Here is a 60948-nt window from a genome sequence, read left to right on the forward strand (position 1 = left end):
AGCGGCTAGAGCCAGAGGCATAGCTGAAGCGGCGCGCGCCAGAGCGGCATTCTCACAGCGGGAGCTGGAGATGAAGAGGCAAAGGGCTAGACTGGACATGGAGAAGGCTACACTGGAAGCGAACCTGCAGGCCCTTGAGCTTGCAAAGGCAGTGGCTGCTGCCAATGCAGAGGCTGAAGTGTTGGAGGCGGCAGCTGAAATGGAATATGATGACATCCTCGGTCGCAAGAGTGCCATCGCACCACTGGAGGTGCAGCAGCGGACGGAGACCTACGTGGCACAGCATACACAGGCCATCCTCATCCCCAATGCTCCCCCTCCATACGGATCTCCTCCTCTCGGTCTCGGACAGTCACCACCATCGAGGCACACTCCTGTGTTAAACGCCACATCTGTCCACGATGCCCAATCTGTTCATTCAGCCACACAGCACAGTGAGTACTTACCTGAGTCAGAGCACCAGCCCTATTTACCTCGAGGCCCCACCTCATACTCCCACTCTCCATCCAGAGTCTGTCAGCAGCAAGGCTGCTCCCTAGGCAAGCGTGTAGTCTTCCAAGACCATTCACCAGGTAATGACACACTTAGCCCTCCTGTCAATCGGGCCCCTGACATGATGGACTTTGCTAAGTATCTGGCCCGCAGGGAGTTAGTAACTACAGGGCTAAATACATTCGACGATCAGCCTGAAAGTTTTAGAGCATGGCAGTCCTCCTTTTTTAATGCTACTCAGGGCCTAGAGTTAACAGCTAGTGAAGAGCTAGACCTGCTAATTAAATGGCTAGGAAAGGGGTCCTCAGACCATGTTAAAAGAATCAGAGCAGTGTATGTCTCTAATCCCCAAGCTGCACTGCAGTTGTCTTGGACAAGACTTCAAGAGTGCTATGCCACCCCAGAAGTGATAGAGAGTGCACTATTCAAGCGGCTGGACTGTTTCCCTCGCCTCAGTTCAAGAGAAAACTCCAAGCTGAGAGAGCTTAGTGACCTGCTCCTGGAACTGCTCTCAGCCCAAACAGATGGGTACTTACCTGGCCTCAGTTACCTCGACACACCACGAGGAATCAATCCCATCGTCGAAAAGCTGCCACAGAACCTTCAAGATAAATGGCTGTCTACTGGCTCAAGATATAAAGAACATCACAGAGTCTGCTACCCCCCATTCTCCTTCTTCGTTGACTTCGTCTGCTGCGAGGCAAAGGCCAGGAATGACCCCAGCTTTATCCTGACCAACAACAGCTACAGTCATCACCGCAACGAAAGGGCTGCAGGGAGACAGGAGAGTGAGAGGACCGCCATATCTGTCCACAAAACCGACGTGGCCGCCACAGCCAATGCACACCTGACTTATAGAGCAGAGAGAGAAGTAAGGGACCAAACTAAGAACTGTCCACTTCATGACAAGCCGCATCCTCTGGAAAGATGCAGAGGTTTTAGAATGAAGCCGCTCATAGAACGAAAAAGGTTACTTAAAGAATATAAAAGATGTTTTAGGTGCTGCTCTGCTGTTCACATGGCCAAAGAATGTCCAGTGAAACTGAAATGCAACGAGTGTGAAAGTGAGGAACACTGCACAACCATGCATCCAGACACAACCCTGTTACCAGCAGCGTATCCTGTGGCAGAGCCTCACACAGAACAGCAACGCAGCTTTCCTTCAGAGGTGACTTCCAGGTGTACAGAGGTCTGCGGAGATGGTCTCCCGGCTCGGTCCTGTGCAAAGATATGCCTGGTGCAGGTCTTCCCGCGAGGCGAAAGAGAACGTGCTGTGAAGATGTACGCCATCATTGATGACCAGAGCAACCGCTCGCTGGCCAGGTCTGAGTTTTTCCGGCTCTTTGGGATCCACGGTAACCCTGCACCTTACCTGCTGAGGACCTGCGCTGGCACCACTGAAATGGCTGGGAGGAAAGCAGTCGGATTCCAGATAGAAGCAGTCGACAGCCCAGTGTGTCTGGATTTGCCCCCACTCATTGAGTGCAATGAAATCATGAGCAACAGGTCAGAAATCCCCACAGCAGAGGTTGCTCTTTCCCACACTCACCTGAGGCCTGTGGCTCCTCATATCCCAGAGCTTGACCCTGAAGCACAGATTCTCATTTTATTAGGGAGAGACCTTATCCGCGTTCATAAAGTGAGACAACAGATTAATGGCCCTAACAATGCACCTTTTGCCCAGCGCTTGGACTTGGGGTGGGTCATAGTTGGGGAAGTTTGCATTGACAGTGCCCGCAAACCCACTGTTGCTGTCTTCAAGACAAATGTCCTGCAGAACGGACGTCCATCGTACCTGACACCGTGTAAAAATCACATACACGTTAAAGACAAGGCAAGCTACGGCGGGGAGCAAAGACATGACCTCTCCAGTCACTCTCTCGTCAACGTGCGCCCTGAGGACAAGCTTGGACTTGACGTGTTCATAAGAACAGCCAATGACAACAAACACGCTCTGTCTTTTGAAGATGAGACATTCTTGAATGTCATGCAAAAAGAATTCAAAAGAGATGAACAAAACAGCTGGATTGCTCCACTGCCATTCAGGTCACCCAGGCCACGCCTCCCAAACAACCGTGCTCTGGCCCTCTCTCGTCTCCACTCCTTGCGGCGCACACTGAACAAAAAACCTGAAATGAAAGAACAGTTTGTTAGTTTTATGGAAAACCTCTTTGCAAACAAACACGCAGAACAAGCAGCCCCCCTCCATGAGAATGCAGAGTGTTGGTACTTACCCATTTTCGGGGTGTGCCACCCCCAAAAGCCAGGTCAGATTAGAGTTGTGTTTGACTCGAGTGCACAAGAAGACGGCCTCTCTCTCAATAGTGTCCTACTCTCTGGCCCTGATTTAAACAACTCCCTCCTCGGAGTACTGCTCAGATTCAGAAAAGAACTCATTGCACTGACAGCTGACATCCAGCAAATGTTCTATGGCTTCTATGTGAGAGAAGATCACAGAGACTTCTTAAGATTTCTCTGGCACAAGGATAACGACCTGACGAAGGAGGTGGTAGAGTACCGCATGCGAGTCCATGTGTTTGGCAATAGCCCGTCGCCCGCGGTGGCTATATATGGACTTCGAAAAGCGGCCCAGGAGGGCGAACAGAGGTATGGATCTGACTCACGCCACTTCGTGGAGAGACACTTTTATGTGGATGACGGGCTCGTCTCACTGCCATCTGAGTCTGAGGCCATCTACCTACTCAGTCGCACTCAAGCATCGCTGGCAGAGTCAAACCTCAAACTGCATAAGATAGCCTCAAACAGTGTCACAGTAATGCAAGCCTTCCCACCTGAAGACCGGGCCGCAAGCCTGAAAGACTTGGGCCTGGACGATGGAGCTTTGCCAATGCAAAGAAGCCTGGGGTTGTGCTGGGACATTGACTCTGACACCTTTACATTCAAGGTTGCAGTCAGCGGCAAACCATTTACCCGTCGTGGAGTCCTATCCACAGTCAACAGTCTTTTTGACCCGCTGGGTTTCGCCGCACCTGTGACCATCAAGGGTCGTGCACTGCTGCGAGAACTCTCCACAGAGGTCCACGACTGGGACGCTAAACTTCCAGCAGACAAGCTGAACAAGTGGGAAACATGGAGAAAATCACTGCAAGATCTGAGCAGCCTCCATATCCCCCGCTCATACACACAGCAGTCCTTCTCTAACACCATCCACACTGAACTGTGTCTTTTTTCAGATGCTTCTTGCTGGGCCATCGGCGCGGTGGCTTACCTGAGAGTCATCACAAAAGATGGGCAGTGTAGAGTGGGCTTCGTGCTTGGAAAAGCAAAGCTGGCTCCTCAACCCGAACCAACCATCCCTCGCCTTGAGCTGTGTGGTGCTGTGTTGGCAGTAGAAATGGCTGAACTGATCCTGGAGGAGCTCGACCACAAGCCAGATACTGTGAAGTTTTTCTGTGACAGCAAGGTGGTTTTGGGATATATACACAACGAGTCTAAGCGGTTCTTTGTTTATGTGCACAACCGCGTTCACCGCATCCGACAAACCACATCCCCTCAACAGTGGCACTATGTACCTACGGATCAAAATCCAGCTGATCTGGCCACTAGGTCAGTGCCTGCGTCACAACTCACCAACACCACATGGTTTACTGGACCAGAGTTCCTATACAAGCCACACCAGCCTGAAACTCATGGCCCTTTTCAGTTAGTGGATCCTGAAACAGACACAGACTTGAGGCCTCAGCTGACAGTGCTCGCCACTCACCTAAGTGAAGGTAAACTCACCTCTGAGCGGTTCCAGCGCTTCTCCACTTGGGAGTCTTTGATGAGAGCTGTCTCTTTGTTGATCCACCAAGCCACATCATTCAGGTTACACTGTCCAAATGTTTGTAAAAGATGGCACCTGTGTAAAAAAACACGTACTCCAGAGGAGCTAGATGTGGCGAAACGAGTCATACTCATGTCTGTACAGAGGGATGCTTATCCGGAAGAGTATGCAGCACTACAACAAAAAAGAACAATTTCCAAGTCAAGCACAATCCTGAACCTTGATCCTGTCATGTGCGATGGCCTGTTGAGAATTGGCGGCCGTCTGAAACATGCATCTGTTGAGCCTGAGGTGAGAAACCCCATCATTCTCCCAAAATGTCATGTGACCAGGTTAATGGTGAGCCACCACCACACAAAAGTACAGCACCAAGGGCGACACTTCACAGAGGGTGCTGTGAGGGCTGCCGGCCTGTGGGTCGTTGCAGGCAAGACACTGATAGGCTCAGTCATCCACCACTGCGTCACCTGCCGCAAGTTAAGAGGGAAGCTCGAGGTCCAGAAGATGGCTGACCTCCCCCCGGAACGTCTGAGCTCATCTCCGCCATTCACATACGTAGGGCTGGACGTGTTTGGCCCCTGGAACGTGGTCACCCGACGCACCAGAGGCGGTGCAGCTCATAGTAAGCGGTGGGCTATACTTTTCACATGCATGTGCACCAGGGCTGTGCATATAGAGCTCATTGAAAGCATGGACTCACCCAGCTGCATCAATGCCTTGAGAAGGTTTTTTGCCCTGAGAGGACCAGCAAAGCAACTGAGATCAGATCGAGGTACAAACTTCATCGGGGCCAGTGCTGAACTGGGCATGAGACCAGACGACCCAAACCAGGTCAGCACTTTGAAACACCTTCACGAGAACGGCTGTTTGTGGGAGTTTAACCCACCACATGCATCTCACATGGGGGGCGTGTGGGAGCGCATGATCGGCGTAGCCCGCAGGATACTCGACTCCATGTTCCTGCAAAGAAAGCAAAATGACCTGACTCACGAAGTGCTGTGCACCTTAATGGCAGAGGTGTGTGCCATAATGAACGCAAGGCCATTAGTTCCAGTCTCCTCTGACCCCTCGTCACCAGTGCTGCTGACTCCTGCTCTGCTGTTGACTCAAAAGCAAGGGGTGTCTGCTCCAGCCGGCACTTTCACTGAAAAGGACTTGTTCAAGTGTCAGTGGAGACAGGTGCAGGCCCTGGCAAATGAGTTCTGGACGCGATGGAGAAATGAATACCTCCACACTCTTCAGCCAAGGCGCAAATGGCGCACAGCAACCCGAGACCTGCAGCCCGGAGACGTTGTGTTGCTGAAAGAGAGTCAGTCCCCTCGCAATGAGTGGCCAATGGGTCTGGTCACTGCCGCCTTTCCAAGCAGTGACGGAAAGGTCAGAAAGGTTGAAATAAAGACTGCATCACAAGACAAAGTAAAGACATTCTTCAGGCCCGTTACTGAGGTCGTCCTGCTTCTGCCTAAGGAAGGTCAAAGGTCAAGCGAGGACAGTTAAATCTTTAGTGGCATTAAATGCCAGACGGGGAGTGTTCTGCCCATGATATGGTTTATGTAACGGACTTTTATTTTGACGCCCACTGAGATCGGGAAGCTGGGGATCCAAACAAAAAACATCGTTCTCATGACAACTAAAAACTGCAACTGTCAAATGTCAAACGTCAAACGTCTTAAATTGAATCTTCACATTACGAATCCTTTAGAAGGCAATGTTTGTAAGTCTTACACATTCTAATATGTTTATTTTTCTTAATTACTTAGTTGTTATATCTGTGATGTGTTTTAGGTATGTTTTAGATTATTATACTCGCTATAAATTAGATTATTATTGTCGCTGCAACTTCGCTATGGTTAGCATGTTAGCGAATTATTGTCAGTTCTGTTCTTGTATAGTAACGTTTTTGTAATTGAGCACTTTTTCTTCTTTTTTGTGTTTGTTTTTCTAGTTTCACTCTGTTTAATGTAGTCACCAGAATAAAGGAGCAAAAACGGCTCATCTTCCTGGCTCTTAAAAAGGAGTTTGGCTGTCTGGTAATCTTTGTTAGCGCTCAGGGAGCAAATCACAATAGAGAGACCAGAACAATGCGTATAATTGACGCAACCGTTGACCGCCTCAAATTGGGCTGTACTCTTTCACCAGCCTCTCTTAGTGAAAGACCGTGGTTTATCACATGGCACGAATTCCATCACTCACTACTGCCCTTGTAGCCCTTAGAATGCCACCACCACGCATTCTTATACCTCTACCTTGCCCTCTCCTTAGGCCTGCTCTTCTCCCTGGACCTGCTCCTCTCACAACTCCTGCTCCTCTCACTACTCCTGCTCCTCTCACTACTCCTGCTCCTCTCACTTCTCCTGCACCTCTCACTACTCCTGCTCCTCTCACTTCTCCTGCTCCTCTCACTACTCCTGCTCCTCTCACTACTACACCTCTCACTGCTCCTCTCACTGGGCCTGCTCTTCTCCCTGGGCCCCTTGCTCTAACTCTTCCTCGTCCAGACATCTTTTTCGGTTTCTGTTTCCAAAAACATCCTTCCTCAAAGTCCTCCTTTTACTGTATACCTAAGTAATGCCATTGATTCTAAGCCAGACTGGAATCAGCTGTGGTTGACCCAATATACCCAACATACATCAGCTGTGTGTCAATTACAGTTTTTTACAATTGCTAAAACACTAAAACCCATTGGCTGAACAAAGTTCTCAGTTGCCTGAACTCATGAAGCTAATTGTGCAGTCTGTTGTCAATACCTTAAACTATTTCTCATGGTAAAACACAATTTGCAGGTCTCACTTAGACTTTTCAGCAAAACTCTAAACACATTCTCAGTCTTAAAACACATTCTGCACTCTAATTCACATGTCATCCATACTGGTAAACACAAGTGGCAACAATCAAATACAAATAGAGAACAAATGTCATTGATTGAACACAACCACTCAAAATGTATTTAACTTGTATCAAATGATGTGACACAACCAATATGAGCCAGTTTAGGGAGCAAACAGGTTGTTGAAGGTGGGAAGGAGAAAGTCTGAGAATGAATAGAAGAAACAATGTGAGGGGAGGAGGACAAGTAAACACCAGGTTGACTCCTTTGATTTGTGTCCCTTTTACTGTGGTAGTGTATATTGTAGTAGGCCTACAGTGCATTGTAGGCTGTATAAGGACAAAACGAAAACAAGTTGTATGGCCCTGAACATTGTGCTTTCTATTTGGTACAGTAACAGTACTGATTGCTCAATAGACTTTGACTGGTTGTAGGTTCATATCAACGAAGAACAAGAGTGGGCTGTGAGCTGTGAGATGCAGGGTACAGTACTATAGGGGTACAAGAAGGAGAAAGAACCAACACAAATAGGAGCAAAGCAAAGTAGTTATTTTTGATACATTTGTATAGCTACTATGAGAGAGAACATGTTTTCATTCATCAAAAGTCAATGATAGATAAATATGAAATGTACTTCTCCCTGAGAACTATACTATACCTGTACTTCTCCCTGAGAACTATATGTTTTGAACAGTGTGTTTTCTATTTTGTGGTGTATTGTTTACTGACTGATTGAAAGTGTATATCATTTTGAACACTTTGTTTATGATTTGACAGCAGTGTTTGATTTTGAGCACAGGTAAAACTGTTTTGAGGCAAAAGTTTCATTTTGCAAGAGGATTCAGAGGTTTTGTAAATAGTGCTTGAAGATGAGGTTTTGTGTTTAGAGTTTAGAGAACATGAGTGACTGTTTCAAGAATGTGTTTTAGCAATTGTAAAAAACTGTAATGGCTCTGTTTATTTGACAGGCTCATAGGTGTGGTCATTTGACAGTCAATGTTTTGGAATTGCAAGGAAGTGACCTCTTGATATACTTCTGTGTCTAAAGCATTCAAGTGTGTTCAGTGTTTTGCAAATCACTTGTGTGTATTGTTTCGCAAAAAGTGAGATGTTGACATGTGCTTATAGTGGTGCAATTCTGAGACGTTGATTTGCTCCTTGAGTTAAGGTGTTGATAATTGTGTAATACGTTTGATTTTAGCGTTTATCCAATCTTAAAAAACGGTAAACAATCGAGAAAAACTGTAAGCAATTGCATTACTCATAGGGGTGGTTATTTGTCAGTCACTGCTTTGGAATTGCAAGGAAGTGACATCTTGATATATATCTGTGTGCAATAATATAAATGTGTTTGGTGTTTTGCAAATCACTGTGTGTAATGGTTGGCAAACAGTGTGAGGCTGACATTTAGCTTATAGTGGTGCAAATCTGGGCCAGGTTTTGCTCCTTGAGTATACAGTTTGGATAATTGTGTAATGCTTTTGAATTTAGTGTTTATTCAATCATAAAGAAATGTTAGCACTAATGTGTTTTTTCGCACTTGATGGCTGTGTTTTAGCAATTGGCTCATAGGTGTGGTAATTTGACAGTCGGTGCTTTGGAATTGGAAGGAAGTGTCATCTTGATATTCTTCTGTGTCGTAATGAATGCAAGTGTGTTTAGTGTTTTGTAAATCACTGTGTTGTTTCTCAAAAAGTGTGCACTGACGTTGTGCTTATAGTGGTGCATCTCTGGGCCGGGTTTTGCTCCTTGCAAACGACTTGGATAATTGTGTTATACTTTTGATTTGAGTGTTTATTCAATGGTAAAAACTTTAAGAGCCACCCACATCTATTTGAGAATGGGCATTCCCAGGCTCTATTCGGCATGATGCACAAATGTAATGGGTGAAAGTTGGACTTGATGTTTGCAGATAAGATATAAGCATGGAAAATAGGAACTGCCTATGGCTTTCTAAAGGAATATGAAGTTAATGTGAAAGGAGCATTTCAAGTTTCTGTACTGTAACATACAAACTCACATCTATTTAGTGAAAGAGATTCACACATATGTGCGGTAAAGGTGTCCAAGTACATGGATTGGTAACTAGACCATGCATTTGGGACACTCCTGAGGTCGCTGGTTCTAGGTTTTGAATCTGATTCCAGTCTCAAATGCCTGTGTGTGCCCAACACACAGTACTCTGAAAACCACAGTTGCTAACTATGACCCCCTTTTCCCACAATGAAAATGTATAATACATTTGATAATACCAAGTTAACTTAAAGTTTAGTATCATAAGGCATTGACTGCCAGTGAATATAAAGATATTGGCAAATATGTACATTAAAAATGCAAGCAAACACTTCTTGCGTTGTTGTTGGATAAGATTATACATTTTGTACGTCAAGCGTCTATATACTGAACGAATTTCTGAATTAAGGCAAAAACGCTCGTAGAGTAGGAGAAGGGCTTTGTACTTTGAATTTTAGGCGCCACCGGAATCAGGGCGTTGAATACCAATCAGCGGTAGCCAGCAAGTAAACGTCATCAGGGGGCTGGTCGAGGTTGTAACCTATAAATACCCTGCTTGCTTGCGTACTGGCATACTCCTAGCATTGAAGCAGACTTTGCAATGGCAAGAACGAAGCAAACCGCCCGTAAGTCCACCGGAGGAAAGGCTCCGCGAAAGCAGCTCGCCACCAAGGCTGCTCGTAAGAGCGCACCAGCCACCGGCGGAGTGAAGAAGCCCCATCGTTACAGGCCCGGCACAGTGGCTCTGAGAGAGATCCGTCGTTACCAGAAGTCCACTGAGCTGCTGATCCGCAAGCTGCCTTTCCAGCGTCTGGTCAGGGAAATTGCCCAGGACTTCAAAACCGATCTGCGCTTCCAGAGCTCTGCTGTCATGGCTCTTCAGGAGGCCAGCGAGGCTTACCTGGTTGGTCTGTTTGAGGACACCAACCTGTGCGCCATCCACGCCAAGAGGGTGACCATCATGCCCAAAGACATCCAGCTGGCCCGTCGCATCCGCGGGGAGCGTGCTTAAGTTGATCCCGACAACGTCAAGAAAAACAAACGGCTCTTTTAAGAGCCACCTAAATAACTCATGAAAGCTCATTTTCCATCCAGTGTTGGTACACACGCTATTTAATAGCCCACGCACATACTATACTCTAGCTACTACCATACAGTATGTTTAGCCCCCCAGTAGAAGTCACGGTTGAAAGCCGACGCTAGAATGACCGAAAATTCTTTTTACCATATACACTATGTGTAGGGCATATAGTAGTAGTATTACTAATAACCTTTATATTTGTATAGCACCTTTCATACAGAACAATGCAGCTCAACGTGCTGAACAGCAACGGATGTACGTGCACAGTGATGCCAAACAATTTAAATCAAATAAATATAAAATAAAAATAGTGAGTGCATACAAATTTAAGCTATAACATGATAACTGCAGTTGTATTTGTTTCAAGATCAGTCAGAACCGAAGTTAAAGACTAAGGTGAAGCGATACCAAGAACTACATCTGATGGAAGACAGCACCATATGCAAAACAATGTTCCTAAACATTTGCGACGTACTCTGCAACTCCCTGTCACACGCCTGTTGTTGACAAAAAAAGACGAGTGCAACATCTGGAACCGTTGGGTTTTTTTTTTTTGTGTTACGTTGTTGCGGCCAGTGTATCGAGTCATCTACACGCAAACTTATTGTATAGTGCAGTGTGTTGCAGTTTGTGTTCTCTGCATTGCAAAACTGCTCCACATATGTCGTTTCGGTTTTAGAATTAGGCTGCAGTTGACGTACAACATTAAAAATGCGCACAAGGTGCGTATTTCGAGCTCAGAATTCGGTTTGATCATCGTTCATATTACAAAAATGTGTGATAGTGGAGTCTTATGTGATTTTCCGAAACAAGGTAGGCGCAACCCTCTCTAGAGGAACATCCTGAAAACATAAGGAGATTTTGATTATGTTGGAACTGCTTTTCAAAGACAATGTGGGTGGCTCTTAAAAGAGCCTTTGGGTTGAAAAGCGTAAAACGCTTTACTTGGAGCTGGTGTACTTGGTGACGGCCTTGGTTCCCTCAGACACGGCGTGCTTAGCAAGCTCGCCGGGCAGAAGCAGACGCACTGCAGTCTGGATCTCCCTGGAGGTGATGGTGGAACGCTTGTTGTAGTGAGCCAAACGGGAAGACTCTCCAGCGATACGCTCGAAGATGTCGTTCACGAAAGAGTTCATGATGCCCATGGCCTTGGAGGAGATGCCAGTGTCGGGATGGACCTGCTTCAGGACCTTGTACACGTAGATGGCATAGCTTTCCTTCCTGGTCTTTCGGCGCTTCTTGCCGCCTTTGGCTGTGGTCTTGGTCACGGCTTTCTTGGAGCCCTTCTTCGGGGCGGGCTTTGCTGGCTCAGGCATGATGCTTTCTGTATGAGGATTCAGACAGAACTGCGGTACTGCATGCAGTCGTGCCACCTCTATATATACAGCACTCTATGCTAATATTTCACCTAGGCCAGCCATGACCAGAATCCCAGACGATGGTTGGTTACTTTGAAGCGCAGGGGCGGGTCCGTCTACTAAGCCCGCTCTGACCACAGAAAGATAGTTTAGTCCGCACTTCCCCTTCTTTTGTCATCTTCCCGCACTTTCTGAGCTACCTTGGCATGACCAAAATGAAGTCAATATACGAGACCTGCGGCATTAATTAAGCCTCATTGTTAGTGATACATATTTTCAATAAATCTGCATCGTAAACACTGACAAAGTCTTTATAGGAGAGATTCAAGTAGCCTATACGTGCATCCATGAAAGTGAGTTGCAGCATATGACTCAATAACTGAATCGTTTTTTTTCTTCAGTTAGAATATCTACATGTCAAAAAGACTAAGATGTGAATTTGATTATTGGTTTGATTATTGGTTCAAATTTGGTTTCCATAGGAGTGCTCCCTGTTATGGGAGTTACAGTTTTTTTTTCAGTTGTCCTGTATGTCCTATGTTATCCCAAACAGATTAGGAAAAACTCAAAAAAGGTTTGCCGTGTATGACTTTGTAGGGGGCCCCAGAGTATCTTCGTGGGATTTTGTTGGTGAGATTGTTTTTTTCATTGACTTTTGAGTTCCCTGGCAATGGCCTGCATTTTACATTGCCTCACAATACTTTTGCAAACACACTACTCTTGGTATATTCGCCACTTCCATATAACGTGGATCAGCTCATACAATTGTACTTTTGAACTTGGTATTGCATGTGGGGATATAGCCATGCTTATCATTAAGCAGTAAAGCTATGAAATCAGTGGGAATACATTTACAATGAACCTAACAGGAGAAGGCTCACTAAAATAAATAATTATGCATTTACAGTGGCTGTTGGCCGTGTTGTGCATTGTAGGTTATATTCAGTATTAGTGCGCCATAGTTGACATCTTACACCACACATTGGTATTGAACATTCCCATTTTTCAATATAAACGCAATTGGAATCATGTTTTACGTAAGTATTTGGGTGGCTCTTAAAAGAGCCTTTGTCTCAGAATGAGGTGAAAGATTATTAACCTCCAAAACCGTACAGAGTACGACCCTGGCGTTTCAGAGCATAGACGACATCCATTGCGGTCACGGTCTTTCTCTTGGCATGCTCGGTGTAGGTGACGGCATCACGGATGACGTTCTCCAGGAACACCTTCAGCACACCACGGGTCTCCTCGTAGATGAGGCCAGAGATACGCTTCACACCGCCACGACGAGCAAGACGCCTGATTGCGGGCTTAGTGATGCCCTGGATGTTATCACGAAGAACCTTACGATGACGCTTGGCGCCCCCTTTACCGAGTCCTTTTCCTCCTTTGCCTCTTCCACTCATTGTCACTGTTTTAGTTTTACAGCAATGTGTGCACCTCAGCGTGTTGTACGAGGTCTTATATCCATCTGGAGGACCTGTTTGAAGACTATAAACACTCCTCCTCGTCCGTCCCTCCTACTTTTCTCTACTGGTGTTGGCGCGTACATGCAGCAAATTGTACGTCACCTTGACACGTCATTCAGTATTCAAAGTACATAGAATTTAAGTGGACGGTTATATCCAATCCTCTTTGTCTAAAATGTAACTATTATGACCGACCGAACCACTAAAAGGATCCATGGCCTTTGGGAGCTCGACTCTTTGTAACCCATACAGTCCATTTTATAATAGTTGTTTTCATAGTAAGGCTACGGGATCTGTCTTTAAAGTGGTGTATGTAACCCTCTTTCTCGCTAGCCAACTACCCATGATGGTGTGCGGTCTTTCAAATGCATTGTTCCTATAAAAACAATTGGTCGTAATGAGTAATGTATGCTTCAAGCTCAAGCTACGTTTGCAATATTTTCAGCTGAAGATGTAAAGTCTATCAAGGTTTTAAATCCCCACCAACCAATTAAGCAATGAACACACATGGTATGGCAGTATGTATTCACCTGCTTTAGAGCCAGAAAGAAAAGTTAATCTTTAAGTGAAGTTTAGCCAGAGTGGCTGATAATAAATAAACAGTGTGTTGTTAATACATCTTTAATAAGCTATTAAATTCTATTTAAATTAAATACAGCTGACGGATCCCCAAAAAATTGAAATATGCTTGCAGAATTCTGCTCATCGTTGTTATTTTTGTATCATTCAAACATGATTACAAGCCGGTCCATTAGATACTTTGTATCACCTAACCACTTCAGTTTGTTCCATTTTAAAGGTGTTCGCAATACATGGAGATTCTGGGACTTTGTGATTATTGTGACCATTGAACTGACATATCTGGAAACCAAGCTGCAACCTAAACTGGAAGGTGTCGTTTTAACTATTGCATGCGTTAAAATATTCAGTGATTTTGGAGATCACGCACAAAAGGAAAGGAGGATATCCAGCAGGCGCCAAAATGAAGCAACGTTTGTCTTCCCGCAGGACCTACACGTTGATTGGCTCTCAGTATTCTCGCCTCAACCACTGAGGCAATGAGCAACGCTGAGCTTGAGGAGAATAAATACACTCCCCTCCCCGTTTTGCTACACTTCAGTATTCGGAAGAACCCATACAACTCCTAAAATGAGCGGCAGAGGCAAAACCGGTGGAAAGGCTAGAGCAAAGGCCAAGACTCGCTCCTCTAGGGCTGGACTCCAGTTCCCCGTGGGCCGTGTTCACAGGCTGCTCCGCAAGGGCAACTATGCTCATCGTGTTGGTGCTGGTGCTCCGGTCTACATGGCTGCAGTGCTCGAGTATCTGACTGCTGAGATTCTCGAGTTGGCCGGCAACGCTGCCCGTGACAACAAGAAGAGTCGTATCATTCCCCGCCATCTGCAGCTGGCTGTGCGCAACGACGAGGAGTTGAACAAGCTGCTCGGCGGAGTGACCATCGCTCAGGGTGGTGTACTGCCCAATATCCAGGCTGTGCTCCTGCCCAAGAAGACCGAGAAGTCCAAGTAAATCTGACCTCTAAACTATCAAACAAAGGCTCTTTTAAGAGCCACCCAATTACTTTTTAAAAGTTCATTCCAAGTTGCTTAAAGTGCCACTCTGCCCCCCCACCAATTGGCACATACACCTATCAGAAAAGGACTTTATGTTGTTTTCTTTAATAACTGGTGTAGCAGGCACTGGTCAATGCCATTCATGTTACTTGCATTTATGTAAACACTAGCAGCCTAGCTTGATTTTGATACATACTTGAACATAAACACACTATATTTAGACACTCAATGTACTACCATTGGGTTGTCTGGACACAGCCAGAAAGACCAAACTACCTCAGCCAATGTATAAACAACATAATAATTGTCGAGGTGACATAAGGTTAACTATACATTCAGAAACGTCCTGTTGATGCCCATTGTTGAGATTTTTGTGAGCCTCTAGTTGTTCAGGGTCTATGGTGGCCCATATTAAAACAATGAGTCAAAGTCTCGTTTAACTTTTTGAAACGTTTGAAACTATTGCTACTCCACGTATGTATCGCCACAATCTGTTCTTTCACCTTTTAACTAGTCTTTCACTTTTGGTGAGATGTGAGATCATTGGAACGTTTATTGACTTAAGCAATGTGAGACATTTAGAGGGAAAATCACTATTTGGTGGAGCTGTTAACAATTCATGAACATTTGAAATCTGAGACTGCACCCTTCTATTTGTAAGACATGAGAAGCCTTCTTTAACAATTTGTTGGATTTTAAAAGCTTGTGTAAAATCGTAACTAGTAACTACTGCCATCAAATATAAGGGGAGTAGAAAGTGTAAGTTAACCCCAAGCTCTGAGCCTAACACACCACCTTGTGCGATGGTGACACCACAAAGTAATTTGTTCAACTCCTCGTCGTTACGCACAGCCAACTGCAGATGAAGGGGGGATATCCAGCCCCCTGCATTTTTCTGAAAAAATAATCATCAAAATCAGCATGGCAAGGCTCAGGGAGATTTTAAACATTAAATGGTGTTTTTCTCTGTGTCACAGTTAGAGAAACTTATTTTCTTTGTGAAACTGTCCTCCTCTTCTCCTATGTTGATGTCTGCTGCGATGGGGAATAGTGAAGTGCATGGCGTAGAAAAGAGTATGACCTGGACCAAGTGGGACTTATAGTTCAGTCTGTGTAAGTCTATTGTGCCTTGCTAGTGAGGCAGGGTTTAGTGTGTAGGCAATCCAACGGAAATACCTGATGATTCAAAGGCATGCAATCTTATAACATGTACACCTGCAAGTAATATCTCTTATCGTTAAACTTCCTCTCAGTCCTGTAACCCATCCACGCCTACACTATACCATGATGTATGGAACAATATCATTACAGTTTTTTCTTGATTGCAGAAGCACATTTTTGAAAACAGGGCCCTGTTTTTCAAAACACTACACACAATTAGCACCACCACACACCCAATTAGTAGAACAATTCACATCCTTTGCAAAATTAAACATGCATCTAAAAACAATACACTAATTTATCAAAACAAATTGCGTTACCACAAACACACTAAAACACACACACATACACACACACACTCAGACACACAAACACACACACACACACACACACACACACACACACACACACACACACACACACACACACACACACACACGCATGAAACATATAACTTATCGTTTTTTTCACAACATGCCTACGGTTCCTGTCGGGCAGGGGGGCATTATCCACATCACAGGCAACTGACCTGAATGTTTATATTTGTGTGTTGTTGTTGCTTTGAGATTTTACTTGAAAAGTGTCTGCAACAACTGAACATTGTGTGTAGTGATTTGACCAGGTGATGTGTAATTGACATTAGAGTGTAAAGCAGGAAAGTCAGAGTCTATACAGATAAGGGAGTGTGAAGAAATGCCAAATTGGGTCGACTGATTGGTACATGAAGTTTTTTGTGTGAAACACTGTAATTCTGTTTGTACCAGTAACACACTGCTGCTCCAAACCTAAAACACTTTTAGCAATTCTACACCTCAGTGATTAGAGTGTAAGTGAACGACACAGGAAAAGTGCAAATATACAATACATTCACCAAAGTTTTGTACGATTGCATAAACACTCAAATCAAAAGTATTACACAATGAACAAAACCTTACACTCAAGGAGCAAAACATATGCCCAGATTTGCACCACTATAAGCAGATGTCGCATTTCTACTTCTCAGTGATTAGGGTAGTGTAAGAGAAGTACACAGAGAAAGTGCAAATATACAATACATTCACCACAAGACCAATGCTGCGGAAAATATAATTAATTTCTCTCCATACACCCAAAACCAGTCAACATTGAGAATCACAACAACGAGTTTCCCAGTTGTCATGCTATTACAGTAGTGTGCATAACACTTTAAGCTCAACAAATATCAGACCAACATATTCTGTATCCAGGTTACAATTGCAGTAAAACTAAAATAAAAGATCTGAAAATACAGTACAAATACGTTTTTTTTTTCTTCTTTCCAGAATGAGTGCCAGTGTTGACTGAGAGACATGATGGACATTATTGAAAATGGTATGGTCACCGCTCATTTTTGGGTTCAGTATAGTACAAACCTGAAATCGTCCCAAAGGCACGAACTGTATTCGACCATATGGGCTACAACTTTGATTGTCTTTAAATGTATCTGTATTTACGAAAGTGTTCAAAGTGTTTGTTTCCAATAAATGTTCAAAATGTCTGCATTCCCATTAGGATGTGTGTCTGCTGTGATGTCGGATCGGCCGAATATGTCTGGCAGCCATGTGTTTCACTAAGTCCAAACAGATCCCATCTGAAAAGCACAGATTCGCACAGGGTACTTTATTACCGATTATACGGGTCATAGAGGTCCATGGTTTGTTCTATTGCTCACCGAGGTGCAAATGCCAAATGATTTTACAACTTTTTTAGAGGAGTTTTCCTCAGAAAAGAAATATGGGTTGCCACGACGCCCCTGTCACTTCTACGGTTCTCTGTTCGTTGAAACACGGAAAGGGTGAAAATGCGAGGTAATTTAAGTTTGCTTTAAAGTGCAAGGTGTGAACTTCACAACCGACATCTTCATATCCGCACATTTTGTTTCGTTAGACACATTTTGTTACAAAATGCGAGTGGAGAAAACACAAGCGAGTCCATCACGGAAGAGAGGAATGGAGAGCTCTTTCAGTTGAGTCTCAACGGTTCTCATGCCTATCTTAAATACAACCCGCTGGCGACTCGTGGTACTCGTTCACTCGATTCTCTCGTACTCTGATCGTTAGACACCACGAAACTATGGCTGAAGTTGCCCCAGCTGCCGCGCCTGCTAAGTCTCCCAAGAAGAAGGCACCAAGGCCCAAGAAAACCGGACCCAGTGTGGGCGAGCTTATCGTCAAATCCATCACTGCATCCAAAGAGAGGAAGGGAGTTTCTCTGGCTGCCCTGAAGAAGGCTTTAGCCGCTGGTGGATACGATGTGGAAAAGAACAACGCTCGTGTCAAGGTGGCCATCAAGAGTCTCGTCTCAAAGGGCACACTGGTTCAGACGAAAGGAACTGGCGCGTCCGGCTCCTTCAAGCTGAACAAACAGGCAGAGGTGAAGAAGCCTGCGAAGAAGGCTCCCGTCAAAGCCAAGAAGCCGGCAGCAAAGAAGCCCGCTGTAGCCAAGAAGCCCAAGAAGGCAGTGGCAAAGAAGCCCGCAGCTGCTGCAAAGAAGTCTCCGAAGAAAGCCAAGAAACCCGTTACGCCCAAGAAGGCAACGAAGAGCCCCAAGAAGGCCAAAAAGCCCGCCGCACCCAAGAAGGCAGCTAAGAGCCCCAAGAAAGCTAAGGCAGCGAAACCCAAGGTGGCCAAGCCTAAAGCCACCAAGGCGAAAAAGGCTGCCCCTAAAAAGAAGTAAATATTGCGCTTCGCGTGCTGCTCTTTGTAGTTACAGTTTTTTACAATTGTTAAAACACATTCTTGAAACAGTCACTCATTTTCTCTAAACTCTTAACACAAAACCTCATCTTCAAGCACTATTTACAAAACCTCTAAATTCTCTTGCAAAATTAAACTTTCGCCTCATAACAATTTTACCTGTGCTCAAAATCAAACACTGCTGTCAAATCATAAACAAAGTGTTCAAAATTGTATACACTTTCAAGCAGTCAGTAAACAATACACCAAAAAATAGAAAACACACTGTTCAAAACATATAGTTCTCAGGAAGAAGTAAAAAATGTTTTACCTCAAAACAAATTTCATATTTATCTATCATTGACTTTTGATGAATGAAAACATGTTCTCTCATAGTGGCTATACAAATGTTTAAGAAATTACTACTTTGCTTTGCTCTAATTTGTGTTGGTTCTTTCTCCTTCTTGTACCCCTATAGTACTGTACCCTGCATCTCACTACTCACAACTCACTTTTGTTCTTTGTTGATATGAACCTGCAACCAGTCAAAATCTATTGAGCAATCAGTATTGTTACTGTACCAAATAGAAAGCACAATGTTCAGGGCTTGTTTACGTATTGTCCTTATACAGCCTACAATGCACTGTAGGCCTACTACAATATATACTACCACAGTTACTGTAAAGGGACACAAATCAAAGGAGTCAACGTGGTGTTTACTTGTCCTCCTCCCCTCACATAGTTTCTTCTATTCATTCTCAGACTTTCTCCTTCCCACCTTCAACAACCTGTTTGCTCCCTAAACTGGCTCATATTGTGTCACATCATTTGATACAAGTTAAATCAATTTTGAGTGGTTGTGTTCAATCAATGACATTTGTTCTCTATTTGTATTTGATTGTTGCCACTCGTGTTCACCATTATGGATGACATGTGAATTAGAGTGCAGAAAGTGTTTTAAGACTGAGAATGTGTTTAGAGTTTTGCTGAAAAGTCTAAGTGAGACCTGCAAATTGTGTTTTACCATGATAAATAGTTTAAGGTATTGACAACAGACTGCCCAATTAGCTACATGAGTTCATGCAACTGAGAACTTTGTTCAGCAAGTGGGTTTTAGTGTTTTAGCAATTGTAAAAAACTGTAAACAAAGGCTCTTTTAAGAGCCACCCAACATTTCATTTGAATGCATCTCTTCCTACACTGGTGATGGTCAAATCTAAAAAAAAAAAAAAACATGATTTTGCACCTCATATTGTTAATTGCAGTCAAAAGAGAGAGAGAAAAAAACTGCTTCGTTTATATTTGCTTTGTTAATGTGGAACGCCTTGGGTCTCTCAAAAGCATTACACCTGCATTGTGACATGCACGTTGATAAGGTTACACAAAGATACATTGAATTCATGAACCATCTACATTCCATTTCAACTCACAAAATATCTCAAGACGAAAAACATAAAAAGCTTGTTACATTGTAACCAATTTCAGTACAATGATTACGTAACAGTGGGTGTTATCCATTGTTTTACCAAACACGTCACACAAATATCCAGTTGACTCCTCAACCAGCTCAATTTGACTCATTATTCGCAGATAAGAGTCGTTGACAAAATAGAGTGATTTATTAAGGCCATTGAAATTCAAGATTTTCGAGAAGAAGCGGGAAAGGGAAGGATAGAAAGCGGCCGACACCAAACTAAGCTTGACCTGATGTCACATGGTAAGCTATAAATTGATTGGCTCTCAGTACGGTGGTTTCAGCCAGTGAAGGAGGGAGACAAAGCATATACACAGAATACTGGCTCACCGTGTACCTTCACATTTGTGCTTAGAAATATTGATGGGAAGTTGGGATCATTTTACTGACTCGGTTCCTTGAATGTCGTTTACTCAACATTTTATAGCCAGTTCCATGGCCTTAATATGTCCACTGCAAACACGTATCATATTCTCATGAAGTTAAGTGTCATGAGAATCTCTTCTGAATGTCCGGAGAATGGATGCAACTGAGAAGCGGCTTATGTTTGGTTGAACCCTCTGGCCAGCCTCATGTATGGTCAAACCCATGTTGACCTCATGGTTGAACACATTGGCCTGAATCTCTAAAGAGATACAGTAATGGCTCTCTTTCTTGCTCTTCCTCTTCATCCTTTTACTCATTCTCCTTCTCCTCCTCTTACTCTCACTCCTCTGCCTCTCTGGTCACCTCTCACTGCAATGTTGCCATAAATTGTTCTCCAAACCAGGAGCTTATGTTTTGATTTAAAATTGCACAACAGCTTTGGAAATGGAAGTTTTGCTATTTGAATAGCAGTGGGTTCTGTCTGAAAACAAGGAGGTTTTCGCATTGATGAAGTGTGCAAAGTAGAGAGGATGGTGTTTAGTGTTTTGAAGAAAGTGTGGTTAACAATTGAAATCTGTGTCTAAAGCAGAGAATTTTGTGTTGTGTTTTGAAGAGTTCATATCAACAAAGAACAAGTGCGTTGTGAGTAGTGAGATGCAGGGTACAGTACTATAGGGGTACAAGGAGGAGAAAGAACCAACACAAATTAGAGCAAAGCAGAATAGTAATTTCTGATACAATTTTAGCTACTATGAGAGAACATGTTTTTGTTCATCAAAAGATGACGGATAAATATGAAATTTGTTTTGAGATTAAACATGTACTTTTCCTTGAGAACTATATGTTTTGAACAATGTGTTTTCTATTTTCTGGTGTATTGTTTACTCACTGCTTGAAAGTGTATATCATTTCGATCACTTTGATTATGATTTGAGAGCAGTGGTTGATTTTGAGGCGAAAGTTTCATTTTGCAAGGGGATTCAGAGGATTTGTAAATAGTGCTTGAAGATGAGGTTTTGAGTTTACAATTTTGAGAAAATGGGTGACTGTTTCAAGAAATGTGTTTTAGCAATCATAAAAAAAACCTGTAACTCATCTGCTGCATTTCTATAGTGTTTGGAGTTTTTTACGATCGGATACACACAATTTTGACTGCTTGGTTTTGTTTTTTAATCTCCTCACACAATAAGCACAACCACACACCCAATGAGCAAAACACCTCAGATCCATTGCAAAATGAAACACTCTTGTAAAATCTATACACTCATTTACAGTTTTTTACGATCGGATACACACAATTTTGACTGCTTGGTTTTGTTTTTCAATCTTCTCACACAATAAGCACAACCACACACCCGATGAGCAAAAACATCAGATCCATTGCAAATTGAAACACTCTTGTAAAATGTATACACTCATTTAACAAAACTATAATGTCACCATATGAAACACACACATTGCATATACTGAATTCTGTTTGTACCACTTACACACTTCTGTTATAAACCTTAAACACTTTTAGCAATTCTACTTCTCAGTGATTAGAGTAGTGTAAGTGAAGTACACAGAGAAAGTGAAAATACACAATACAGTAAAAACACTACCCAAGACTGATGAAAATATGATTTACGTAATTCTCTCCATATACCCAAATCAGTCAACATGTCAACACGGAGAATCACAACAAAACATGTCCCAGTGTTCATGCTACTTCAATAGTGTGCATAGCACTGTAAGCTCAGCAAATATCAGACAAAGGTGAAAAGATGTTTCCAATAAAGTTGCATTTTACCCTGATGCCTTTTTAGGATTTGTCAGTGTCGCCAGTGTTGACTGAGAGACCTGATGGACATTACTGTATTGAAAATGGCATGGTCACCGATAATGTTCGCTTGAATTTATCTGAGCCTGATAGCATTACGTATTTGCCAAAAGCATGTTTATGATCTCTCTATCTTGTTCTTGCGTGAATATGGGCCTGTCCTCCTTTCAAGTTTATTTGATACATTTGGTCTTCTTCTTCTTTGAGCACATTTTCCTCCTGCTTCAGGTCTTCCTCTTCCTCTACTTCCACCTTGACCTCGGCCTCATGGCATGGCCTCGGCCTCTTCCTCTTCCTCCTCCTCTGTGGATTCCCCCTCTCACCCTCACTCTTCTTCTTCTTCTGATTCCTTCCATTTTGGTTGAAGACAGATTACAGTTACTCATCTGCTGCATTTCTATAGTGCTTAAACCTGTTTGTTGTGTCTACAATTGCAGTTTTTTTGCACAATCGGATACACACTAAAATCAAAAGTGTAACACAATTATCAAAACCTTCACTCAAGGAGCAAAACAACGGCTCAGATCTGCACAACTATAAGAACATTTCAACATCACACTTTTTGCGAAACCATACACACAAGTGATTTGCAAAGCACTAAACACACTTTTATGCTTTAGGCACAGACGTGTATCAAGAGGTCACTTCCTTACAATTCCAAAACGCTCTGTCAAGTTACCACACGTATGAGCCGGTCAAATAAACACAGCCTTCAATGCCCAAACACAACAAACAGGTTTAAGCACTATAAAAATGCAGCAGATGAGTAACTGTAATCTGTCTTCAACCAAAATGGAAGGAGTCAGAAGAAGTGGTGAGGGTGAGAGGGGGAATCCACAGAGGAGGAGAAGGAGGAAGAGGCCGAGGCCATGCCATGAGGCTGAGGTCAAGGTGGAAGTAGAGGAAGAGGAAGACCTGAAGCAGGAGGAAAATGTGCTCAAAATGTATCAAATACTGTAAACTTGAAAGGAGGACAGGCCCATATTCACGCAAGAACAAGATAGAGAGATCATACTGTAAACATGATTTTGGCAAATACGTAATGCTATCAGGCTCAGAGAAATTCAAGCGAACATTATCGGTGACCATGCCCTTTTCAATACAGCAATGTCCATCAGGTTTTTCAGTCAACACTGGCAACCTGAAGTCCTAAAAAGACATCAGGGTAAAATGCAACTTTATTTGTACTGTATTTTTTCTGATTTATTTTTTTTTGACTGTAAATGGAATTGTAACCTGTACTGGAAACATCTTTTCACGTTTGTCTGATATTTGCTGAGCTTACAGTGTTATGCACACTGCTGAAGTAGCATGAAAACTGGGACATGTTTTGTTGCGATTCTCCATGTTGACTGATTTGGGTATATCTATCTATAAATCCAGGAATCTGTGTGTGTGTGGGTTTGTGGAGTGTCAGTCTGTCTAGGGCGTATCTCCCTGACGGTAGATACGTTAGTTATGAGATTTCTCATGTAGCTTACGCATGTCATGAACCTGTGCATCCTTGCTTTTGAAGATTTTTGAATTTATAGTTTTCGAGATATTTGTATTTTACCGTTTCCCGTAGGAAACAATGGGTTATCTTTTCCCGTAGCAAGTCCCACTGTGCACCGAAATTACGTCACAATCAAACAAGCTATGTCACGCTCAGAACCTATAAAACCGGATGGTCAAACTCGATTGTCAGTTTTTGCAACAAGACAATTAGCTAAGTGGCTTATTATTTACACATACTGGAACAAGAAAACACAGACTACATACGGCAGTGAAACAAGGTGAGTTTCCTATAGAAATACTCTGATCTGAATAAGTGCAGTCTGAATGGAAACCATATGGGACCATCATACCTTTCAGAGTAGTCTGTCTAGGGCATATCTCCCTGACGGTAGATACGTTAGTTATGATATTTCGCATGTAGCTTACGCATGTCATGAACCTGTGCATCCTTGATTTTGAAGATTTTTGAATTTATAGTTTTTGAGATATTTGTATTTTACCGTTTGTCGTGCATTGGGTTTAGCGACGCTAAACCCAATGCATTTCAATGCACGGCAAACGGTAAAATACAAATATTTCGCGAACTATACATTCAAAAATCTTAATCTTATTGGTTACCAATGGTCTTACATTAAAGTGTTCTCAGAGATTCTAGCCCCGGATCTCAAAATAATGATATGTAAAAAGTGCCCCGTATTACTTCAGTCTAACCTGTACCTATGTGGAGTGCAAACATGTCTTGCTATTACACTACCCAACAGCTACACCTACGTCTGTTAACACTACATAATTCCTACGGGCACTGCACTAGTAGAGAGAATTACGTAAATAATATTTTCAGCATTGGTCTTGTGTAGTGTTTTTACTGTATTGTGTATTTTCACTTTCTCTGTGTACTTCACTTACACTACTCTCATCACTGAGAAGTAGTATTGCTAAAAGTGTTTTAGGTTTATAACAGAAGTGTGTAAGTGGTACAAACAGAATTCAGTATATGCAATGTGTGTGTTTCATATGGTAACAAAATATGGTTTTGGTTAAATGAGTGTATAGATTTTACAAGAGTGTTTCATTTTGCAATGGATCTGATGTTTTGCTCATTGGGTGTGGTTGTGCTTATTGTGTGAGGAGATTGAAAAACAAAACCGAGCAGTCAAAATTGTGTGTATCCGATCGTACAAAACTGTAAGCAATCATGTGTTTGGGCACTTGATGGCTGTTTTAATTCGACCGGCTCATAAACTTGACAGAGTGTTTTGGAATTGCAAGGAAGTGACCTCTTGATGTACGTCTGTGTCTAAAGCATAAAACTGTGTTTAGTGCTTTGCAAATCACTTGTGTGTATGGTTTCGCAAAAAAGTGTGATGTTTAAATGTGCTTATAGTTGTGCAGATCTGAGCCGTTGTTTTGCTCCTTGAGTGAAGGTTTTGATAATTGTGTAATACTTTTGATTTTAGTGTGTATCCGATCGTAAAAAAATGTAAACCTGTTTGGTGTGTCTACAATTAAGCTGTCATGTGTTTGCGCACATACAGTTTTTTACAATTGCTAAAACACTAAAACCCACTGGCTGAACAAAGTTCTCAGTTACCTGAACTCATGAAGCTAATTGGGCAGTCTTGTCAATACCTTACAGTATTTTTTCCATCGCTAACGAGCGCTTACCTATACTTAAAATACTTTTTCTAAACTCTTAACACAGACTTACACCTACAAAACACAATTGGCCAAATAGATCATTTTCTTCTCAAAAGCACATTTTGTTAACTATATACTCTTCATTTCAAAATAGAAGACATCTTTCTCTGCACACACTAACTTTACCAAAACACTGGACATCTGACTCAAAATGAAATTATTCTTTCAAAGAATAACTCTTGTTTTCACTTCACAAGGAACATGCAGCCAATCAAAGTACACCAGGTTTCAAAATACTGGCTATTGTCGACATTACAAAAACTGCATAAACTTTTATGTTTCAGTTTTACAGGTATTTGCATGCAAAACATGCAATCCACTGTTTTTTTGCGCCAAATGTTTTGGTTGGGAACTGTATATCCACATGTAATGTTCACATTCAAAAGCATTCCAGTAAAAAGCGAATCAGTTTTTTTTTTTCTTCACTGTTTACTCTAGGAGGTATAGTAGAAATACTGTTTAGTATGATACAACAGAAAACGTTTTACAGTATTGTTTAAAGTTAACAAAATATCCATGAACAAAAAAGCAACAGCAAAAAGCCCAGTAAAAAGGGAGTACTAAAAAAACCCACAACATTCCTTTATCTAATCCCTGCGATCTTCAGGGTTAGGCCACAAGTTTTCATCCACATCGCATCTGATGTTATCCAAGGCGATACACCTTGACTCGCTCACTGTTCCTCTCAAAGGGAGCAGTGTAGAGCTGTTTCATCCGCACTCTGTGTTTGGACAATGTCCGCGTAATGGTTGCGAGGCTGATGCTATTGATATTGTGAAATATCTCTTGCTCCTCCAAAATTCTGCTTTGAATCTCATGCAGTTTAATTGCATTATTTGCAACAACCATATCTACTATGGCAAGCTCTTGTTGATGATTGAGGAGCTTTCCTCTTCCCCCAGAGGGAGGAAGACGTTGCATTCTTTTGAGGGACAAAAAACATCAACATATGCATTACTGTATGGCCTCATTGACATGTCAAGTGAGAATAGAAACAATCCATGTAAAATGCAAACTTACCTGTTGGTTTGTTGAAAGATGCGTATAATTGACGCAACCGTTGACCGCCTCAAATTGGGCTGTACTCTTTCACCAGCCTCTCTTAGTGAAAGACCGTGGTTTATCACATGGCACGAATTCCATCACTCACTACTGCCCTTGTAGCCCTTAGAATGCCACCACCACGCATTCTTATACCTCTACCTTGCCCTCTCCTTAGGCCTGCTCTTCTCCCTGGACCTGCTCCTCTCACAACTCCTGCTCCTCTCACTACTCCTGCTCCTCTCACTACTCCTGCTCCTCTCACTTCTCCTGCACCTCTCACTACTCCTGCTCCTCTCACTTCTCCTGCTCCTCTCACTACTCCTGCTCCTCTCACTACTACACCTCTCACTGCTCCTCTCACTGGGCCTGCTCTTCTCCCTGGGCCCCTTGCTCTAACTCTTCCTCGTCCAGACATCTTTTTCGGTTTCTGTTTCCAAAAACATCATTCCTCAAAGTCCTCCTTTTACTGTATACCTAAGTAATGCCATTGATTCTAAGCCAGACTGGAATCAGCTGTGGTTGACACAATATACCCAACATACATCAGCTGTGTGTCAATTACAGTTTTTTACAATTGCTAAAACACTAAAACCCACTGGCTGAACAAAGTTCTCAGTTGCCTGAACTCATGAAGCTAATTGTGCAGTCTGTTGTCAATACCTTAAACTATTTCTCATGGCAAAACACAATTTGCAGGTCTCACTTAGACTTTTCAGCAAAACTCTAAACACATTCTCAGTCTTAAAACACATTCTGCACTCTAATTCACATGTCATCCATACTGGTAAACACAAGTGGCAACAATCAAATACAAATAGAGAACAAATGTCATTGATTGAACACAACCACTCAAAATGTATTTAACTTGTATCAAATGATGTGACACAACCAATATGAGCCAGTTTAGGGAGCAAACAGGTTGTTGAAGGTGGGAAGGAGAAAGTCTGAGAATGAATAGAAGAAACAATGTGAGGGGAGGAGGACAAGTAAACACCAGGTTGACTCCTTTGATTTGTGTCCCTTTTACTGTGGTAGTGTATATTGTAGTAGGCCTACAGTGCATTGTAGGCTGTATAAGGACAAAACGAAAACAAGTTGTATGGCCCTGAACATTGTGCTTTCTATTTGGTACAGTAACAGTACTGATTGCTCAATAGACTTTGACTGGTTGTAGGTTCATATCAACGAAGAACAAGAGTGGGCTGTGAGCTGTGAGATGCAGGGTACAGTACTATAGGGGTACAAGAAGGAGAAAGAACCAACACAAATAGGAGCAAAGCAAAGTAGTTATTTTTGATACATTTGTATAGCTACTATGAGAGAGAACATGTTTTCATTCATCAAAAGTCAATGATAGATAAATATGAAATGTACTTCTCCCTGAGAACTATACTATACCTGTACTTCTCCCTGAGAACTATATGTTTTGAACAGTGTGTTTTCTATTTTGTGGTGTATTGTTTACTGACTGATTGAAAGTGTATATCATTTTGAACACTTTGTTTATGATTTGACAGCAGTGTTTGATTTTGAGCACAGGTAAAACTGTTTTGAGGCAAAAGTTTCATTTTGCAAGAGGATTCAGAGGTTTTGTAAATAGTGCTTGAAGATGAGGTTTTGTGTTTAGAGTTTAGAGAACATGAGTGACTGTTTCAAGAATGTGTTTTAGCAATTGTAAAAAACTGTAATGGCTCTGTTTATTTGACAGGCTCATAGGTGTGGTCATTTGACAGTCAATGTTTTGGAATTGCAAGGAAGTGACCTCTTGATATACTTCTGTGTCTAAAGCATTCAAGTGTGTTCAGTGTTTTGCAAATCACTTGTGTGTATTGTTTCGCAAAAAGTGAGATGTTGACATGTGCTTATAGTGGTGCAATTCTGAGACGTTGATTTGCTCCTTGAGTTAAGGTGTTGATAATTGTGTAATACGTTTGATTTTAGCGTTTATCCAATCTTAAAAAACGGTAAACAATCGAGAAAAACTGTAAGCAATTGCATTACTCATAGGGGTGGTTATTTGTCAGTCACTGCTTTGGAATTGCAAGGAAGTGACATCTTGATATATATCTGTGTGCAATAATATAAATGTGTTTGGTGTTTTGCAAATCACTGTGTGTAATGGTTGGCAAACAGTGTGAGGCTGACATTTAGCTTATAGTGGTGCAAATCTGGGCCAGGTTTTGCTCCTTGAGTATACAGTTTGGATAATTGTGTAATGCTTTTGAATTTAGTGTTTATTCAATCATAAAGAAATGTTAGCACTAATGTGTTTTTTCGCACTTGATGGCTGTGTTTTAGCAATTGGCTCATAGGTGTGGTAATTTGACAGTCGGTGCTTTGGAATTGGAAGGAAGTGTCATCTTGATATTCTTCTGTGTCGTAATGAATGCAAGTGTGTTTAGTGTTTTGTAAATCACTGTGTTGTTTCTCAAAAAGTGTGCACTGACGTTGTGCTTATAGTGGTGCATCTCTGGGCCGGGTTTTGCTCCTTGCAAACGACTTGGATAATTGTGTTATACTTTTGATTTGAGTGTTTATTCAATGGTAAAAACTTTAAGAGCCACCCACATCTATTTGAGAATGGGCATTCCCAGGCTCTATTCGGCATGATGCACAAATGTAATGGGTGAAAGTTGGACTTGATGTTTGCAGATAAGATATAAGCATGGAAAATAGGAACTGCCTATGGCTTTCTAAAGGAATATGAAGTTAATGTGAAAGGAGCATTTCAAGTTTCTGTACTGTAACATACAAACTCACATCTATTTAGTGAAAGAGATTCACACATATGTGCGGTAAAGGTGTCCAAGTACATGGATTGGTAACTAGACCATGCATTTGGGACACTCCTGAGGTCGCTGGTTCTAGGTTTTGAATCTGATTCCAGTCTCAAATGCCTGTGTGTGCCCAACACACAGTACTCTGAAAACCACAGTTGCTAACTATGACCCCCTTTTCCCACAATGAAAATGTATAATACATTTGATAATACCAAGTTAACTTAAAGTTTAGTATCATAAGGCATTGACTGCCAGTGAATATAAAGATATTGGCAAATATGTACATTAAAAATGCAAGCAAACACTTCTTGCGTTGTTGTTGGATAAGATTATACATTTTGTACGTCAAGCGTCTATATACTGAACGAATTTCTGAATTAAGGCAAAAACGCTCGTAGAGTAGGAGAAGGGCTTTGTACTTTGAATTTTAGGCGCCACCGGAATCAGGGCGTTGAATACCAATCAGCGGTAGCCAGCAAGTAAACGTCATCAGGGGGCTGGTCGAGGTTGTAACCTATAAATACCCTGCTTGCTTGCGTACTGGCATACTCCTAGCATTGAAGCAGACTTTGCAATGGCAAGAACGAAGCAGACCGCCCGTAAGTCCACCGGAGGAAAGGCTCCGCGAAAGCAGCTCGCCACCAAGGCTGCTCGTAAGAGCGCACCAGCCACCGGCGGAGTGAAGAAGCCCCATCGTTACAGGCCCGGCACAGTGGCTCTGAGAGAGATCCGTCGTTACCAGAAGTCCACTGAGCTGCTGATCCGCAAGCTGCCTTTCCAGCGTCTGGTCAGGGAAATTGCCCAGGACTTCAAAACCGATCTGCGCTTCCAGAGCTCTGCTGTCATGGCTCTTCAGGAGGCCAGCGAGGCTTACCTGGTTGGTCTGTTTGAGGACACCAACCTGTGCGCCATCCACGCCAAGAGGGTGACCATCATGCCCAAAGACATCCAGCTGGCCCGTCGCATCCGCGGGGAGCGTGCTTAAGTTGATCCCGACAACGTCAAGAAAAACAAACGGCTCTTTTAAGAGCCACCTAAATAACTCATGAAAGCTCATTTTCCATCCAGTGTTGGTACACACGCTATTTAATAGCCCACGCACATACTATACTCTAGCTACTACCATACAGTATGTTTAGCCCCCCAGTAGAAGTCACGGTTGAAAGCCGACGCTAGAATGACCGAAAATTCTTTTTACCATATACACTATGTGTAGGGCATATAGTAGTAGTATTACTAATAACCTTTATATTTGTATAGCACCTTTCATACAGAACAATGCAGCTCAACGTGCTGAACAGCAACGGATGTACGTGCACAGTGATGCCAAACAATTTAAATCAAATAAATATAAAATAAAAATAGTGAGTGCATACAAATTTAAGCTATAACATGATAACTGCAGTTGTATTTGTTTCAAGATCAGTCAGAACCGAAGTTAAAGACTAAGGTGAAGCGATACCAAGAACTACATCTGATGGAAGACAGCACCATATGCAAAACAATGTTCCTAAACATTTGCGACGTACTCTGCAACTCCCTGTCACACGCCTGTTGTTGACAAAAAAAGACGAGTGCAACATCTGGAACCGTTGGGTTTTTTTTTTTTGTGTTACGTTGTTGCGGCCAGTGTATCGAGTCATCTACACGCAAACTTATTGTATAGTGCAGTGTGTTGCAGTTTGTGTTCTCTGCATTGCAAAACTGCTCCACATATGTCGTTTCGGTTTTAGAATTAGGCTGCAGTTGACGTACAACATTAAAAATGCGCACAAGGTGCGTATTTCGAGCTCAGAATTCGGTTTGATCATCGTTCATATTACAAAAATGTGTGATAGTGGAGTCTTATGTGATTTTCCGAAACAAGGTAGGCGCAACCCTCTCTAGAGGAACATCCTGAAAACATAAGGAGATTTTGATTATGTTGGAACTGCTTTTCAAAGACAATGTGGGTGGCTCTTAAAAGAGCCTTTGGGTTGAAAAGCGTAAAACGCTTTACTTGGAGCTGGTGTACTTGGTGACGGCCTTGGTTCCCTCAGACACGGCGTGCTTAGCAAGCTCGCCGGGCAGAAGCAGACGCACTGCAGTCTGGATCTCCCTGGAGGTGATGGTGGAACGCTTGTTGTAGTGAGCCAAACGGGAAGACTCTCCAGCGATACGCTCGAAGATGTCGTTCACGAAAGAGTTCATGATGCCCATGGCCTTGGAGGAGATGCCAGTGTCGGGATGGACCTGCTTCAGGACCTTGTACACGTAGATGGCATAGCTTTCCTTCCTGGTCTTTCGGCGCTTCTTGCCGCCTTTGGCTGTGGTCTTGGTCACGGCTTTCTTGGAGCCCTTCTTCGGGGCGGGCTTTGCTGGCTCAGGCATGATGCTTTCTGTATGAGGATTCAGACAGAACTGCGGTACTGCATGCAGTCGTGCCACCTCTATATATACAGCACTCTATGCTAATATTTCACCTAGGCCAGCCATGACCAGAATCCCAGACGATGGTTGGTTACTTTGAAGCGCAGGGGCGGGTCCGTCTACTAAGCCCGCTCTGACCACAGAAAGATAGTTTAGTCCGCACTTCCCCTTCTTTTGTCATCTTCCCGCACTTTCTGAGCTACCTTGGCATGACCAAAATGAAGTCAATATACGAGACCTGCGGCATTAATTAAGCCTCATTGTTAGTGATACATATTTTCAATAAATCTGCATCGTAAACACTGACAAAGTCTTTATAGGAGAGATTCAAGTAGCCTATACGTGCATCCATGAAAGTGAGTTGCAGCATATGACTCAATAACTGAATCGTTTTTTTTCTTCAGTTAGAATATCTACATGTCAAAAAGACTAAGATGTGAATTTGATTATTGGTTTGATTATTGGTTCAAATTTGGTTTCCATAGGAGTGCTCCCTGTTATGGGAGTTACAGTTTTTTTTTCAGTTGTCCTGTATGTCCTATGTTATCCCAAACAGATTAGGAAAAACTCAAAAAAGGTTTGCCGTGTATGACTTTGTAGGGGGCCCCAGAGTATCTTCGTGGGATTTTGTTGGTGAGATTGTTTTTTTCATTGACTTTTGAGTTCCCTGGCAATGGCCTGCATTTTACATTGCCTCACAATACTTTTGCAAACACACTACTCTTGGTATATTCGCCACTTCCATATAACGTGGATCAGCTCATACAATTGTACTTTTGAACTTGGTATTGCATGTGGGGATATAGCCATGCTTATCATTAAGCAGTAAAGCTATGAAATCAGTGGGAATACATTTACAATGAACCTAACAGGAGAAGGCTCACTAAAATAAATAATTATGCATTTACAGTGGCTGTTGGCCGTGTTGTGCATTGTAGGTTATATTCAGTATTAGTGCGCCATAGTTGACATCTTACACCACACATTGGTATTGAACATTCCCATTTTTCAATATAAACGCAATTGGAATCATGTTTTACGTAAGTATTTGGGTGGCTCTTAAAAGAGCCTTTGTCTCAGAATGAGGTGAAAGATTATTAACCTCCAAAACCGTACAGAGTACGACCCTGGCGTTTCAGAGCATAGACGACATCCATTGCGGTCACGGTCTTTCTCTTGGCATGCTCGGTGTAGGTGACGGCATCACGGATGACGTTCTCCAGGAACACCTTCAGCACACCACGGGTCTCCTCGTAGATGAGGCCAGAGATACGCTTCACACCGCCACGACGAGCAAGACGCCTGATTGCGGGCTTAGTGATGCCCTGGATGTTATCACGAAGAACCTTACGATGACGCTTGGCGCCCCCTTTACCGAGTCCTTTTCCTCCTTTGCCTCTTCCACTCATTGTCACTGTTTTAGTTTTACAGCAATGTGTGCACCTCAGCGTGTTGTACGAGGTCTTATATCCATCTGGAGGACCTGTTTGAAGACTATAAACACTCCTCCTCGTCCGTCCCTCCTACTTTTCTCTACTGGTGTTGGCGCGTACATGCAGCAAATTGTACGTCACCTTGACACGTCATTCAGTATTCAAAGTACATAGAATTTAAGTGGACGGTTATATCCAATCCTCTTTGTCTAAAATGTAACTATTATGACCGACCGAACCACTAAAAGGATCCATGGCCTTTGGGAGCTCGACTCTTTGTAACCCATACAGTCCATTTTATAATAGTTGTTTTCATAGTAAGGCTACGGGATCTGTCTTTAAAGTGGTGTATGTAACCCTCTTTCTCGCTAGCCAACTACCCATGATGGTGTGCGGTCTTTCAAATGCATTGTTCCTATAAAAACAATTGGTCGTAATGAGTAATGTATGCTTCAAGCTCAAGCTACGTTTGCAATATTTTCAGCTGAAGATGTAAAGTCTATCAAGGTTTTAAATCCCCACCAACCAATTAAGCAATGAACACACATGGTATGGCAGTATGTATTCACCTGCTTTAGAGCCAGAAAGAAAAGTTAATCTTTAAGTGAAGTTTAGCCAGAGTGGCTGATAATAAATAAACAGTGTGTTGTTAATACATCTTTAATAAGCTATTAAATTCTATTTAAATTAAATACAGCTGACGGATCCCCAAAAAATTGAAATATGCTTGCAGAATTCTGCTCATCGTTGTTATTTTTGTATCATTCAAACATGATTACAAGCCGGTCCATTAGATACTTTGTATCACCTAACCACTTCAGTTTGTTCCATTTTAAAGGTGTTCGCAATACATGGAGATTCTGGGACTTTGTGATTATTGTGACCATTGAACTGACATATCTGGAAACCAAGCTGCAACCTAAACTGGAAGGTGTCGTTTTAACTATTGCATGCGTTAAAATAGTCAGTGATTTTGGAGATCACGCACAAAAGGAAAGGAGGATATCCAGCAGGCGCCAAAATGAAGCAACGTTTGTCTTCCCGCAGGACCTACACGTTGATTGGCTCTCAGTATTCTCGCCTCAACCACTGAGGCAATGAGCAACGCTGAGCTTGAGGAGAATAAATACACTCCCCTCCCCGTTTTGCTACACTTCAGTATTCGGAAGAACCCATACAACTCCTAAAATGAGCGGCAGAGGCAAAACCGGTGGAAAGGCTAGAGCAAAGGCCAAGACTCGCTCCTCCAGGGCTGGACTCCAGTTCCCCGTGGGCCGTGTTCACAGGCTGCTCCGCAAGGGCAACTATGCTCATCGTGTTGGTGCTGGTGCTCCGGTCTACATGGCTGCAGTGCTCGAGTATCTGACTGCTGAGATTCTCGAGTTGGCCGGCAACGCTGCCCGTGACAACAAGAAGAGTCGTATCATTCCCCGCCATCTGCAGCTGGCTGTGCGCAACGACGAGGAGTTGAACAAGCTGCTCGGCGGAGTGACCATCGCTCAGGGTGGTGTACTGCCCAATATCCAGGCTGTGCTCCTGCCCAAGAAGACCGAGAAGTCCAAGTAAATCTGACCTCTAAACTATCAAACAAAGGCTCTTTTAAGAGCCACCCAATTACTTTTTAAAAGTTCATTCCAAGTTGCTTAAAGTGCCACTCTGCCCCCCCACCAATTGGCACATACACCTATCAGAAAAGGACTTTATGTTGTTTTCTTTAATAACTGGTGTAGCAGGCACTGGTCAATGCCATTCATGTTACTTGCATTTATGTAAACACTAGCAGCCTAGCTTGATTTTGATACATACTTGAACATAAACACACTATATTTAGACACTCAATGTACTACCATTGGGTTGTCTGGACACAGCCAGAAAGACCAAACTACCTCAGCCAATGTATAAACAACATAATAATTGTCGAGGTGACATAAGGTTAACTATACATTCAGAAACGTCCTGTTGATGCCCATTGTTGAGATTTTTGTGAGCCTCTAGTTGTTCAGGGTCTATGGTGGCCCATATTAAAACAATGAGTCAAAGTCTCGTTTAACTTTTTGAAACGTTTGAAACTATTGCTACTCCACGTATGTATCGCCACAATCTGTTCTTTCACCTTTTAACTAGTCTTTCACTTTTGGTGAGATGTGAGATCATTGGAACGTTTATTGACTTAAGCAATGTGAGACATTTAGAGGGAAAATCACTATTTGGTGGAGCTGTTAACAATTCATGAACATTTGAAATCTGAGACTGCACCCTTCTATTTGTAAGACATGAGAAGCCTTCTTTAACAATTTGTTGGATTTTAAAAGCTTGTGTAAAATCGTAACTAGTAACTACTGCCATCAAATATAAGGGGAGTAGAAAGTGTAAGTTAACCCCAAGCTCTGAGCCTAACACACCACCTTGTGCGATGGTGACACCACAAAGTAATTTGTTCAACTCCTCGTCGTTACGCACAGCCAACTGCAGATGAAGGGGGGATATCCAGCCCCCTGCATTTTTCTGAAAAAATAATCATCAAAATCAGCATGGCAAGGCTCAGGGAGATTTTAAACATTAAATGGTGTTTTTCTCTGTGTCACAGTTAGAGAAACTTATTTTCTTTGTGAAACTGTCCTCCTCTTCTCCTATGTTGATGTCTGCTGCGATGGGGAATAGTGAAGTGCATGGCGTAGAAAAGAGTATGACCTGGACCAAGTGGGACTTATAGTTCAGTCTGTGTAAGTCTATTGTGCCTTGCTAGTGAGGCAGGGTTTAGTGTGTAGGCAATCCAACGGAAATACCTGATGATTCAAAGGCATGCAATCTTATAACATGTACACCTGCAAGTAATATCTCTTATCGTTAAACTTCCTCTCAGTCCTGTAACCCATCCACGCCTACACTATACCATGATGTATGGAACAATATCATTACAGTTTTTTCTTGATTGCAGAAGCACATTTTTGAAAACAGGGCCCTGTTTTTCAAAACACTACACACAATTAGCACCACCACACACCCAATTAGTAGAACAATTCACATCCTTTGCAAAATTAAACATGCATCTAAAAACAATACACTAATTTATCAAAACAAATTGCGTTACCACAAACACACTAAAACACACACACATACACACACACACTCAGACACACAAACACACTCACACACACACACACACACACACACACACACACACACACACACACACACACACACACACACACACACACACGCATGAAACATATAACTTATCGTTTTTTTCACAACATGCCTACGGTTCCTGTCGGGCAGGGGGGCATTATCCACATCACAGGCAACTGACCTGAATGTTTATATTTGTGTGTTGTTGTTGCTTTGAGATTTTACTTGAAAAGTGTCTGCAACAACTGAACATTGTGTGTAGTGATTTGACAAGGTGATGTGTAATTGACATTAGAGTGTAAAGCAGGAAAGTCAGAGTCTATACAGATAAGGGAGTGTGAAGAAATGCCAAATTGGGTCGACTGATTGGTACATGAAGTTTTTTGTGTGAAACACTGTAATTCTGTTTGTACCAGTAACACACTGCTGCTCCAAACCTAAAACACTTTTAGCAATTCTACACCTCAGTGATTAGAGTGTAAGTGAACGACACAGGAAAAGTGCAAATATACAATACATTCACCAAAGTTTTGTACGATTGCATAAACACTCAAATCAAAAGTATTACACAATGAACAAAACCTTACACTCAAGGAGCAAAACATATGCCCAGATTTGCACCACTATAAGCAGATGTCGCATTTCTACTTCTCAGTGATTAGGGTAGTGTAAGAGAAGTACACAGAGAAAGTGCAAATATACAATACATTCACCACAAGACCAATGCTGCGGAAAATATAATTAATTTCTCTCCATACACCCAAAACCAGTCAACATTGAGAATCACAACAACGAGTTTCCCAGTTGTCATGCTATTACAGTAGTGTGCATAACACTTTAAGCTCAACAAATATCAGACCAACATATTCTGTATCCAGGTTACAATTGCAGTAAAACTAAAATAAAAGATCTGAAAATACAGTACAAATACGTTTTTCTTTTCTTCTTTCCAGAATGAGTGCCAGTGTTGACTGAGAGACATGATGGACATTATTGAAAATGGTATGGTCACCGCTCATTTTTGGGTTCAGTATAGTACAAACCTGAAATCGTCCCAAAGGCACGAACTGTATTCGACCATATGGGCTACAACTTTGATTGTCTTTAAATGTATCTGTATTTACGAAAGTGTTCAAAGTGTTTGTTTCCAATAAATGTTCAAAATGTCTGCATTCCCATTAGGATGTGTGTCTGCTGTGATGTCGGATCGGCCGAATATGTCTGGCAGCCATGTGTTTCACTAAGTCCAAACAGATCCCATCTGAAAAGCACAGATTCGCACAGGGTACTTTATTACCGATTATACGGGTCATAGAGGTCCATGGTTTGTTCTATTGCTCACCGAGGTGCAAATGCCAAATGATTTTACAACTTTTTTAGAGGAGTTTTCCTCAGAAAAGAAATATGGGTTGCCACGACGCCCCTGTCACTTCTACGGTTCTCTGTTCGTTGAAACACGGAAAGGGTGAAAATGCGAGGTAATTTAAGTTTGCTTTAAAGTGCAAGGTGTGAACTTCACAACCGACATCTTCATATCCGCACATTTTGTTTCGTTAGACACATTTTGTTACAAAATGCGAGTGGAGAAAACACAAGCGAGTCCATCACGGAAGAGAGGAATGGAGAGCTCTTTCAGTTGAGTCTCAACGGTTCTCATGCCTATCTTAAATACAACCCGCTGGCGACTCGTGGTACTCGTTCACTCGATTCTCTCGTACTCTGATCGTTAGACACCACGAAACTATGGCTGAAGTTGCCCCAGCTGCCGCGCCTGCTAAGTCTCCCAAGAAGAAGGCACCAAGGCCCAAGAAAACCGGACCCAGTGTGGGCGAGCTTATCGTCAAATCCATCACTGCATCCAAAGAGAGGAAGGGAGTTTCTCTGGCTGCCCTGAAGAAGGCTTTAGCCGCTGGTGGATACGATGTGGAAAAGAACAACGCTCGTGTCAAGGTGGCCATCAAGAGTCTCGTCTCAAAGGGCACACTGGTTCAGACGAAAGGAACTGGCGCGTCCGGCTCCTTCAAGCTGAACAAACAGGCAGAGGTGAAGAAGCCTGCGAAGAAGGCTCCCGTCAAAGCCAAGAAGCCGGCAGCAAAGAAGCCCGCTGTAGCCAAGAAGCCCAAGAAGGCAGTGGCAAAGAAGCCCGCAGCTGCTGCAAAGAAGTCTCCGAAGAAAGCCAAGAAACCCGTTACGCCCAAGAAGGCAACGAAGAGCCCCAAGAAGGCCAAAAAGCCCGCCGCACCCAAGAAGGCAGCTAAGAGCCCCAAGAAAGCTAAGGCAGCGAAACCCAAGGTGGCCAAGCCTAAAGCCACCAAGGCGAAAAAGGCTGCCCCTAAAAAGAAGTAAATATTGCGCTTCGCGTGCTGCTCTTTGTAGTTAAACAAAGGCTCTTTTAAGAGCCACCCAACATTTCATTTGAATGCATCTCTTCCTACACTGGTGATGGTCAAATCTAAAAAAAAAAAAAAACATGATTTTGCACCTCATATTGTTAATTGCAGTCAAAAGAGAGAGAGAAAAAAACTGCTTCGTTTATATTTGCTTTGTTAATGTGGAACGCCTTGGGTCTCTCAAAAGCATTACACCTGCATTGTGACATGCACGTTGATAAGGTTACACAAAGATACATTGAATTCATGAACCATCTACATTCCATTTCAACTCACAAAATATCTCAAGACGAAAAACATAAAAAGCTTGTTACATTGTAACCAATTTCAGTACAATGATTACGTAACAGTGGGTGTTATCCATTGTTTTACCAAACACGTCACACAAATATCCAGTTGACTCCTCAACCAGCTCAATTTGACTCATTATTCGCAGATAAGAGTCGTTGACAAAATAGAGTGATTTATTAAGGCCATTGAAATTCAAGATTTTCGAGAAGAAGCGGGAAAGGGAAGGATAGAAAGCGGCCGACACCAAACTAAGCTTGACCTGATGTCACATGGTAAGCTATAAATTGATTGGCTCTCAGTACGGTGGTTTCAGCCAGTGAAGGAGGGAGACAAAGCATATACACAGAATACTGGCTCACCGTGTACCTTCACATTTGTGCTTAGAAATATTGATGGGAAGTTGGGATCATTTTACTGACTCGGTTCCTTGAATGTCGTTTACTCAACATTTTATAGCCAGTTCCATGTTCTTAATATGTCCACTGCAAACACGTATCATATTCTCATGAAGTTAAGTGTCATGAGAATCTCTTCTGAATGTCCGGAGAATGGATGCAACTGAGAAGCGGCTTATGTTTGGTTGAACCCTCTGGCCAGCCTCATGTATGGTCAAACCCATGTTGACCTCATGGTTGAACACATTGGCCTGAATCTCTAAAGAGATACAGTAATGGCTCTCTTTCTTGCTCTTCCTCTTCATCCTTTTACTCATTCTCCTTCTCCTCCTCTTACTCTCACTCCTCTGCCTCTCTGGTCACCTCTCACTGCAATGTTGCCATAAATTGTTCTCCAAACCAGGAGCTTATGTTTTGATTTAAAATTGCACAACAGCTTTGGAAATGGAAGTTTTGCTATTTGAATAGCAGTGGGTTCTGTCTGAAAACAAGGAGGTTTTCGCATTGATGAAGTGTGCAAAGTAGAGAGGATGGTGTTTAGTGTTTTGAAGAAAGTGTGGTTAACAATTGAAATCTGTGTCTAAAGCAGAGAATTTTGTGTTGTGTTTTGAAGAGTTCATATCAACAAAGAACAAGTGCGTTGTGAGTAGTGAGATGCAGGGTACAGTACTATAGGGGTACAAGGAGGAGAAAGAACCAACACAAATTAGAGCAAAGCAGAATAGTAATTTCTGATACAATTTTAGCTACTATGAGAGAACATGTTTTTGTTCATCAAAAGATGACGGATAAATATGAAATTTGTTTTGAGATTAAACATGTACTTTTCCTTGAGAACTATATGTTTTGAACAATGTGTTTTCTATTTTCTGGTGTATTGTTTACTCACTGCTTGAAAGTGTATATCATTTCGATCACTTTGATTATGATTTGAGAGCAGTGGTTGATTTTGAGGCGAAAGTTTCATTTTGCAAGGGGATTCAGAGGATTTGTAAATAGTGCTTGAAGATGAGGTTTTGAGTTTACAATTTTGAGAAAATGGGTGACTGTTTCAAGAAATGTGTTTTAGCAATCATAAAAAAAACCTGTAACTCATCTGCTGCATTTCTATAGTGTTTGGAGTTTTTTACGATCGGATACACACAATTTTGACTGCTTGGTTTTGTTTTTTAATCTCCTCACACAATAAGCACAACCACACACCCAATGAGCAAAACACCTCAGATCCATTGCAAAATGAAACACTCTTGTAAAATCTATACACTCATTTACAGTTTTTTACGATCGGATACACACAATTTTGACTGCTTGGTTTTGTTTTTCAATCTTCTCACACAATAAGCACAACCACACACCCGATGAGCAAAAACATCAGATCCATTGCAAATTGAAACACTCTTGTAAAATGTATACACTCATTTAACAAAACTATAATGTCACCATATGAAACACACACATTGCATATACTGAATTCTGTTTGTACCACTTACACACTTCTGTTATAAACCTTAAACACTTTTAGCAATTCTACTTCTCAGTGATTAGAGTAGTGTAAGTGAAGTACACAGAGAAAGTGAAAATACACAATACAGTAAAAACACTACCCAAGACTGATGAAAATATGATTTACGTAATTCTCTCCATATACCCAAATCAGTCAACATGTCAACACGGAGAATCACAACAAAACATGTCCCAGTGTTCATGCTACTTCAATAGTGTGCATAGCACTGTAAGCTCAGCAAATATCAGACAAAGGTGAAAAGATGTTTCCAATAAAGTTGCATTTTACCCTGATGCCTTTTTAGGATTTGTCAGTGTCGCCAGTGTTGACTGAGAGACCTGATGGACATTACTGTATTGAAAATGGCATGGTCACCGATAATGTTCGCTTGAATTTATCTGAGCCTGATAGCATTACGTATTTGCCAAAAGCATGTTTATGATCTCTCTATCTTGTTCTTGCGTGAATATGGGCCTGTCCTCCTTTCAAGTTTATTTGATACATTTGGTCTTCTTCTTCTTTGAGCACATTTTCCTCCTGCTTCAGGTCTTCCTCTTCCTCTACTTCCACCTTGACCTCGGCCTCATGGCATGGCCTCGGCCTCTTCCTCTTCCTCTTCCTCTTTCTCCTCCTCTGTGGATTCCCCCTCTCACCCTCACTCTTCTTCTTCTTCTGATTCCTTCTATTTTGGTTGAAGACAGATTACAGTTACTCATCTGCTGCATTTCTATAGTGCTTAAACCTGTTTGTTGTGTCTACAATTGCAGTTTTTTTGCACAATCGGATACACACTAAAATCAAAAGTGTAACACAATTATCAAAACCTTCACTCAAGGAGCAAAACAACGGCTCAGATCTGCACAACTATAAGAACATTTCAACATCACACTTTTTGCGAAACCATACACACAAGTGATTTGCAAAGCACTAAACACACTTTTATGCTTTAGGCACAGACGTGTATCAAGAGGTCACTTCCTTACAATTCCAAAACGCTCTGTCAAGTTACCACACGTATGAGCCGGTCAAATAAACACAGCCTTCAATGCCCAAACACAACAAACAGGTTTAAGCACTATAAAAATGCAGCAGATGAGTAACTGTAATCTGTCTTCAACCAAAATGGAAGGAGTCAGAAGAAGTGGTGAGGGTGAGAGGGGGAATCCACAGAGGAGGAGAAGGAGGAAGAGGCCGAGGCCATGCCATGAGGCTGAGGTCAAGGTGGAAGTAGAGGAAGAGGAAGACCTGAAGCAGGAGGAAAATGTGCTCAAAATGTATCAAATACTGTAAACTTGAAAGGAGGACAGGCCCATATTCACGCAAGAACAAGATAGAGAGATCATACTGTAAACATGATTTTGGCAAATACGTAATGCTATCAGGCTCAGAGAAATTCAAGCGAACATTATCGGTGACCATGCCCTTTTCAATACAGCAATGTCCATCAGGTTTTTCAGTCAACACTGGCAACCTGAAGTCCTAAAAAGACATCAGGGTAAAATGCAACTTTATTTGTACTGTATTTTTTCTGATTTATTTTTTTTTGACTGTAAATGGAATTGTAACCTGTACTGGAAACATCTTTTCACGTTTGTCTGATATTTGCTGAGCTTACAGTGTTATGCACACTGCTGAAGTAGCATGAAAACTGGGACATGTTTTGTTGCGATTCTCCATGTTGACTGATTTGGGTATATCTATCTATAAATCCAGGAATCTGTGTGTGTGTGGGTTTGTGGAGTGTCAGTCTGTCTAGGGCGTATCTCCCTGACGGTAGATACGTTAGTTATGAGATTTCTCATGTAGCTTACGCATGTCATGAACCTGTGCATCCTTGATTTTGAAGATTTTTGAATTTATAGTTTTCGAGATATTTGTATTTTACCGTTTCCCGTAGGAAACAATGGGTTATCTTTTCCCGTAGCAAGTCCCACTGTGCACCGAAATTACGTCACAATCAAACAAGCTATGTCACGCTCAGAACCTATAAAACCGGATGGTCAAACTCGATTGTCAGTTTTTGCAACAAGACAATTAGCTAAGTGGCTTATTATTTACACATACTGGAACAAGAAAACACAGACTACATACGGCAGTGAAACAAGGTGAGTTTCCTATAGAAATACTCTGATCTGAATAAGTGCAGTCTGAATGGAAACCATATGGGACCATCATACCTTTCAGAGTAGTCTGTCTAGGGCATATCTCCCTGACGGTAGATACGTTAGTTATGATATTTCGCATGTAGCTTACGCATGTCATGAACCTGTGCATCCTTGATTTTGAAGATTTTTGAATTTATAGTTTTTGAGATATTTGTATTTTACCGTTTGTCGTGCATTGGGTTTAGCGACGCTAAACCCAATGCATTTCAATGCACGGCAAACGGTAAAATACAAATATTTCGCGAACTATACATTCAAAAATCTTAATCTTATTGGTTACCAATGGTCTTACATTAAAGTGTTCTCAGAGATTCTAGCCCCGGATCTCAAAATAATGATATGTAAAAAGTGCCCCGTATTACTTCAGTCTAACCTGTACCTATGTGGAGTGCAAACATGTCTTGCTATTACACTACCCAACAGCTACACCTACGTCTGTTAACACTACATAATTCCTACGGGCACTGCACTAGTAGAGAGAATTACGTAAATAATATTTTCAGCATTGGTCTTGTGTAGTGTTTTTACTGTATTGTGTATTTTCACTTTCTCTGTGTACTTCACTTACACTACTCTCATCACTGAGAAGTAGTATTGCTAAAAGTGTTTTAGGTTTATAACAGAAGTGTGTAAGTGGTACAAACAGAATTCAGTATATGCAATGTGTGTGTTTCATATGGTAACAAAATATGGTTTTGGTTAAATGAGTGTATAGATTTTACAAGAGTGTTTCATTTTGCAATGGATCTGATGTTTTTGCTCATTGGGTGTGGTTGTGCTTATTGTGTGAGGAGATTGAAAAACAAAACCGAGCAGTCAAAATTGTGTGTATCCGATCGTACAAAACTGTAAGCAATCATGTGTTTGGGCACTTGATGGCTGTTTTAATTCGACCGGCTCATAAACTTGACAGAGTGTTTTGGAATTGCAAGGAAGTGACCTCTTGATGTACGTCTGTGTCTAAAGCATAAAACTGTGTTTAGTGCTTTGCAAATCACTTGTGTGTATGGTTTCGCAAAAAAGTGTGATGTTTAAATGTGCTTATAGTTGTGCAGATCTGAGCCGTTGTTTTGCTCCTTGAGTGAAGGTTTTGATAATTGTGTAATACTTTTGATTTTAGTGTGTATCCGATCGTAAAAAAATGTAAACCTGTTTGGTGTGTCTACAATTAAGCTGTCATGTGTTTGCGCACATACAGTTTTTTACAATTGCTAAAACACTAAAACCCACTGGCTGAACAAAGTTCTCAGTTGCCTGAACTCATGAAGCTAATTGGGCAGTCTTGTCAATACCTTACAGTATTTTTTCCATCGCTAACGAGCGCTTACCTATACTTAAAATACTTTTTCTAAACTCTTAACACAGACTTACACCTACAAAACACAATTGGCCAAATAGATCATTTTCTTCTCAAAAGCACATTTTGTTAACTATATACTCTTCATTTCAAAATAGAAGACATCTTTCTCTGCACACACTAACTTTACCAAAACACTGGACATCTGACTCAAAATGAAATTATTCTTTCAAAGAATAACTCTTGTTTTCACTTCACAAGGAACATGCAGCCAATCAAAGTACACCAGGTTTCAAAATACTGGCTATTGTCGACATTACAAAAACTGCATAAACTTTTATGTTTCAGTTTTACAGGTATTTGCATGCAAAACATGCAATCCACTGTTTTTTTGCGCCAAATGTTTTGGTTGGGAACTGTATATCCACATGTAATGTTCACATTCAAAAGCATTCCAGTAAAAAGCGAATCAGTTTTTTTTTTTCTTCACTGTTTACTCTAGGAGGTATAGTAGAAATACTGTTTAGTATGATACAACAGAAAACGTTTTACAGTATTGTTTAAAGTTAACAAAATATCCATGAACAAAAAAGCAACAGCAAAAAGCCCAGTAAAAAGGGAGTACTAAAAAAAACCACAACATTCCTTTATCTAATCCCTGCGATCTTCAGGGTTAGGCCACAAGTTTTCATCCACATCGCATCTGATGTTATCCAAGGCGATACACCTTGACTCGCTCACTGTTCCTCTCAAAGGGAGCAGTGTAGAGCTGTTTCATCCGCACTCTGTGTTTGGACAATGTCCGCGTAATGGTTGCGAGGCTGATGCTATTGATATTGTGAAATATCTCTTGCTCCTCCAAAATTCTGCTTTGAATCTCATGCAGTTTAATTGCATTATTTGCAACAACCATATCTACTATGGCAAGCTCTTGTTGATGATTGAGGAGCTTTCCTCTTCCCCCAGAGGGAGGAAGACGTTGCATTCTTTTGAGGGACAAAAAACATCAACATATGCATTACTGTATGGCCTCATTGACATGTCAAGTGAGAATAGAAACAATCCATGTAAAATGCAAACTTACCTGTTGGTTTGTTGAAAGATGCGTATAATTGACGCAACCGTTGACCGCCTCAAATTGGGCTGTACTCTTTCACCAGCCTCTCTTAGTGAAAGACCGTGGTTTATCACATGGCACGAATTCCATCACTCACTACTGCCCTTGTAGCCCTTAGAATGCCACCACCACGCATTCTTATACCTCTACCTTGCCCTCTCCTTAGGCCTGCTCTTCTCCCTGGACCTGCTCCTCTCACAACTCCTGCTCCTCTCACTACTCCTGCTCCTCTCACTACTCCTGCTCCTCTCACTTCTCCTGCACCTCTCACTACTCCTGCTCCTCTCACTTCTCCTGCTCCTCTCACTACTCCTGCTCCTCTCACTACTACACCTCTCACTGCTCCTCTCACTGGGCCTGCTCTTCTCCCTGGGCCCCTTGCTCTAACTCTTCCTCGTCCAGACATCTTTTTCGGTTTCTGTTTCCAAAAACATCATTCCTCAAAGTCCTCCTTTTACTGTATACCTAAGTAATGCCATTGATTCTAAGCCAGACTGGAATCAGCTGTGGTTGACCCAATATACCCAACATACATCAGCTGTGTGTCAATTACAGTTTTTTACAATTGCTAAAACACTAAAACCCACTGGCTGAACAAAGTTCTCAGTTGCCTGAACTCATGAAGCTAATTGTGCAGTCTGTTGTCAATACCTTAAACTATTTCTCATGGCAAAACACAATTTGCAGGTCTCACTTAGACTTTTCAGCAAAACTCTAAACACATTCTCAGTCTTAAAACACATTCTGCACTCTAATTCACATGTCATCCATACTGGTAAACACAAGTGGCAACAATCAAATACAAATAGAGAACAAATGTCATTGATTGAACACAACCACTCAAAATGTATTTAACTTGTATCAAATGATGTGACACAACCAATATGAGCCAGTTTAGGGAGCAAACAGGTTGTTGAAGGTGGGAAGGAGAAAGTCTGAGAATGAATAGAAGAAACAATGTGAGGGGAGGAGGACAAGTAAACACCAGGTTGACTCCTTTGATTTGTGTCCCTTTTACTGTGGTAGTGTATATTGTAGTAGGCCTACAGTGCATTGTAGGCTGTATAAGGACAAAACGAAAACAAGTTGTATGGCCCTGAACATTGTGCTTTCTATTTGGTACAGTAACAGTACTGATTGCTCAATAGACTTTGACTGGTTGTAGGTTCATATCAACGAAGAACAAGAGTGGGCTGTGAGCTGTGAGATGCAGGGTACAGTACTATAGGGGTACAAGAAGGAGAAAGAACCAACACAAATAGGAGCAAAGCAAAGTAGTTATTTTTGATACATTTGTATAGCTACTATGAGAGAGAACATGTTTTCATTCATCAAAAGTCAATGATAGATAAATATGAAATGTACTTCTCCCTGAGAACTATACTATACCTGTACTTCTCCCTGAGAACTATATGTTTTGAACAGTGTGTTTTCTATTTTGTGGTGTATTGTTTACTGACTGATTGAAAGTGTATATCATTTTGAACACTTTGTTTATGATTTGACAGCAGTGTTTGATTTTGAGCACAGGTAAAACTGTTTTGAGGCAAAAGTTTCATTTTGCAAGAGGATTCAGAGGTTTTGTAAATAGTGCTTGAAGATGAGGTTTTGTGTTTAGAGTTTAGAGAACATGAGTGACTGTTTCAAGAATGTGTTTTAGCAATTGTAAAAAACTGTAATGGCTCTGTTTATTTGACAGGCTCATAGGTGTGGTCATTTGACAGTCAATGTTTTGGAATTGCAAGGAAGTGACCTCTTGATATACTTCTGTGTCTAAAGCATTCAAGTGTGTTCAGTGTTTTGCAAATCACTTGTGTGTATTGTTTCGCAAAAAGTGAGATGTTGACATGTGCTTATAGTGGTGCAATTCTGAGACGTTGATTTGCTCCTTGAGTTAAGGTGTTGATAATTGTGTAATACGTTTGATTTTAGCGTTTATCCAATCTTAAAAAACGGTAAACAATCGAGAAAAACTGTAAGCAATTGCATTACTCATAGGGGTGGTTATTTGTCAGTCACTGCTTTGGAATTGCAAGGAAGTGACATCTTGATATATATCTGTGTGCAATAATATAAATGTGTTTGGTGTTTTGCAAATCACTGTGTGTAATGGTTGGCAAACAGTGTGAGGCTGACATTTAGCTTATAGTGGTGCAAATCTGGGCCAGGTTTTGCTCCTTGAGTATACAGTTTGGATAATTGTGTAATGCTTTTGAATTTAGTGTTTATTCAATCATAAAGAAATGTTAGCACTAATGTGTTTTTTCGCACTTGATGGCTGTGTTTTAGCAATTGGCTCATAGGTGTGGTAATTTGACAGTCGGTGCTTTGGAATTGGAAGGAAGTGTCATCTTGATATTCTTCTGTGTCGTAATGAATGCAAGTGTGTTTAGTGTTTTGTAAATCACTGTGTTGTTTCTCAAAAAGTGTGCACTGACGTTGTGCTTATAGTGGTGCATCTCTGGGCCGGGTTTTGCTCCTTGCAAACGACTTGGATAATTGTGTTATACTTTTGATTTGAGTGTTTATTCAATGGTAAAAACTTTAAGAGCCACCCACATCTATTTGAGAATGGGCATTCCCAGGCTCTATTCGGCATGATGCACAAATGTAATGGGTGAAAGTTGGACTTGATGTTTGCAGATAAGATATAAGCATGGAAAATAGGAACTGCCTATGGCTTTCTAAAGGAATATGAAGTTAATGTGAAAGGAGCATTTCAAGTTTCTGTACTGTAACATACAAACTCACATCTATTTAGTGAAAGAGATTCACACATATGTGCGGTAAAGGTGTCCAAGTACATGGATTGGTAACTAGACCATGCATTTGGGACACTCCTGAGGTCGCTGGTTCTAGGTTTTGAATCTGATTCCAGTCTCAAATGCCTGTGTGTGCCCAACACACAGTACTCTGAAAACCACAGTTGCTAACTATGACCCCCTTTTCCCACAATGAAAATGTATAATACATTTGATAATACCAAGTTAACTTAAAGTTTAGTATCATAAGGCATTGACTGCCAGTGAATATAAAGATATTGGCAAATATGTACATTAAAAATGCAAGCAAACACTTCTTGCGTTGTTGTTGGATAAGATTATACATTTTGTACGTCAAGCGTCTATATACTGAACGAATTTCTGAATTAAGGCAAAAACGCTCGTAGAGTAGGAGAAGGGCTTTGTACTTTGAATTTTAGGCGCCACCGGAATCAGGGCGTTGAATACCAATCAGCGGTAGCCAGCAAGTAAACGTCATCAGGGGGCTGGTCGAGGTTGTAACCTATAAATACCCTGCTTGCTTGCGTACTGGCATACTCCTAGCATTGAAGCAGACTTTGCAATGGCAAGAACGAAGCAAACCGCCCGTAAGTCCACCGGAGGAAAGGCTCCGCGAAAGCAGCTCGCCACCAAGGCTGCTCGTAAGAGCGCACCAGCCACCGGCGGAGTGAAGAAGCCCCATCGTTACAGGCCCGGCACAGTGGCTCTGAGAGAGATCCGTCGTTACCAGAAGTCCACTGAGCTGCTGATCCGCAAGCTGCCTTTCCAGCGTCTGGTCAGGGAAATTGCCCAGGACTTCAAAACCGATCTGCGCTTCCAGAGCTCTGCTGTCATGGCTCTTCAGGAGGCCAGCGAGGCTTACCTGGTTGGTCTGTTTGAGGACACCAACCTGTGCGCCATCCACGCCAAGAGGGTGACCATCATGCCCAAAGACATCCAGCTGGCCCGTCGCATCCGCGGGGAGCGTGCTTAAGTTGATCCCGACAACGTCAAGAAAAACAAACGGCTCTTTTAAGAGCCACCTAAATAACTCATGAAAGCTCATTTTCCATCCAGTGTTGGTACACACGCTATTTAATAGCCCACGCACATACTATACTCTACTACCATACAGTATGTTTAGCCCCCCAGTAGAAGTCACGGTTGAAAGCCGACGCTAGAATGACCGAAAATTCTTTTTACCATATACACTATGTGTAGGGCATATAGTAGTAGTATTACTAATAACCTTTATATTTGTATAGCACCTTTCATACAGAACAATGCAGCTCAACGTGCTGAACAGCAACGGATGTACGTGCACAGTGATGCCAAACAATTTAAATCAAATAAATATAAAATAAAAATAGTGAGTGCATACAAATTTAAGCTATAACATGATAACTGCAGTTGTATTTGTTTCAAGATCAGTCAGAACCGAAGTTAAAGACTAAGGTGAAGCGATACCAAGAACTACATCTGATGGAAGACAGCACCATATGCAAAACAATGTTCCTAAACATTTGCGACGTACTCTGCAACTCCCTGTCACACGCCTGTTGTTGACAAAAAAAGACGAGTGCAACATCTGGAACCGTTGGGTTTTTTTTTTTTGTGTTACGTTGTTGCGGCCAGTGTATCGAGTCATCTACACGCAAACTTATTGTATAGTGCAGTGTGTTGCAGTTTGTGTTCTCTGCATTGCAAAACTGCTCCACATATGTCGTTTCGGTTTTAGAATTAGGCTGCAGTTGACGTACAACATTAAAAATGCGCACAAGGTGCGTATTTCGAGCTCAGAATTCGGTTTGATCATCGTTCATATTACAAAAATGTGTGATAGTGGAGTCTTATGTGATTTTCCGAAACAAGGTAGGCGCAACCCTCTCTAGAGGAACATCCTGAAAACATAAGGAGATTTTGATTATGTTGGAACTGCTTTTCAAAGACAATGTGGGTGGCTCTTAAAAGAGCCTTTGGGTTGAAAAGCGTAAAACGCTTTACTTGGAGCTGGTGTACTTGGTGACGGCCTTGGTTCCCTCAGACACGGCGTGCTTAGCAAGCTCGCCGGGCAGAAGCAGACGCACTGCAGTCTGGATCTCCCTGGAGGTGATGGTGGAACGCTTGTTGTAGTGAGCCAAACGGGAAGACTCTCCAGCGATACGCTCGAAGATGTCGTTCACGAAAGAGTTCATGATGCCCATGGCCTTGGAGGAGATGCCAGTGTCGGGATGGACCTGCTTCAGGACCTTGTACACGTAGATGGCATAGCTTTCCTTCCTGGTCTTTCGGCGCTTCTTGCCGCCTTTGGCTGTGGTCTTGGTCACGGCTTTCTTGGAGCCCTTCTTCGGGGCGGGCTTTGCTGGCTCAGGCATGATGCTTTCTGTATGAGGATTCAGACAGAACTGCGGTACTGCATGCAGTCGTGCCACCTCTATATATACAGCACTCTATGCTAATATTTCACCTAGGCCAGCCATGACCAGAATCCCAGACGATGGTTGGTTACTTTGAAGCGCAGGGGCGGGTCCGTCTACTAAGCCCGCTCTGACCACAGAAAGATAGTTTAGTCCGCACTTCCCCTTCTTTTGTCATCTTCCCGCACTTTCTGAGCTACCTTGGCATGACCAAAATGAAGTCAATATACGAGACCTGCGGCATTAATTAAGCCTCATTGTTAGTGATACATATTTTCAATAAATCTGCATCGTAAACACTGACAAAGTCTTTATAGGAGAGATTCAAGTAGCCTATACGTGCATCCATGAAAGTGAGTTGCAGCATATGACTCAATAACTGAATCGTTTTTTTTCTTCAGTTAGAATATCTACATGTCAAAAAGACTAAGATGTGAATTTGATTATTGGTTTGATTATTGGTTCAAATTTGGTTTCCATAGGAGTGCTCCCTGTTATGGGAGTTACAGTTTTTTTTTCAGTTGTCCTGTATGTCCTATGTTATCCCAAACAGATTAGGAAAAACTCAAAAAAGGTTTGCCGTGTATGACTTTGTAGGGGGCCCCAGAGTATCTTCGTGGGATTTTGTTGGTGAGATTGTTTTTTTCATTGACTTTTGAGTTCCCTGGCAATGGCCTGCATTTTACATTGCCTCACAATACTTTTGCAAACACACTACTCTTGGTATATTCGCCACTTCCATATAACGTGGATCAGCTCATACAATTGTACTTTTGAACTTGGTATTGCATGTGGGGATATAGCCATGCTTATCATTAAGCAGTAAAGCTATGAAATCAGTGGGAATACATTTACAATGAACCTAACAGGAGAAGGCTCACTAAAATAAATAATTATGCATTTACAGTGGCTGTTGGCCGTGTTGTGCATTGTAGGTTATATTCAGTATTAGTGCGCCATAGTTGACATCTTACACCACACATTGGTATTGAACATTCCCATTTTTCAATATAAACGCAATTGGAATCATGTTTTACGTAAGTATTTGGGTGGCTCTTAAAAGAGCCTTTGTCTCAGAATGAGGTGAAAGATTATTAACCTCCAAAACCGTACAGAGTACGACCCTGGCGTTTCAGAGCATAGACGACATCCATTGCGGTCACGGTCTTTCTCTTGGCATGCTCGGTGTAGGTGACGGCATCACGGATGACGTTCTCCAGGAACACCTTCAGCACACCACGGGTCTCCTCGTAGATGAGGCCAGAGATACGCTTCACACCGCCACGACGAGCAAGACGCCTGATTGCGGGCTTAGTGATGCCCTGGATGTTATCACGAAGAACCTTACGATGACGCTTGGCGCCCCCTTTACCGAGTCCTTTTCCTCCTTTGCCTCTTCCACTCATTGTCACTGTTTTAGTTTTACAGCAATGTGTGCACCTCAGCGTGTTGTACGAGGTCTTATATCCATCTGGAGGACCTGTTTGAAGACTATAAACACTCCTCCTCGTCCGTCCCTCCTACTTTTCTCTACTGGTGTTGGCGCGTACATGCAGCAAATTGTACGTCACCTTGACACGTCATTCAGTATTCAAAGTACATAGAATTTAAGTGGACGGTTATATCCAATCCTCTTTGTCTAAAATGTAACTATTATGACCGACCGAACCACTAAAAGGATCCATGGCCTTTGGGAGCTCGACTCTTTGTAACCCATACAGTCCATTTTATAATAGTTGTTTTCATAGTAAGGCTACGGGATCTGTCTTTAAAGTGGTGTATGTAACCCTCTTTCTCGCTAGCCAACTACCCATGATGGTGTGCGGTCTTTCAAATGCATTGTTCCTATAAAAACAATTGGTCGTAATGAGTAATGTATGCTTCAAGCTCAAGCTACGTTTGCAATATTTTCAGCTGAAGATGTAAAGTCTATCAAGGTTTTAAATCCCCACCAACCAATTAAGCAATGAACACACATGGTATGGCAGTATGTATTCACCTGCTTTAGAGCCAGAAAGAAAAGTTAATCTTTAAGTGAAGTTTAGCCAGAGTGGCTGATAATAAATAAACAGTGTGTTGTTAATACATCTTTAATAAGCTATTAAATTCTATTTAAATTAAATACAGCTGACGGATCCCCAAAAAATTGAAATATGCTTGCAGAATTCTGCTCATCGTTGTTATTTTTGTATCATTCAAACATGATTACAAGCCGGTCCATTAGATACTTTGTATCACCTAACCACTTCAGTTTGTTCCATTTTAAAGGTGTTCGCAATACATGGAGATTCTGGGACTTTGTGATTATTGTGACCATTGAACTGACATATCTGGAAACCAAGCTGCAACCTAAACTGGAAGGTGTCGTTTTAACTATTGCATGCGTTAAAATAGTCAGTGATTTTGGAGATCACGCACAAAAGGAAAGGAGGATATCCAGCAGGCGCCAAAATGAAGCAACGTTTGTCTTCCCGCAGGACCTACACGTTGATTGGCTCTCAGTATTCTCGCCTCAACCACTGAGGCAATGAGCAACGCTGAGCTTGAGGAGAATAAATACACTCCCCTCCCCGTTTTGCTACACTTCAGTATTCGGAAGAACCCATACAACTCCTAAAATGAGCGGCAGAGGCAAAACCGGTGGAAAGGCTAGAGCAAAGGCCAAGACTCGCTCCTCCAGGGCTGGACTCCAGTTCCCCGTGGGCCGTGTTCACAGGCTGCTCCGCAAGGGCAACTATGCTCATCGTGTTGGTGCTGGTGCTCCGGTCTACATGGCTGCAGTGCTCGAGTATCTGACTGCTGAGATTCTCGAGTTGGCCGGCAACGCTGCCCGTGACAACAAGAAGAGTCGTATCATTCCCCGCCATCTGCAGCTGGCTGTGCGCAACGACGAGGAGTTGAACAAGCTGCTCGGCGGAGTGACCATCGCTCAGGGTGGTGTACTGCCCAATATCCAGGCTGTGCTCCTGCCCAAGAAGACCGAGAAGTCCAAGTAAATCTGACCTCTAAACTATCAAACAAAGGCTCTTTTAAGAGCCACCCAATTACTTTTTAAAAGTTCATTCCAAGTTGCTTAAAGTGCCACTCTGCCCCCCCACCAATTGGCACATACACCTATCAGAAAAGGACTTTATGTTGTTTTCTTTAATAACTGGTGTAGCAGGCACTGGTCAATGCCATTCATGTTACTTGCATTTATGTAAACACTAGCAGCCTAGCTTGATTTTGATACATACTTGAACATAAACACACTATATTTAGACACTCAATGTACTACCATTGGGTTGTCTGGACACAGCCAGAAAGACCAAACTACCTCAGCCAATGTATAAACAACATAATAATTGTCGAGGTGACATAAGGTTAACTATACATTCAGAAACGTCCTGTTGATGCCCATTGTTGAGATTTTTGTGAGCCTCTAGTTGTTCAGGGTCTATGGTGGCCCATATTAAAACAATGAGTCAAAGTCTCGTTTAACTTTTTGAAACGTTTGAAACTATTGCTACTCCACGTATGTATCGCCACAATCTGTTCTTTCACCTTTTAACTAGTCTTTCACTTTTGGTGAGATGTGAGATCATTGGAACGTTTATTGACTTAAGCAATGTGAGACATTTAGAGGGAAAATCACTATTTGGTGGAGCTGTTAACAATTCATGAACATTTGAAATCTGAGACTGCACCCTTCTATTTGTAAGACATGAGAAGCCTTCTTTAACAATTTGTTGGATTTTAAAAGCTTGTGTAAAATCGTAACTAGTAACTACTGCCATCAAATATAAGGGGAGTAGAAAGTGTAAGTTAACCCCAAGCTCTGAGCCTAACACACCACCTTGTGCGATGGTGACACCACAAAGTAATTTGTTCAACTCCTCGTCGTTACGCACAGCCAACTGCAGATGAAGGGGGGATATCCAGCCCCCTGCATTTTTCTGAAAAAATAATCATCAAAATCAGCATGGCAAGGCTCAGGGAGATTTTAAACATTAAATGGTGTTTTTCTCTGTGTCACAGTTAGAGAAACTTATTTTCTTTGTGAAACTGTCCTCCTCTTCTCCTATGTTGATGTCTGCTGCGATGGGGAATAGTGAAGTGCATGGCGTAGAAAAGAGTATGACCTGGACCAAGTGGGACTTATAGTTCAGTCTGTGTAAGTCTATTGTGCCTTGCTAGTGAGGCAGGGTTTAGTGTGTAGGCAATCCAACGGAAATACCTGATGATTCAAAGGCATGCAATCTTATAACATGTACACCTGCAAGTAATATCTCTTATCGTTAAACTTCCTCTCAGTCCTGTAACCCATCCACGCCTACACTATACCATGATGTATGGAACAATATCATTACAGTTTTTTCTTGATTGCAGAAGCACATTTTTGAAAACAGGGCCCTGTTTTTCAAAACACTACACACAATTAGCACCACCACACACCCAATTAGTAGAACAATTCACATCCTTTGCAAAATTAAACATGCATCTAAAAACAATACACTAATTTATCAAAACAAATTGCGTTACCACAAACACACTAAAACACACACACATACACACACACACTCAGACACACAAACACACACACACACACACACACACACACACACACACACACACACACACACACACACACACACACACACACACACACGCATGAAACATATAACTTATCGTTTTTTTCACAACATGCCTACGGTTCCTGTCGGGCAGGGGGGCATTATCCACATCACAGGCAACTGACCTGAATGTTTATATTTGTGTGTTGTTGTTGCTTTGAGATTTTACTTGAAAAGTGTCTGCAACAACTGAACATTGTGTGTAGTGATTTGACAAGGTGATGTGTAATTGACATTAGAGTGTAAAGCAGGAAAGTCAGAGTCTATACAGATAAGGGAGTGTGAAGAAATGCCAAATTGGGTCGACTGATTGGTACATGAAGTTTTTTGTGTGAAACACTGTAATTCTGTTTGTACCAGTAACACACTGCTGCTCCAAACCTAAAACACTTTTAGCAATTCTACACCTCAGTGATTAGAGTGTAAGTGAACGACACAGGAAAAGTGCAAATATACAATACATTCACCAAAGTTTTGTACGATTGCATAAACACTCAAATCAAAAGTATTACACAATGAACAAAACCTTACACTCAAGGAGCAAAACATATGCCCAGATTTGCACCACTATAAGCAGATGTCGCATTTCTACTTCTCAGTGATTAGGGTAGTGTAAGAGAAGTACACAGAGAAAGTGCAAATATACAATACATTCACCACAAGACCAATGCTGCGGAAAATATAATTAATTTCTCTCCATACACCCAAAACCAGTCAACATTGAGAATCACAACAACGAGTTTCCCAGTTGTCATGCTATTACAGTAGTGTGCATAACACTTTAAGCTCAACAAATATCAGACCAACATATTCTGTATCCAGGTTACAATTGCAGTAAAACTAAAATAAAAGATCTGAAAATACAGTACAAATACGTTTTTTTTTTTTTTTCTTTCCAGAATGAGTGCCAGTGTTGACTGAGAGACATGATGGACATTATTGAAAATGGTATGGTCACCGCTCATTTTTGGGTTCAGTATAGTACAAACCTGAAATCGTCCCAAAGGCACGAACTGTATTCGACCATATGGGCTACAACTTTGATTGTCTTTAAATGTATCTGTATTTACGAAAGTGTTCAAAGTGTTTGTTTCCAATAAATGTTCAAAATGTCTGCATTCCCATTAGGATGTGTGTCTGCTGTGATGTCGGATCGGCCGAATATGTCTGGCAGCCATGTGTTTCACTAAGTCCAAACAGATCCCATCTGAAAAGCACAGATTCGCACAGGGTACTTTATTACCGATTATACGGGTCATAGAGGTCCATGGTTTGTTCTATTGCTCACCGAGGTGCAAATGCCAAATGATTTTACAACTTTTTTAGAGGAGTTTTCCTCAGAAAAGAAATATGGGTTGCCACGACGCCCCTGTCACTTCTACGGTTCTCTGTTCGTTGAAACACGGAAAGGGTGAAAATGCGAGGTAATTTAAGTTTGCTTTAAAGTGCAAGGTGTGAACTTCACAACCGACATCTTCATATCCGCACATTTTGTTTCGTTAGACACATTTTGTTACAAAATGCGAGTGGAGAAAACACAAGCGAGTCCATCACGGAAGAGAGGAATGGAGAGCTCTTTCAGTTGAGTCTCAACGGTTCTCATGCATATCTTAAATACAACCCGCTGGCGACTCGTGGTACTCGTTCACTCGATTCTCTCGTACTCTGATCGTTAGACACCACGAAACTATGGCTGAAGTTGCCCCAGCTGCCGCGCCTGCTAAGTCTCCCAAGAAGAAGGCACCAAGGCCCAAGAAAACCGGACCCAGTGTGGGCGAGCTTATCGTCAAATCCATCACTGCATCCAAAGAGAGGAAGGGAGTTTCTCTGGCTGCCCTGAAGAAGGCTTTAGCCGCTGGTGGATACGATGTGGAAAAGAACAACGCTCGTGTCAAGGTGGCCATCAAGAGTCTCGTCTCAAAGGGCACACTGGTTCAGACGAAAGGAACTGGCGCGTCCGGCTCCTTCAAGCTGAACAAACAGGCAGAGGTGAAGAAGCCTGCGAAGAAGGCTCCCGTCAAAGCCAAGAAGCCGGCAGCAAAGAAGCCCGCTGTAGCCAAGAAGCCCAAGAAGGCAGTGGCAAAGAAGCCCGCAGCTGCTGCAAAGAAGTCTCCGAAGAAAGCCAAGAAACCCGTTACGCCCAAGAAGGCAACGAAGAGCCCCAAGAAGGCCAAAAAGCCCGCCGCACCCAAGAAGGCAGCTAAGAGCCCCAAGAAAGCTAAGGCAGCGAAACCCAAGGTGGCCAAGCCTAAAGCCACCAAGGCGAAAAAGGCTGCCCCTAAAAAGAAGTAAATATTGCGCTTCGCGTGCTGCTCTTTGTAGTAAAACAAAGGCTCTTTTAAGAGCCACCCAACATTTCATTTGAATGCATCTCTTCCTACACTGGTGATGGTCAAATCTAAAAAAAAAAAAAAACATGATTTTGCACCTCATATTGTTAATTGCAGTCAAAAGAGAGAGAGAAAAAAACTGCTTCGTTTATATTTGCTTTGTTAATGTGGAACGCCTTGGGTCTCTCAAAAGCATTACACCTGCATTGTGACATGCACGTTGATAAGGTTACACAAAGATACATTGAATTCATGAACCATCTACATTCCATTTCAACTCACAAAATATCTCAAGACGAAAAACATAAAAAGCTTGTTACATTGTAACCAATTTCAGTACAATGATTACGTAACAGTGGGTGTTATCCATTGTTTTACCAAACACGTCACACAAATATCCAGTTGACTCCTCAACCAGCTCAATTTGACTCATTATTCGCAGATAAGAGTCGTTGACAAAATAGAGTGATTTATTAAGGCCATTGAAATTCAAGATTTTCGAGAAGAAGCGGGAAAGGGAAGGATAGAAAGCGGCCGACACCAAACTAAGCTTGACCTGATGTCACATGGTAAGCTATAAATTGATTGGCTCTCAGTACGGTGGTTTCAGCCAGTGAAGGAGGGAGACAAAGCATATACACAGAATACTGGCTCACCGTGTACCTTCACATTTGTGCTTAGAAATATTGATGGGAAGTTGGGATCATTTTACTGACTCGGTTCCTTGAATGTCGTTTACTCAACATTTTATAGCCAGTTCCATGGCCTTAATATGTCCACTGCAAACACGTATCATATTCTCATGAAGTTAAGTGTCATGAGAATCTCTTCTGAATGTCCGGAGAATGGATGCAACTGAGAAGCGGCTTATGTTTGGTTGAACCCTCTGGCCAGCCTCATGTATGGTCAAACCCATGTTGACCTCATGGTTGAACACATTGGCCTGAATCTCTAAAGAGATACAGTAATGGCTCTCTTTCTTGCTCTTCCTCTTCATCCTTTTACTCATTCTCCTTCTCCTCCTCTTACTCTCACTCCTCTGCCTCTCTGGTCACCTCTCACTGCAATGTTGCCATAAATTGTTCTCCAAACCAGGAGCTTATGTTTTGATTTAAAATTGCACAACAGCTTTGGAAATGGAAGTTTTGCTATTTGAATAGCAGTGGGTTCTGTCTGAAAACAAGGAGGTTTTCGCATTGATGAAGTGTGCAAAGTAGAGAGGATGGTGTTTAGTGTTTTGAAGAAAGTGTGGTTAACAATTGAAATCTGTGTCTAAAGCAGAGAATTTTGTGTTGTGTTTTGAAGAGTTCATATCAACAAAGAACAAGTGCGTTGTGAGTAGTGAGATGCAGGGTACAGTACTATAGGGGTACAAGGAGGAGAAAGAACCAACACAAATTAGAGCAAAGCAGAATAGTAATTTCTGATACAATTTTAGCTACTATGAGAGAACATGTTTTTGTTCATCAAAAGATGACGGATAAATATGAAATTTGTTTTGAGATTAAACATGTACTTTTCCTTGAGAACTATATGTTTTGAACAATGTGTTTTCTATTTTCTGGTGTATTGTTTACTCACTGCTTGAAAGTGTATATCATTTCGATCACTTTGATTATGATTTGAGAGCAGTGGTTGATTTTGAGGCGAAAGTTTCATTTTGCAAGGGGATTCAGAGGATTTGTAAATAGTGCTTGAAGATGAGGTTTTGAGTTTACAATTTTGAGAAAATGGGTGACTGTTTCAAGAAATGTGTTTTAGCAATCATAAAAAAAACCTGTAACTCATCTGCTGCATTTCTATAGTGTTTGGAGTTTTTTACGATCAGATACACACAATTTTGACTGCTTGGTTTTGTTTTTTAATCTCCTCACACAATAAGCACAACCACACACCCAATGAGCAAAACACCTCAGATCCATTGCAAAATGAAACACTCTTGTAAAATCTATACACTCATTTACAGTTTTTTACGATCGGATACACACAATTTTGACTGCTTGGTTTTGTTTTTCAATCTTCTCACACAATAAGCACAACCACACACCCGATGAGCAAAAACATCAGATCCATTGCAAATTGAAACACTCTTGTAAAATGTATACACTCATTTAACAAAACTATAATGTCACCATATGAAACACACACATTGCATATACTGAATTCTGTTTGTACCACTTACACACTTCTGTTATAAACCTTAAACACTTTTAGCAATTCTACTTCTCAGTGATTAGAGTAGTGTAAGTGAAGTACACAGAGAAAGTGAAAATACACAATACAGTAAAAACACTACCCAAGACTGATGAAAATATGATTTACGTAATTCTCTCCATATACCCAAATCAGTCAACATGTCAACACGGAGAATCACAACAAAACATGTCCCAGTGTTCATGCTACTTCAATAGTGTGCATAGCACTGTAAGCTCAGCAAATATCAGACAAAGGTGAAAAGATGTTTCCAATAAAGTTGCATTTTACCCTGATGCCTTTTTAGGATTTGTCAGTGTCGCCAGTGTTGACTGAGAGACCTGATGGACATTACTGTATTGAAAATGGCATGGTCACCGATAATGTTCGCTTGAATTTATCTGAGCCTGATAGCATTACGTATTTGCCAAAAGCATGTTTATGATCTCTCTATCTTGTTCTTGCGTGAATATGGGCCTGTCCTCCTTTCAAGTTTATTTGATACATTTGGTCTTCTTCTTCTTTGAGCACATTTTCCTCCTGCTTCAGGTCTTCCTCTTCCTCTACTTCCACCTTGACCTCGGCCTCATGGCATGGCCTCGGCCTCTTCCTCTTCCTCTTCCTCTTTCTCCTCCTCTGTGGATTCCCCCTCTCACCCTCACTCTTCTTCTTCTTCTGATTCCTTCTATTTTGGTTGAAGACAGATTACAGTTACTCATCTGCTGCATTTCTATAGTGCTTAAACCTGTTTGTTGTGTCTACAATTGCAGTTTTTTTGCACAATCGGATACACACTAAAATCAAAAGTGTAACACAATTATCAAAACCTTCACTCAAGGAGCAAAACAACGGCTCAGATCTGCACAACTATAAGAACATTTCAACATCACACTTTTTGCGAAACCATACACACAAGTGATTTGCAAAGCACTAAACACACTTTTATGCTTTAGGCACAGACGTGTATCAAGAGGTCACTTCCTTACAATTCCAAAACGCTCTGTCAAGTTACCACACGTATGAGCCGGTCAAATAAACACAGCCTTCAATGCCCAAACACAACAAACAGGTTTAAGCACTATAAAAATGCAGCAGATGAGTAACTGTAATCTGTCTTCAACCAAAATGGAAGGAGTCAGAAGAAGTGGTGAGGGTGAGAGGGGGAATCCACAGAGGAGGAGAAGGAGGAAGAGGCCGAGGCCATGCCATGAGGCTGAGGTCAAGGTGGAAGTAGAGGAAGAGGAAGACCTGAAGCAGGAGGAAAATGTGCTCAAAATGTATCAAATACTGTAAACTTGAAAGGAGGACAGGCCCATATTCACGCAAGAACAAGATAGAGAGATCATACTGTAAACATGATTTTGGCAAAT

At 41.9% G+C, this 60948-nt stretch overlaps 15 protein-coding genes across 15 annotated transcripts; 9 read left to right on the top strand and 6 right to left on the bottom strand.

The window, feature by feature from the left end:
* Positions 1-9720: 9720 nt before the first annotated feature.
* On the top strand, positions 9721-10131 carry LOC308372732 (histone H3.2; the record flags this gene model as incomplete). The annotated part of the gene is made up of 1 exon (XM_080848029.1): positions 9721-10131. One exon carries the CDS (start codon positions 9721-9723, stop codon positions 10129-10131), a length of 411 nt encoding a protein of 136 aa, XP_080704155.1.
* Positions 10132-11141: 1010 nt separating this feature from the next.
* Positions 11142-11516, bottom strand: LOC308372742 (histone H2B 1/2-like; the record flags this gene model as incomplete). The annotated part of the gene is made up of 1 exon (XM_080848040.1): positions 11142-11516. One exon carries the CDS (start codon positions 11514-11516, stop codon positions 11142-11144), a length of 375 nt encoding a protein of 124 aa, XP_080704166.1.
* Positions 11517-12586: 1070 nt separating this feature from the next.
* On the bottom strand, positions 12587-12964 carry LOC308362687 (histone H4; the record flags this gene model as incomplete). Its single annotated transcript, XM_080835416.1, has 1 exon — positions 12587-12964. One exon carries the CDS (start codon positions 12962-12964, stop codon positions 12653-12655), a length of 312 nt encoding a protein of 103 aa, XP_080691542.1. The 3' UTR covers positions 12587-12652.
* A 1212-nt stretch (positions 12965-14176) lies between these two features.
* On the top strand, positions 14177-14573 carry LOC308373698 (histone H2A-like; the record flags this gene model as incomplete). The annotated part of the gene is made up of 1 exon (XM_080849307.1): positions 14177-14573. One exon carries the CDS (start codon positions 14177-14179, stop codon positions 14552-14554), a length of 378 nt encoding a protein of 125 aa, XP_080705433.1. The 3' UTR covers positions 14555-14573.
* A 3277-nt stretch (positions 14574-17850) lies between these two features.
* On the top strand, positions 17851-18453 carry LOC308366955 (histone H1-like; the record flags this gene model as incomplete). The annotated part of the gene is made up of 1 exon (XM_080840766.1): positions 17851-18453. One exon carries the CDS (start codon positions 17851-17853, stop codon positions 18451-18453), a length of 603 nt encoding a protein of 200 aa, XP_080696892.1.
* An 11254-nt stretch (positions 18454-29707) lies between these two features.
* Positions 29708-30118, top strand: LOC308366965 (histone H3.2; the record flags this gene model as incomplete). Its single annotated transcript, XM_080840778.1, has 1 exon — positions 29708-30118. One exon carries the CDS (start codon positions 29708-29710, stop codon positions 30116-30118), a length of 411 nt encoding a protein of 136 aa, XP_080696904.1.
* Positions 30119-31128: 1010 nt separating this feature from the next.
* On the bottom strand, positions 31129-31503 carry LOC308366971 (histone H2B 1/2-like; the record flags this gene model as incomplete). Its single annotated transcript, XM_080840791.1, has 1 exon — positions 31129-31503. The coding sequence occupies one exon, from the start codon at positions 31501-31503 to the stop codon at positions 31129-31131; it is 375 nt and encodes a 124-aa protein (XP_080696917.1).
* A 1070-nt stretch (positions 31504-32573) lies between these two features.
* Positions 32574-32951, bottom strand: LOC308361708 (histone H4; the record flags this gene model as incomplete). The annotated part of the gene is made up of 1 exon (XM_080834135.1): positions 32574-32951. The coding sequence occupies one exon, from the start codon at positions 32949-32951 to the stop codon at positions 32640-32642; it is 312 nt and encodes a 103-aa protein (XP_080690261.1). The 3' UTR covers positions 32574-32639.
* Positions 32952-34163: 1212 nt separating this feature from the next.
* LOC308372790 (histone H2A-like) lies at positions 34164-34925 on the top strand (the record flags this gene model as incomplete). The annotated part of the gene is made up of 1 exon (XM_080848107.1): positions 34164-34925. One exon carries the CDS (start codon positions 34164-34166, stop codon positions 34539-34541), a length of 378 nt encoding a protein of 125 aa, XP_080704233.1. The 3' UTR covers positions 34542-34925.
* Positions 34926-37847: 2922 nt separating this feature from the next.
* On the top strand, positions 37848-38450 carry LOC308365705 (histone H1-like; the record flags this gene model as incomplete). The annotated part of the gene is made up of 1 exon (XM_080839229.1): positions 37848-38450. The coding sequence occupies one exon, from the start codon at positions 37848-37850 to the stop codon at positions 38448-38450; it is 603 nt and encodes a 200-aa protein (XP_080695355.1).
* A 10158-nt stretch (positions 38451-48608) lies between these two features.
* LOC308365717 (histone H3.2) lies at positions 48609-49019 on the top strand (the record flags this gene model as incomplete). The annotated part of the gene is made up of 1 exon (XM_080839254.1): positions 48609-49019. The coding sequence occupies one exon, from the start codon at positions 48609-48611 to the stop codon at positions 49017-49019; it is 411 nt and encodes a 136-aa protein (XP_080695380.1).
* A 1006-nt stretch (positions 49020-50025) lies between these two features.
* LOC308365720 (histone H2B 1/2-like) lies at positions 50026-50400 on the bottom strand (the record flags this gene model as incomplete). The annotated part of the gene is made up of 1 exon (XM_080839267.1): positions 50026-50400. One exon carries the CDS (start codon positions 50398-50400, stop codon positions 50026-50028), a length of 375 nt encoding a protein of 124 aa, XP_080695393.1.
* Positions 50401-51470: 1070 nt separating this feature from the next.
* On the bottom strand, positions 51471-51848 carry LOC308371960 (histone H4; the record flags this gene model as incomplete). Its single annotated transcript, XM_080847032.1, has 1 exon — positions 51471-51848. The coding sequence occupies one exon, from the start codon at positions 51846-51848 to the stop codon at positions 51537-51539; it is 312 nt and encodes a 103-aa protein (XP_080703158.1). The 3' UTR covers positions 51471-51536.
* Positions 51849-53060: 1212 nt separating this feature from the next.
* Positions 53061-53822, top strand: LOC308362280 (histone H2A-like; the record flags this gene model as incomplete). Its single annotated transcript, XM_080834858.1, has 1 exon — positions 53061-53822. One exon carries the CDS (start codon positions 53061-53063, stop codon positions 53436-53438), a length of 378 nt encoding a protein of 125 aa, XP_080690984.1. The 3' UTR covers positions 53439-53822.
* Positions 53823-56744: 2922 nt separating this feature from the next.
* On the top strand, positions 56745-57347 carry LOC308365698 (histone H1-like; the record flags this gene model as incomplete). The annotated part of the gene is made up of 1 exon (XM_080839217.1): positions 56745-57347. The coding sequence occupies one exon, from the start codon at positions 56745-56747 to the stop codon at positions 57345-57347; it is 603 nt and encodes a 200-aa protein (XP_080695343.1).
* Between the last annotated feature and the right edge of the window lie 3601 nt (positions 57348-60948).

Source organism: Sprattus sprattus (assembly GCF_963457725.1).
Source record: "Sprattus sprattus genome assembly, chromosome: 1".
In the NCBI taxonomy this organism is placed as follows: domain Eukaryota; kingdom Metazoa; phylum Chordata; class Actinopteri; order Clupeiformes; family Clupeidae; genus Sprattus; species Sprattus sprattus.